This window comes from Ruditapes philippinarum, unplaced genomic scaffold, assembly GCF_026571515.1.
Source record: "Ruditapes philippinarum isolate M1 unplaced genomic scaffold, ASM2657151v2 ctg2412_1_1_1_1, whole genome shotgun sequence".
NCBI classification, from domain to species: domain Eukaryota; kingdom Metazoa; phylum Mollusca; class Bivalvia; order Venerida; family Veneridae; genus Ruditapes; species Ruditapes philippinarum.
The window spans coordinates 259,047-331,135 of NW_026854051.1; the positions used below are offsets into that span (position 1 = coordinate 259,047).

General features: G+C 29.9%; 1 protein-coding gene across 1 annotated transcript; it reads right to left on the reverse strand.

Moving 5' to 3' along the window:
- Positions 1–4,160: 4,160 nt before the first annotated feature.
- LOC132738817 (QRFP-like peptide receptor) lies at positions 4,161–14,565 on the reverse strand. The gene is made up of 6 exons (XM_060726420.1): positions 13,930–14,565; positions 8,514–8,635; positions 8,054–8,177; positions 7,446–7,648; positions 5,617–5,713; positions 4,161–4,870 (listed from the first exon to the last, which is right to left on the reverse strand). The coding sequence occupies exons 1-6, from the start codon at positions 14,224–14,226 to the stop codon at positions 4,430–4,432; spliced, it is 1,284 nt and encodes a 427-aa protein (XP_060582403.1). The 5' UTR covers positions 14,227–14,565; the 3' UTR covers positions 4,161–4,429.
- Positions 14,566–72,089: the final 57,524 nt, after the last annotated feature.

Genomic DNA, 72,089 nt, shown 5'->3' on the forward strand with positions numbered 1-72,089 from the left:
ACTAATTGATCTACCTTGTTTGTCATCAATAACATTATAACGTTGCACTATTATTTTCCTTTGAAATGATTATGTTTGCAACGATTTATAAGCAAATAGTATTTATTCATCAATTATTAAAATACTAGCGGATAATGTGTCAATTGTAGACCAGTCCACTTTCCTTAAACTGCTGTCTAATCAATATACTTTGAAGTAAAATATTTCGCGGCATCCAAAGATCTTCAGAAATGTAATTGGTCAATGACCTGGTTAGTCGTTTGAATGCCAGTGAATACCTTCATCTACTGATGAGTAGCTAAACTTTGCATTCATTCCTCCGGTTACCATGCATAATTACGCCACATACAAATTATTTGAAATAAGTTATTACTTACAATATGATATGGTTATTGAATAGCAAGGAAAATAGATACGCTTATGTAAAGCCCGTCTAAGTTTTCTGTTTCAAAATGTACAAAAACTAAGTATTAATTATAAGATACCGTACAAACACAAGTGGAATGTGTTTGTCGGAAATAATGTTTTAAAATATGAAATGTCAGTGAAACAAATTCTTCTTAAAACCTCAGTTGCTGTCTGCAACAGGTTTTATTCCCATATTATTGCGTTTGTCACGTAGCATGATAATGAGCAGCCATCGACCTCATCAATAAGAAGAAATTCTTATCCTAACTTCTTTATCTATGACATGTTAAAAATATTCCATCCTAAAAGCACCAAGTTGCCTCACTGCATAGGGATTTAAGATAAATGTGATTAATGAAGTCAGAATAAAAAACGGAAAGCTGGCAAATTCATATGTATATAATGTGATTATGTTTGTTTTATCATAAAGCATAGTATGGATTCTAGCTCGAAGTGAATCACAAATCTTATAGTAACATTGAGCCTTTTTTATGTAAATAAATCTGGAAAGAAGTGATCCCTTTATAAGCATGTAAACAGCATAATTACAGTTGCATACTCTGTTTGAGTCTGTATATGAAGGATAATGAAGAATCATCCCTCACGCCCCTAGCATCGGCTTGAGTGGTTTTTGATTCCCAACACTTAAAAGTGCTGTAAACCATTGCACGCATAGATACTATCTACAATACGCAAGGCATGACTTATGACGTTAACAACTAATGACTGATATACAGAATGATTTTGTGACCTCAACAAAGTATTTGTGTTCAAACAGACCATCAACACAATCATTTAAACACACATTGAACAAATTTAGTGATACTGACATTTCAAATTAAAATTATATTAAGTTTTTGATACTGGAAAATCACAAGGTTTTGTGTAAAGACAAAATGTATTTTGTAATTGTATCATAGTTTGGGGACCTTTCTGTTGAAAAAGTGTCAGAGTTAAATCGTATACATATACATGCACAGTGCGGTAACTGGAGTGCAGGTATCAGTTACCCGCACTCCAGATAATGCCAGTTGATTGGTTCATTTTTGCTGGGGTTTACATATTGTGACGGCAGAGAAAGGGAAAGGGGCAGAAATGTCATATTCAAATGCTCGTTCATTGGTTCATTTTTTTCTGGGGTTTCGTATTATGACAATAGGGAACGTGCTGTCATGTTTGACTATGATACAAAAGAGAAAGAACACCAAAAGCACTCGGTAATCTGATTTATACTCGGGGGCTACGCCCCCTCGTACAAATCAGATAACCTCGTGTTTCGGTGCTCTTTCTATTACATATTTATTAAATTTATAAGTTGTATTTTTTTTTTTTATCAATATTAAGCTTTTTGCACAAATGTGAAGATCGTTCAGCGGATCGTACATAATTGTTGTGTATACATCATGTTATGTGGTATTTTTAGTTTCTTCTATTTGGCCTTTTCAACTTGGTTGGTTCCTGTATACCTACTTGAATACTGTAAAATCACCCTCAGGATATGTTGCCTACTTGAATACTGTATAATCACCCTCAGGATATGTTGCCTACTTGAATACTGTATAAACACCCTCAGGATATGTTGCCTACTTGAATACTGTATAATCACCCTCAGGATATGTTGCCTACTTGAATACTGTATAATCACCCTCAGGATATGTTGCCTACTTAAATACTGTATAAACACCCTTAGGATATGTTGCCTGCTTTTTATATATGTCTTTTGACGTCTTGTCTGTGATATGCAGGCTTCATTACCTCCGATCTCGTTTAGGGCACACGCATTCATTTACTTGGGGAGCACACACACACACACACATACACACACACGCACGCACGCACGCACGCACGCACGCACGCACGCACGCGCACACACACACACACACACACACGTACACGCATGTTTATTATATCATTGTCTAATTCAAGCATTATCCAATTCTATTAAAAAATTCTTCCTTAGAATTATCTAATCGGATTGAGTGTAATACTTTTAAAAGCTAATTTCAGTTACTGAATTTGACAGACAATAAAATTAATATGTCAATCTTAAACCCGTTGGGAAATCAGATACTTTTATCAAATGTTAGCTATCACGTTACGTAATAAACTAGGAATTTTTTTTAATTAATGAAAATATTACCCAGAGTGGAGATAAGAAATAAGCGTCTCTTTTGAAAGTTATCTTGACACGTCTTATTTTTGCTGTAATTTGTCTGATACCAAAGCAACCAAATACATATAAGATACTTCTTCTATTGAACAAAAATAGAATGTGATAAAATAGAATGAATCTTTTAGAACATGGTAAAAAGTACATAAACTGTTTGATTTAAGAAATCATGAATTCAAGTCTGCTGTTTGTTCATCGGATTAAAGGGATATTTTGCTTCCCCCTAGCTATATGAAGTTCCCAGTGATCATGTATATTTATGTTCCTTGTGATCCCTAGATTACATTATTTTGAATTGTTGAATATTAAATACATCTTAAGCTGGTGATAGGATGTGCGAGCGATATTGTATCCTTCATTCCGTATCATCAATGGACACACAATCAAAATTATTCTGCAATTATCGTTTAATAGTATGTCCAATTGCTCTTGGTGCTTCTCCTCTTCTAATTATTATCAATATCAATAATTAAAATTAAAATTATGTAGTGACTTTTTTAACTAAAATGCTGCAACAGGCTTAGTAATTATTAATCAGGCAAATGACAGATTTTATGTACAACTGCTTGTTAAAAAGTGATTTTTTAAAACTGCAAATGATCGCACAATAGGCTTACTTAAAAGATTGAACTGCATGTATAATGTACGGATGTTTGGTTCAACAATGTGACTTTATAATCAACATGATATGACTTATTCTTTACTACCAAACACCAAAACTCACAAATATGAGAATAAAAACCAAAACAAAAAAGCACATAACGCTGCCCACCTACTACCACCCACACTAAAAATAGATTTATTAAAAAATGATAAAAATATTTAGTCAATCAACCAACGTGAAAGTATTTTATATTTTAGAATAAAATATTCTATATTTATTGAAATGAGGGGATGCTATGGTATCAAGTTCTATCCTTTTTAGAGAAAATAAAGAAATGTAATAAATATATATTTTTATTGAGCTATACAGTTCAGACAATAAACCATATAATTGCTCTATATTTAAATTCAAATTGAAAACTACGTATTAATTGAATTCATAACAAGAACAATTAATTCCTTTACACAATTTATTCCAAAGGGCGATATGATGAACAAATATACAAGGGGCAAACACCATGACAATGATCATTTAATCTTAATCCAATTAACAAACATTTTTTCACAAGTCTTAAATGCACAAGGTTATCTTCATATCTTTAACAATACACTTATTTAATTAAAAATTATCAAGTGATGACTTTTGCTTGAGTTCATGCTGCTGCAATGTGTTGGCAATGACAAATTAAACATGTCATTATTTTGTGCATTGTCGACTTACAATATTTTCTCGATTAATTGCCGAATCAGAAAAATACGTGAAACCGAAAATAACTTAAACAAGCAAGAGTGTTTTAATGAAGGTTTCAATTAATACTAAATACATTATTATAGTATTATTTATATAAACTACTTAAAATAGAGAAAAACAGAATACCTAGAGAAAGTCCAACACAACAAAATAGAAAATGTTGCAGGCTCGGTTTGATTGATCATGGATGGTACTGGAAAGTGCAAGTTACCGTCCACGCCCCCTAGCACCGGCTTAAGCAGAATTCAACATTTAACAAGAAAATGGTGAAATTTTGAATTCAGAAACATCTGCAGATGTGTTTAAAACTTTTTAACGTATATCGTTGAAGCTGAAACAGTTACGTTTTGCAATGTAACGTGATAAACAAAAATGATACAGTAATTTACTTATTGGTGCTGATTCTATATTAAGTGATTCTCTGACGGTTCATATAGTACGTATGTCCATTTAGTCTACAAAATATATACTTTAACGGGTATTTACAACGTGTATGCTCACATTCCTGTGCTTAAAACGTTTTCTGAGCATTCTTTGTTATCATCAATGTCTATAAAGTCCTCATCGATTGTTGATTGATTTGATAACATTCCCTTTTGTTCCTGAGTAGTCCACCGAGCGGGGTATGCATCTTCCGTCATGTAAGAAACCTCTGTCTGACTTTTAAACACCTGCCGTCGAATGTATTCCTTCCCACGTAGACAACCGCAAAGTGATTTTACAAAGGTCTGTCTGAAGTTCTTTGACATGAAACCATAAACAATAGGATTTACACAACTGTTAGCGTACGACATGATATGGAATGCTTCTCTCATATATTTCACTGATCCAATATGAAGTCCTGGAAGTATTTTGAAGGCAACCAGGAGGTTATTTACAGTAATAGGTGCCCAGCAGATGACAAATATGAGAATAATTGCGACCAGCATTTTAATCACCTGAAAAAATAAATGAGATGAATAATAACAAATGACAAATTACTCAATTAATAAAAAATAGTACAACGTTGCAACAAGTGTTTTTTTCCAACTTATTAGAAACAAAAATAGATTAGAACCACTTTATTAACCATTGACTATAACTAATTTCTATAGACTTAAGTATTGTTGAAATTTATTTTTTTTTCATCGATTTTACTTGAAAAGTAAGACCTGAGAAGTTTAAAGATGTAATTAATATTAAATATAACTTGATATGAATTAAATTGATATTTATGTCTCTTAAACGCCGCCTGCTTTATCTGTTATTTTAAGATGTAATACAACATTATATGACTTTTGTGTATGTAGAATATTAGAATGTTTAAAAATTTACTACGCTCAAATTTGATATTATAAATATTGGTAATTGCTACACAGTCTCTTTATAAATATAAAATTAACATGTTTTTTGATTTCTTACCATGTAGCTATGCTATGTTTGAAATTCTACATACTATAGGTGGTAACAATATGAATATATAGCGTAATTAAAAAAATGGCAGTTTTTTGTTTAATAATAGACCAACTTTACTTGATTTGTAAAAGGGGACGCAGCTTCCAAGACATTGTTTATTCATTATTCTATTTAAATTAGACATATTTGCTAAGAATTTCGTAGATTTCAATGAATTTCTTATATTTTTACGCAAGGATGAGCATCGTATATCTTTAAATTTAACAACTAGTAATTCCATGCCACGTACCTGTCTTTTAGTATTGTCATCATCAACAAACTTGACTTTCAATGCTGTCACTTGCTGACTTTTGGAATTGCTTATTTTTGATATACAGGACAGTCTTCTGAAATAGACAATTATAAGTTGCATTTATTGTAATATTGTAATGCGAATGTAGTGAGCGATTGCGCCAAATTAATTTTAAAGTTCATTAATGTTTTTTTATATATGCATGTTTTTGTACAAATAATTTCAGAATGTTCAAAAGTGAATTAAAGTTGATAACATTAATTAACAACTATATTACTAATTTGTTTCATGAGATTATCATCTTTTATTGTCACATTCATATTTAGGACATGGAGTTTTGCATTTTGAATTCTATTCTACTGAATATTTAAACTGCAATATGTACTTTAATGGATTTATACACATTTCTGTTGGGTATTAGGTAGCTTCAACATAAGAGATGTCATATGGCAATTTTCTAGCTTTACTGGTAAAGGGTGTCCTCATGTGCCCCTCCGTTAATGTATTATTACAGGCACAAATGAGCACTTGAGTACAACCACAAACGTTCCATAATGTACATAGAAAGCTTTCTTGCATGACATAAAAAAACAACACCAATTAACAACTACATTGTATATTACTAATTTGTTTCATGAGATTATCATTGGCGGGTGTCGACCGGCAAGTGCTTTAAAGTCAACGACCCTTATGTAAAAATATGAAATAAAATGTGTCAATATCACTTTTCGAAAAGACAAACTACGCTTTTATTGGTTTTATCACGCTCGTTGATTGCTTTGCGTGATCGCATTTTTTTTCTTTATTCAAGATTTAGTCAAGATTAACTATGCTAAGTATTTCGTTCCTGGTAAATTACTTATCACTTGCTTTAATACAGTAAAATGATATACGAAGCTTATGAATGAACCTTTTTGCACCGATGTTCAATTGCAAAATGAAATAGAAACATAGATTTTTACGTTAAGGTATATGCTATTTTATAAACTCTCTTTTTATGGCTCTTTCTGTCAACGATGAAATAGAAATTAAAATGACATTATGCCCATCAATGGGTAGATATAGAGTGCACTGGTGAAAGTAAATAAAAGTTAACATTTTCTCATTATTCCTTTCAATTTTATAATTTACTTCACATGAACGATAAATAACTCACTAGGCCTTGCGAAATGTGTGTAATTATCTGTCGGAATGTACCTGTAACTTTCATTTTATAAAAAAGAGTGGGACAGTCTTATTTATGTTTTACCCATAGGCAACAGTAGTAAAACTGAAAACTTTGTTTGACTTAGTCAGGTCTATTTATGAACGTAGGACAGAAGTAAGTTGCAAGCTAAAGATCGCGACCCAGTCAATCTTTTATCGTTGGTTGTTTATCAATGTAGAGTTTTCATAAAGCATCTGCCTCACTACAAATGTTTGCATACATAGAGTTTCCCTAAGCCTAACACGTTTGGTTTGGAACGTTTCCATTTAATTCAACTTTTATACATATTAATGAATGTATAATTATAAACATGTTTTTATAATGAGAAAATGCAAAAAACAAAACACAAATCTTAATAAGCATGTGAGAGCAATCCATATTCTGTTATATTTTATCATATTTTATAATAATGCATATAACGGCATATTGCATAACCTTGCTTTGAGATTAAAGGTGATATTAAAACATACAATGCAATTAAAGAAAAAAAAATCTTTTGGATAATTCAATTAATATTGAAAAGTTTACACTTACGCTGAATAATTTTATCTATCGCTTTTTTAAACTGTTATGACAATTTTGTAGGAATTTACATAAAGGTAATATGGGAAATACTTACGAGTCGTTCCTCATGATAGATCTGTGCTGTGACATAAACCACAATTCCTGACATATTCTGATGTATGCAAAACTCATTATTAGAACAGGGAATGCGAGAATAATACAAAACATGTATATTTCATATAAGATGCTGTAAGTCGGATTCTTCCATTCCTTTATACACCAAGTTGCCTTCCTGTATAGCCCAACAGTGATGTGTACCTGAAAATGATAATGTTGATGTGCTTGAATAAAGTTTTGCATGAATTTAATATCATGGTTTATTTTCTGTTTGTTTGGCTGTTTTGTATAGTAACTAACCAACATTGTAAAGGTCAAATAGTCTGTACTGGGACTTAAAGACATTTTATACCCCTCCGTGCATTATGTCAGACACGAGTGGTCGCCTGAGTAGAACCAATGACGTTTCGTAGCGCCGACGGCGTTCCGCTCGCTAACTTGGTTATTTTCACACTACTTATTATCAAAAGACAACCACGGACAAGTGATTCGGAGTCAATGACTCTAACCAAATGACTGCAGGCGTCCAATCTATATTGGTTCTTTGTGTATACAAACGAGATATTATGTATTACTTATTCTGAAAAGTCAAAGAAACTTCGTTACCCTTCCAATCAAGATTGGCAGAGCCAATATAAATGAAAGCACCCACAGAAAAATGCAAGCCCGCCGTGCTTTGCCAACCGTACACGAATATTTAGCCTTCATAGGGTGAACAATCGCATAATACCTAAAATAAAAAGACACAATTAATTAACACGTGTTAAGCAGATGACAAAAAGACAATATGACATTAATGGAATATCTTTGAATATTGAAAAATCCATTAAACTATTTTAATTACGTTTATAAGCGGGTCATTACACATGATTTTTAAGTTGAATTAAAGATAAGTAAATTGCATGCACGTTAACTTAATTCACGTTTACAATTTTATATACAATTAAATACAAAGGTCAGTATCATAGTAGATTTATAAATTATTTTTAACTTTTTTTACGTGTCTTTTTAAATTATAAAGTCATGAAAGGGAAAAATATCAACAATATCTATAAATAATTTGTACCTTTCTAAACTCATAAAAGTGAGGGTTGCCACGGAACAAATGGTAGATACATTCTGAACATAGTGCACCGTTTTACAGAGGAATTCTCCAAAGCGCCACACGTATGAGAAAAATGCAGCAAACTGCAAAACAAAACAAAACATAGTTGTATAGCAAAAACAGTATTGATTGGATATATAAATATAAAACATCTTATTATCAAATACTTAATAGTATATGAATATGTTTTGAATAAAAAAATATATATCAGGTTTGTCTTAAACATATCAAACATTAGAAAAACAATCACATTGCTTGTCTTTGTGTAACTTTCTTAGATGATAGTTGTACTTCCTGAAATGCTACATGAGCTGTCAGTTTCAATGAAATTTTGACTTTTAAGAAAATGTTATTTGTATGTGCAATTTGTCACTATTATCAAAATGTTTACTTTACATTAAGAAACACTTTAATCCTTTTGATTACAGATAACGTTTGGCCTTCATTTATATTATTGTTTTTCATCAGGTGCCTACAAGAGATTTCAAATGTACTTTAACAGCTCAAAGTTCAATGTACTGGCATGCGAGCAGTTCCCGTACAAAAATCATAGTTACTTAAACATTATTTTTTATTACGCTCACTCACCAAAATTTGACTGTTACACATCAATATTCAGCTCGTCACACAAATCATGGAAATTCCATCATGTTCTAAACATAGAACAACCCTTAGTTATGAGGCCTCATATGGGGTACCGAAATTATCCATTATTTTGTATGAAGAGAAGTAGTTCCCGTACATAAAATCTAACCCATTATAATTATACAATTTTATTATATCGGACCTATTTTTCATTTACAATTGTTGAACAGACCATTATCTAAGAGATAAATAGATGTAATTCAGGAAATAGAGCGTAGACTAAATGCGGGTATCAATTACCCGGTACCGTTACCCCAACGCATTTACATGCAATAGCATGCTTGTATGCATGATATTTTACGCATCAAAGCCATAAAATTATTATATATAGTAAAATTGGTCAACATTCTGATAATTAAACAAGTTTACATCACATTGCCTACTTAATTGTAAACAGATGGTACTGGTGGAAAACCCTTTAACAAGCCTCACGTGTAAGTATTTTTGCGCATGCGCGCAAAGACGGAATCCCCCAGAGAAAACAAGGTCACGTTTTGACGACGAATAGGTGAAAGTGATTTAAAATGAGAGTTTATATACGAACTGCCGAACTGACACTTAGATTTTGTCTCGTTTATGTATCTGCTTGATTTGAAATGAATTTTTGAAGAATGCAAGTAAAAATCAAGCGTTTAAATGAAAAATACGGGTACTGCTTCTGTACGGGAACTGCTCGCATGCCAGTATTCTTATTAGAATGTATAGCACGTATTTTTCTCAAACAAATCAGATGAGAATGAACAGAAATGCTCAATTGTGACCTTGTATGTAGACCTGTCAATTGATAGAATGACTTTGACAAGAACAAAACTCCTACAGTGGAAACAGGAATAAAAACAATGTCATACAACCAATTCAAAGAATAAAAAATGATGAATTACTTGTCAGTTTCTGATGATACGTCGTTAATAAAGTTATCTTTTTTCCAGGAACAATAATCAAGTCATGAAATATAAATTTCAAAGCAATTCACACAATCAGTTCACACAATTATTGACAGTTATTGGTCATTTTTGGTTTGTTTGTTGAGTTGTGTCAATGATAAACCAAAGTCAGACGATAGTATTTAATTTTTACTGGTAGAGAAAGACCATTTATTGCAAAATGTTGTCATAGGCCGGTTTTATTTAGATTTGATCTATTCAAATAAGCCTGCAATATTATTTATATGAAGTTTTTTGGTTATTCTAAACATAGGATAAAATCACCAATTTACTTATTAACAAACTGTTTTTCTACCATATTACTGAGGTATAAATTTTTAATCTACTCATTCCCTTTACACAACCTATGACCGGAAATGGGCTTAAGCAATTTTATGTTACGATTTGAACAAATACCATTCCGTTACAGTCTTTTTATTTATCATTTAGCGGCAGATTTTAAATTTAATGTTTGATATTCAAATATCAAATGTTTTATATTCAAATATCAAATATAAAAATTATACTTATGAATAGCGTCTTCTCTGTTGAAATAATTTTAATTTTAAAAGTATTTAGAAGAAGCAAATAAGTTAAATTTGTATTCCCGCCTTATATTATAAATTTTATGGTAAAAGTTCAACAGTATATTGTAGCGTTGGCAGTGCTTTAATATAAAACCCACACAATTAAGCAGTGTCAGTGAGACATACAATCATAGGCTTCAAGTGCAACCTTAGTCCAATCAATTAACGTCAAACTTTTCGATTCCATGGTCTTTCACATTATCATTAATCAGAACAGAAAATAACATATCTGGAATATAGTTTTGACTTGTACCAAGATACATTGTCAAACAAAAATATCAGATGTTTTTTTTAAAACAAATATAGTGGATGCATCATTAAAAAATATATTTATATTGCAATTAAGTAGTAATTTTAAATATTCATGTATAATTACTGATATGTTTCAAAAAAGTATTTCTAACCGTACATGTAAACTTTGTTATCAATTTAAACAATTCTTGGCGTAAAACAGTAACTAAATACCTTGTACTGAAATTATTTATTTACCTTTTAATTCGATACCAAACAACAAGACAAAAATGTAAGCTTGTTTAACTTCTATTTACATGGTCTTTACATAAAATTTTGTGAGCATCATTTTACTATAATTTACAATCAAGAAGATCAAAACGACCCTCTCTCTACATGGGGACATTTTCTATCTTATACAAACTTGTTTCGCCGCTTTTTTTCCCCATCGCCGCTGAGGGATCAAATCCAGCCAAATAAATTAGATTCGAAACGATATCTCCGTGGTTCTATTTAGTTGCTCTTTCGAGCCTGATATATTACAAAACGAGGCACCTCCACCAGTACAATAGGCAAGACGCCATATGACTTTTACAGAATGTCATGAACATGTTGTAACAAAACTACGACAAGAATGAAGTCATGTGAATGTTCACAATTCAAGTGTTACATCTTTGAACTAGCTTACTCTTGCAAGAATGTGTTAATTGTGCAATAATTCCTTCAAAGGAAAAGCGTGATTTACATAATTTCTATTTATCATTTTAAGAATTGACAATTATGATGTCAATTAAGTCTGATGAACGGCCTGATAATATTCTTATATTGTCAGAATAGGACAAATTTTATACTCCCAGACATTTAATTATAACAATTTCGTAGACAAATGCAATTTAAAACAAATGTGTTGAATATTAAGTATTCCTAAGAGCTTTAGCTTATAATTTCAGTTAAATACTTGCGTCTAGTATTGTATGAAATGTGAAGATGTACTCAATTAACTTAAAATATCATATTCAATAGATAAGGTAAGAAATGATTTAAATGGAACTTTGCCATGACTAGCCGTATGCCATATTTCATGAAGATAAAAAATGCGTAAATGATATTGACTAGATCAAAAAATTATCATGTAAATCATTCTTGTTTGACAGTAAAAGTGATATCTAAAACACATGTCAAAAGAACAGTGTTCGTTTAAATTTTTATTTTAAAATTAAGAAAGAAAAGTGAATATAATATTGACAAGATCAATATGTATGACGTTACTCATAAAATGACTCCACTGAGAGTTCTTAATTCTCGTTTAAACTCAAAATATGTGGTACCTGCATATTTTGTTTTACAATTAATACAATATGATGGGGAATGCTTTAGCAATGTATCAATGGTTTTGTGTGCAACTTAAGAAATATAATCGTATGCTGAGATATTAGCTCTAGAACCTTAAATAAATAAGAATTACGGTAATCTCGCAATTAATAAGAATCTTTAAATGTTATTCTACAGAGCGGTATTTACCTTAGACTGAACAAATGTAACATTAAACCCGTCTAGGCAAAAAATATATTTCAAGCATTAAGCAGACTGATATTATTTAATAATTTTATGTAATACTAGTTTAATTCTAGTCTGTTTTTAATGATTAACCTCTATGGAATATTTTTAATATATATATTGTATTATAAACATTTTTTACAATTCCTATACGAATGATAAACGTTAAATAATTTACAAATTGTTTAATGTTTCCTTTATCATACTAACAACTCAAAAGTTTTTATCTTTTCTTTCATTGAATATGTCTTGCTTCGGTATGATTTTAACTTGCGCTTGAATGCACCTTCATGGTATCAATGTTATTGAAGCTTGGCCTGAATTAATAAGAATATTTCAAAATCACATGCTTGATATGTCTCCTTTTTTCAAACATTCCCGTAATTATATAAAAATATATGCGAGAGCGGCATAATAAAATTAATTTTGATATTAAACTTATCTATTCCGTATCATTATAAATATATATGTATTTTAATAAATTTTGTTGACTATAATTTTACTTTACCTAACATTAATAATATATGTTTTAAATATTGTAATTTTATACATCACAATTTATAAAAATAAATATAACTTGTATTTATTACTTTGGAAAAAAAAATGATGAAAAAAGGAGAGAAGCCTAAAACATTGCTTTAATTCCATGATTTAAATGTTAAGAATATAAACCGGCATGTAAATGACGAAACTGATTTCAAAATACAAGTTTAATAATTTTCAAAACAGATACTTGACTGGCAAATCAATGCTGTGATATTTTGTAATATAACGTTACGTGTATAAAGACCCAAAGTCGCCGCAAATAATGTAAATATTGTTTTAGAGCTAAAAGATGATGCTTATGTCATAAAAAGTTTTAGTTACAAAATTCTCGTATATTTTGGTGCATGTTATTTGGTCTATATAAAATAATTGTTATTATTGTGAGATGTGCATGAGCATATACCAATAACATAACATATGAGGGCGGCCCATTGGGCCTATATGTCACCAGTTTAATCAAATTAAGTCATTTTTAACACAAATTAAAATATATACATAAGATAAATAAAAAGGATATGAACATTCTGCAGAGAATCGGTTAACTGAAAAAATGTATAAGCGGAACAAAATTTAGATATAATCCTTTGCCAATTTGTTATCTTATATAGCTATATATAAAATGTTTTCACTAAATAGCTAAAATAATACAAAACATTGTGAAATTTTCAAATTTATTAAAAGTTTTTTTATTTACAAACAGAGGATAATTTCGAAATTATGAAAAAAATATTCGATATGCAAATTTGGAAACGTGTTCCATTAAAAATAAAAACACATTAAATTTAATTTTAAAAAATCCCTGACAATTTTAACAGAAAAATATGAAGTTTTTATTATTGTCATAATAATAAATATTTTTATTATTGCTTTTACTAGATTTAAACTCACCTTGACCGGCACACATATTATAACAAGTAGAAGGTCTGCAGATGCCAAACTTAGGAGAAACGTGTTCGTTACAGTCAACATCTGCTGGTACCTTGTCACTGAAAATATCACTAATATATTTCCCAACATGCCGAGAACCAACGTTATTCCATATATTATTGATACGGGTATTAGTTCTTCTAAGGGTGGTTCACTGAGTGCATGATATTCATATTCGGTATGCGATGTGTTTGTATAATTCGAGGAATTACTTAAGACAAATTCAACTCCGACCGAAAAGTTATTCAGTACCTCCATTGTGTTTTGTTTCTGTTCCTCAAAGTTTAATACAAATTTATATCAGTACTACTGAAAATTCTTTCATTTAATAGATTTCAGTTTTAGTATTATAATAACGAAATATTTAAGCAAATACGATTTGAAATTGCTAGAATATTTATTCGAGTATTTCAAAATACGCGACAACGATATGAATAAAACACTTTATATTTTTACGCTGAACTTAGACCTATGTTTCCGTGGCCACGACAGAATTAACAGTACATAGCATTCCGATTCGTCGACGTTTTTAATACTCTCTAGTACACAGAACGATTGTTATTTAGTATGAACGCAACTGCGAAGCTTTATCAAAAAAACCTTTCCTTCCCACTGATGTTACTGGCACATTATAGGGTTCCATTTTAGTTACAATGACGTCTTACTCACAGAGATATTGGAAATGCAAAGCTCCGAATGTCTTGGCTAAATATGGACAATACAGTACTTCATATGATACTTTGAGTGGGTACAACATTAATCTTGTTTTAATATTAGAAACTTTACATGTTTTAAGTAATACAATTTTAATGATAAAACGATAGATTGATGAGACAAATTTTAAAATATTTTGCGTGGATAAAATATGTTTAATAAATTTTTGCAATATGTTCAACATTGTCACAATTTGTTTTATATAAATTGAAATATTTATTTCATGTTTAAAATAAATAAAGCACAATCAGTTATTTCTCCGTAAGTAGTATAAACCGTTTATATGCAATCAAAAAAAAGCTAATCAAATTTAAGGCAAATGTAACTTGGCAAAAGACTTTTTCTTTGTCATATTTTTCATTATATTTTTCATGCAACCGATTTTCCACGCTGTGACGGAAAACTATTATAAACCAATTTCCCCTTAAATCAACACATTATCAAAGTTAATAACAATAATACAGTTTGAATAAAAAATCGTAATCTAAATTTATTCAATGTTTTATCAAAACGCAATATGGGACAATTGACATTATTGGTATGACGTGTGAGCTAAATACACTTCAGTCTACACGAAGCTTTGCACGATATTTGCCCATGAAGGTTTGAATCGCTAATTAAATTGTTGAAATGTAAATAAAAATAATATTTATGCCTAAATTGAATCAATAACCTTGTAAGTTATAGCAAAATGACAAATTGATATAATTTTGTTTCATTTGGCTAATGACGTTATGTCCTTATCAGAATTATCTTTAATTTGTAGTTATTCTGAGCAAGATCATTGTAGTAGCATAGAGCGAGATTATTGTAGGTACTTCAAGCGAGATTGTTGTAGTTTTAGCGATAGTTTTGGAGTTAAACAGAGCAAGAATTTTGTAGTTACTTTAAGCGAGCATTTTGTAATTATTTTGAGATTATTGCAGTTTCCCTTAGCAATATTACAGTAGTTACCCTTAGCGAGGTTTTTGTAGTTACTTTTTTAATAAATAAATTAATTATTTATTAGATTGTCTTGTTTAATTTATAAAACAAAGAAAAAACATGTAATGATTATTATACGTTTATAACAGAGGGGATAAAACAACAGAAAGAAGTAGCGAATACGAAGGTATGAACCCTTGAATATTATCAGGATCTTTAATCGGCTACAAGTACCGACCGGAATATTAAGCTTGAAGGTAACTGTTTTCGGCGATAACGATACTGCCGAGTTTCGACTAAACAGTTACTCAAGAGCGACGACGGCGGGTGTTTGAATCTTGTTCTTAAATATTAAATATTAACATATTTAGGAAAGAAATTACGAAAACTAAAATTTTCATTTTTCCTATAGTAACGTATGAATCTACAATGTCATTCATAATGGAAAAATGACGTCTTCCCAAGTGCGCAATTCATTCATAAAAAGATGGCGAGAAAGTCGTCATTAAAAGCACGTGACCTGTCTTACAAGGGGGTTAATGTAGGTTTTTTCCTAGCACTTGTGTAAATAGTAGATACTCCTGTCTGATATGCAAGAAAAACAATTTTGCTTTAAAAAATAAGCATTTTTACGACATATCCATCAACAATGCTTTCATACACATCCCAATTAATTTCTGTGAAAACTGAAAATCGAATACAGTTTGCACCAAAAACAAAATGCTCAGAACAAGATAATTGCTGTATTTTTCCCGTATTTGTCAAAGTCAAGTAGAGGAAAAATTCCTATTATCACGACTGAATGATTTAATGAGGCCATCGCAATAGTTTAAGGGTTTTTCAATACACTTCCTTATTGCAATTTGGGTATTGTAATATATTCCGTTTTCAGATGAAAATTGCTCTTATTTCAACCTCAAAAGAATAAAAACGAGATCATAAAAACAACATCTAATAATCACCGGAAATTAACATGATACAAAAAATATATTTCTATTTGATATCAATGTGGCATTTGCTTTCATTTGTTTTCTCTCAAATAGATATTTATTTAATGTCATTTTCAAACATGAAAACACTAAAAAATAAATATTAAATTCGTTACATTGAGGAAATATTGAAGAGATTTACGTGTGTGCATTATTAGCATCGTAAACGTTGTTTAGTAATTTACAATTTTACCTAGCTGACGAATGTTGTTACATTGTTTTTAGGGGTAGGGATGCGTAGAACTACCGACGTTCCATAAAGTAGCTGGATAGCTTCCTCTCATGTCGGGATTCGAACCAACAGCGGTAAGGGGCAAGTGGTTTGAAGTCAACGACCTTTATCATTCGGGGGGATGTTAAAACAAGTTGCTTCATCGATGTACCATTGCAGACACAAATGACACATCTGTCAACTAATGTCATATAATGTTTCTAAAAGGCATAACAATATAAATTGTATCAACAAGGAATGATTCTTGTATATCAACATTCCTTGGAACAATGATATGCTGTTGTTGTTTTTTGTTGTTTTTTTTCTCTCTTTTCTTTCTTTTATTCTCTTCTTTTGTGAACGGTAAATTACCCTTTTGTTGAGGGGAGTGCGTATAATGTATCATTTTTGTTCTACATCAAATAAGCCCTACAATCCTGAGCAATCTTTGATTTTTAGTGGTCTTTAAATGCACGTCATAATGCCTCGGAATCTTCTTTTTAAATATTTCTTCTTTAAAAATAGCAGACATTGTTTTATAACATTTAAATAATGGTGTTAGAGCATGTTTTATCATTTTCACGAGAAGAAGGTAGCGATGCATGTGAAGTTATTTGTCATAAATTAAACAAATGTAAACAAAGTAGAATTTTGACTTACATACAAGATATACTTAATACCTAATTGTACTAATTGCCAAAACAGGCAACAGCAGCAATAGTTGATGATATATTTACTAGATGGGAGGGCATTGTGATGATTATCTACTGTTTATCAAGGACTGTAAACGTTTTACTAAACAATTTAGAAGCATATGTTAGTTATAACATACTTGCTACTTTGAACGCAAAATCTGATCCATCAGGGTCTTAAAAATTTGTGTATATCAATGACAGTGACAACATCATTATAACAAAAGATTTATTTATTTTATACTAGTCTTTAATCATATGGATAAAGTGTAATACTATGTATTTTCTTGTCAGGAATGAGAAGAGATATGTTCTTTTTGTCATAGCACATGAGATTCATTTAAAAATACTTTTGATCCTTGAAAACTGCTAATAAAACAAGGATGCGTTTAATGTCAAATATCAAAATCACTTCAGTTAGATATATTGGGAAAAGCAAACGTTTTAGAAAGGAGGAAGTACATAAAGATGCCCATTAAAAGATATTTATGTCTTAACCTCTAGGACAAAACGATTTACAGAATTAACCTGCAATTATTGTTTCATTCTTTTTACATTAATTTCATAAAATATTCAATGTTTTTTTTCTTAAACACATTTTTTTTCAGGAACAGTTGGATTTATGTGAGCCTGGTCGTTTTTAAATATAAAAGTTAAAAAATCCCCTTAAAGAAACTATTAAATACTTTAAATATTTGATAAAGAAAAAAACATTAATCTGTCTTTTTAGTCAAAGGCCATTTAGTATTTCGTTTATTATCATGAAACCAAAAAGGCTATGTTTTGTCACAAAATAAAGTCATTTACCTTAAAAGACAAATATTCTCGCAGCAGTATTTAAGTGAACATTCCTTTGAAGCAATGATCAATAGAAGTAACGACTGTGCTTATTATACAACCGCGAAACTATTAATATATTCAATTAAATACAATTTTCTTTTACAGTTCGTCAGTTTGACATTTAAGATTACTTTTAAATGTAGTAAACTAGCAGATAACTGTGAGCATTTAACGGAGAATACGTGCCATTTTATCTTTTTAGTAAGCGTACAAGTTTATTTCTCTCCAAAGATGTATTTAGTCTATGTCGTCTGTCACATATGATGAGAATTGTTACAGAGATAATGACTGTCATTAGGACAATTCTCATTTTTAAAATGAAATGATGGGTAATGAAGAATATACTGTCGTCGTTTTTCAGTTGTCAGGACATAATGCTATAATTCTGAAAAGAACATTTGTATAAATTTAAACCCGCATATATAAGGAAGAAAAAAGACTTAAATATTGTTTATGATGTAAAGGGACTTCAGTAAGGTTGTTTTGACATGGTGGAACTTGACATATGTTTTTTGAGATGTACGCATCATTTGATAAAGGTCTGAAAACGAAATCTTTAGTGAAGAGTTACGGAACGTTCGGCCTCTCTGTTTCTCTTTTGTGTTCTATAACAGGTATTTTAATACAATTTTAAATGCGTTTAAACGCCTTTTAGTTAAACAAGACCAAGAATCGTACCGACAAGAGACTCAGAACATTTGTTTACTCTCTATTTGTTGCATATCTTTCAGTCTAAAATGCACTAGAAAGAAATTCAAATTTTATGTTTTTAGACATTTGGATCTAAATGGAAATCTTTTTATGCTATAAAACATAGTGTTCCTGATGAAATAAAATAGCTTTAAATAAATGAATTTCTTGTTTTGCGTTTTGAATATTGTAATTTAGGACCTTTCAAAATTAAGGTTTGCATCATTAACAAAACAATAAAAAATATCAAAGCAGAGTTGTTTGTTAATTTTTCAATTTCATTTAGTTGAATAAATAATAAGTGTTTGGAAACACGAAACTCATTGATGGAATGTCGTGTCGTTGAATAGTTACTAAAAACGTTATGATTAAAGTTATTGATATTTCATAATTTTTTATATATATTGTTGTTAACATATTATGAATCTAATTTTGTTAACGTGAAAAATAACTTTACAAATTAAAGCCAGTTTTAGATCAGCCTAATGATAGCCTATCGTTAAACAAGGTTAAATGGTTACGAAATAAATCATTTTGATAGAAATTTAACAACTTCCGTGAATTTTAATATTTTATCAGTTTCCTGAAAGTCTATCTGCTCTCTACTGTGGTAAACGATTATGTAAGTTTTACTTTCCATTTTTTCCGAAAACAACAGTTTTTTCAAAAACCCTATGTATCGAATCTTTAAATTGTAAATTGTATTTTGGTGCATATGCTTTTATTCCACTTATTTTAAGTGCACTTCATTGAATAATGCATTTAAACTATTTTTCATACTAAAATATTTTCAAATAACTCATGGCCATGCATTGATTGTTTACGAATATTTCACATTTTTCATAAACACGTTATATTTCAATATAAAGTGAATTGCATTGAACTACATGTATTATGACAAAAAACCGTTTCATTTAATTACCATCTTCATTACAAACAGTTAAATAAGTAAAAGAACCTGATTTATTCTTTCGATTAAATTCGTAAAGTCATATTTTAGATCGTTCAAAGATTTAAAGGTATGCAGCTCTATTCATGTGTTTGCCAACGACCTATAGTTTTTGGCCGAATTCCACGCAAACTTGTGAATCATTAAATAATGCCAGAAAACAAATCTGACATTCCGTAAAATAAATTTATCATTTTATCCTTATTGAAACATGTTTCCAAAATAAGATATTTTCTAATGTGGGTTGGTGATAAATATCGTATAAATTGTTTTCTAAAGCGTTACAAGAAGAACATGTTTATCTTCATCTACAGTAATTGATATAAAACCTTATTGTGACAAAAAGGCCTGGTACAAGAACGCTGCATGGCAATTTACCATTTTGGGAATTTTCATAAAAAATTTTCATCCGTGCTGTGTAATGTAAAATCGTGACTTAAGACTTTCTGTAAGGAAATACCGCTAGAAATAACTAGAATTTTGCAGGATAAACACAAAAGCCATCATTGATAAACATTTGCAATATATTAAGTTATTACAGAACCAAAACAAAGTGTAAATCAAATAGATAGACAATATTGAAATTGTACGCATCTGATCTCTTATAAGTTTAAAGGACTCGTTATAATATTATTCCGTAACAGACCCCTAAAAGAGTAATAACAAAAATATACCTTTTTTGTTCCAAGTTTGCGGCGTTTGTTTACATTTTTTAGGATACCACGCAGTTTTGATTCCCAGTCCTGAGAAGTTTTCTCGATTTTGGCACAAATTTAACAACTTCCGTGAATTTTAATATTTTATCAGTTTCCTGAAAGTCTATCTGCTCTCTACTGTGGTTAACGATTATTTAAGTTTTACTTTTCATTTTTTCCGAAAACAACAATTTGTTAAAAAAAAAACCTATGTATCGAATCTTTAAATTGTAAATTGTATTTTGGTGCATATGCTTTTATTCCACTTATTTTAAGTGCACTTCATTGAATAATGCATTTAAACTATTTTTCATACTAAAATATTTTCAAATAACTCATGGCCATGCATTGATTGTTTACGAATATTTCACATCTTTCATAAACACGTTATATTTCAATATAAATTGAATTGCATTGAACTACATGTATTATGACAAAAAACCGTTTCATTTAATTACCATCTTCATTACAAACAGTTAAATAAGTAAAAGAACCTGATTCATTCTTTCGATTAAGTTCGTAAAGTCATATTTTAGATCGTTCAAAGATTTAAAGGTATGCAGCTCTATTCATGTGTTTGCCAACGACCTATAGTTTTGGCCGAATTCCACGCAAACTTGTGAATCATTAAATAATGCCAGAAAACAAAACTGACATTCCGTAAAATAAATTTATCATTTTATCCTTATTGAAACATGTTTCCAAAATAAGATATTTTCTAATGTGGGTTGGTGATAAATATCGTATAAATTGTTTTCTAAAGCGTTACAAGAAGAACATGTTTATCTTCATCTACAGTAATTGATATAAAACCTTATTGTGACAAAAAGGCCTGGTACAAGAACGCTGCATGGCAATTTATCATTTTGGGAATTTTCATAAAAATTTTTCATCCGTGCTGTGTAATGTAAAATCGTGACTTAAGACTTTCTGTAAGGAAATACCGCTAGAAATAACTAGAATTTTGCAGGATAAACACAAAAGCCATCATTGATAAACATTTGCAATATATTAAGTTATTACAGAACCAAAACAAAGTGTAAATCAAATAGATAGACAATATTGAAATTGTACGCATCTGATCTCTTATAAGTTTAAAGGACTCGTTATAATATTATTCCGTAACAGACCCCTAAAAGAGTAATAACAAAAATATACCTTTTTTGTTCCAAGTTTGCGGCGTTTGTTTACATTTTTTAGGATACCACGCAGTTTTGATTCCCAGTCCTGAGAAGTTTTCTCGATTTTGGCACAATCCCTTTTACTTCTGTTGGGCAAACATCGCTTTTATGGAAAATCACGAACACGAACAGTCATATCAAACTGAAATCCCAATGATATCCAACGAATACATAATTTTGCGAGTGTATTTCAAATGAGCACACTTTGTAATTGAAATGAGCACACTTTGTAATTGATATGTTAAGTTCTGGTTAAGTTTTAGAAGGGTTGAACGTTAAAGTTTGAATTAACAATTAACTAATGTCGAAGATGATAAGGGCGAAACAAACATAATTTGCTAAATTGTCGATCGGTTGTTTTTGGAACCTCTAACGACGCTGGTTTTCATATTGCTTTGACTTTTTGACTGATATGTGTTAATCTGTTATACTTTCTTTCTATCTAATGCTACTATACAATCACGTTATGCTCGTATAGAACCTGCAAATTCTTAACGCAAATTTAGAAAGATTAAATTAAAATTGATGCTAGATGAAAATAATTGAAAAGAAAATGTCAATTTGAATTAATGATCTTTAGTTCGCTTAGGTAAAATCGAATTTAAACAAATACTTTCTTTGAATCCACATTTTATTTACATTGAATATTCTTTTAATGAGCAATTGCCTGTTATCTTGCAATTCTTCTTGCATTTTAATAAGGAAAGTAAGGCAATAAAGTAAACACTTTGCTCAAGATAACTATTTTGAAATATAAATACACGAAGCTTTGTAATGAACATATCTTCAGAAAACATTTGCTTACAGTTTCATTACATTTCTTTTGCATATTTTTCCTACTGCTATAACATTTCTCTAGCAAAGCTGTTTTTTCTTTAATATTCCCTTTTCGTATCAGCTGGACTATATTATTGCTGACAAGTATTTTGCAATTTTTTTTGTTAGAATTTTAAAATCTTTCGATATGCAGATACTTCTTGTTCCTCTATTGTCCTTGAAAAATCATATCAGAAAGAGTTAAATAGAACAGAAATAAAAATCTGATAATTTTTCTTCTTTTTCTACCATGTAATACATTGGTGCGAATAAGGGAAATTAATTTTCTTTAATTTTAGCCTTATCAAATTTATCCAGAAATAATTTTTTAAGGGTTACGTATATTTCTCATTTTGAAATTAGCCCTTATTGCAAGTATCGTTTATTTCTATGATATTAATAACACCATATAGTTTTTAAAAAGAATCTTTGCAGTGGTTGTTAAAATGGCGTTTCCCAGGAACTAATAAAAACGTTAGCATTGATATTACCAAGTAATTAAATTTTCTTCTACAGAAAATTTCAGAAGTACTTTTCTCAAAAACTCATTAAAAGCCTCGTTTTTGCGATAATATCTCAATTTAAAGGCAACAATTGAGATTTAAGAAAATAATGTCGTGGGAAATTTGAGTACTTCTGTTTGCTTAATGCTTTTATACGTATAGTCAATACTGACAGAATATAAATGCATTTTTTTGTGTGGACGTTTTAGTGATAATAAAAACTTTACTTAATTAATTCTATCGTTAAAGAAATTGTCATATAAACTATGTCGGAATGATATGTTTAGTTTATATTTTGCATATTTTCTTACAATTTATGATACATGTGTGACAGAGACGGTTTTTATTATTATTATTTTCTTTTCTTAATTCGTGATTGTTTGATTGCTTTAACCCTAACCCTATTAACTGGTAAAATGCTGTAATAGAGACTACAAAATCAATGTAATTAAATGAATACAATTTATCACCTTACATTTAGATTTTAAAACAATAAAAGATAATAAGAGAAATTTAAAAGAAATAATTGTACAAGCTTGTTAAAAGGTAAGGCAAAATTTGTAAGATCTGTACAAAATAGATAAATTTGATCGCTTCGTAAACGCTAAGATGATTTCCTTTTGTTCTATATCTACACTTAATTGCTATTCAATAAATAAAAAATCTAAACTATCATATTCTATATGTTCATTTCATAGTATTATGATTGGCGGTTAAGATTAAACGATAACATTGTAATATATAGATTTGTAAATAAATACGTTTTAGAAAGCATATGCAATACTGTACCTACAGAAAAATAGGAATTTTCGATCCTTAAAGATCGTTCAGCACGACATTATTGTTGTGTAGTTTAGATGGTATTTTAAGTTTCTTGTTTTGGCCTTTTTCAACTTGGGTGGTTCCAGTATTCCTACTTGAATACTGTATAATCAACCTTAGGATATGTTTCCTGCTTTTTAAATTTGTTTTTTGACGTCTTGTACGTGATATGCAGGCTTCATAACCTCAGATCCCCTTTAAAATTCCATTTTATTTAGTTCCGCCCATTGTTTTCTCATTTAGGGCACACGCTTTCTTTTACTTTGGGACCATACGCCGCTTTTCATGGAATGACACTACTGTGTCACATTGAAGGTTCCATGATAATCGCCGTATGAACACATCTGCGGATGTTTCTAAATTCAAAATTTTGTGTTTAAGTGTTGAATTCTGCTTAAGCCGATGCTAGGGGGCGTGTATGGTCACTTGCACTTTCCAGTACCGTCCATGAACAGGTTCAATCCAACCGAGCCTGCAACATTTTACAATTTTGCCGTGTTGGGATTTCTTTAGGGATTCTGTTTTTGTCTATTTTATGAAATGTTTACATTATAACACAAAATACCTAAAATAAAATGGTTTTTAAATAACATTATCTTACACTTCATTTCTTAACAGAAATATTTGCAGAATTTGTTTTCTCAAAATATAAGTTGATATATTGTCAATATATTTAGTTACTTTAATAATTGCACTTTTTAAGTATATTTCATTATACTTTTAGATTTGTTTATATTTGGCCATTCATATTTATTGATGAAGAAAATCTTCTTGAATTAGAATAAGATGGATGTACTAATGACAAAATATTTTAATGATCTCATATTACATTTTACACATAATCTCATTGTGTCTAACTATTATGAGCTGAACATCTGAATCTTAAAAGCTATTTTCGATGTTTACATGTATCATAAGTAATGCTAGTATTATATGATTAAAGCAAACCAGTCATACCAATGGCATAGACTTCTCTATATCAAGTATCGAGTTTCTTGTTTAGCGGACAAATGTTCACAGTAAAACATCGCCGTTGAGTAAAATATTGTTGGCCGAACATTTTCCTCCGAACTTAATCGAGACAGCCTTTGTTGCCTATTGATTATTCAACATCTAATTTTTATCATTTTTAATCTCATGTTTTATAAATAATAAAACGGCATTATACTGTACGCGACACTTTAGAAAATAAAATGTTTGACTAGCTTAATGAAAGCAATCTATCGCCCTAGGAATAATCACTTAATCTTAATGACATAATAAATCACTTCGGACTTTATTGAAATTATACAACTTCCGTGTAAAAAATATTTTAGAACTTCCAGGAAACAATTCAGTTAAACGATATTGTATTGCTATTTTATCATTTTCAGTCCTTAACATGAAAGAACGAAGCATTTCAGTAATATACTTCAAATGCATGTAAATAGTATGTTGTAAGATAGGACCTACATATATAAACATTAACGCATATATACTCGACATTCACGAAATAACTGAAATGATATTATCATTCGGAATATAACTTACTAAAGCCTTTTAATACATTTATATATTAATAACAAATATTGACCTTAAATTGTTTGCTTTCTAACTTTAAATCGTCTATTGTTAGCTGTTATTCGCCAAGGCTCGATTCTTGGTCCTATTATCTTCCTCGTATTTATTAACGATATTGTTGATGTCTTATTGGGCAGATACATGACTTGATTCATTTTATCCTTAAAAATCTGAGTCTTTATTAGTCTCTATAAAGAGATATCCAAATCAACACCCAGAACTATAAATGAAACATCAGACTATTACTGAAGTTTCTGACCAAACAAATCTTGGAGTTTTTATATTTTATAACTGCACGTGCCACCCACATAAAATATAACAAATTAATTACAGAATAGGGTAAATATTATATAAAAATACTTAAATTCCAACTATGTAGAAAATCATTAGAGACAGTTTACACTTCTTTCATGCGTCCATTACTTGTATGTGCTGATGCCTCGGGGGAAATGCTCCAATTGTAAATAAGAAAAAACTAAACAAAATCCAAAACGAATATGTTCGCAGTTCTTCCGGATTAACAAGACTTGCTTCACTCGAAAATCTTTCAATCGGTGTCTCTCGAAGAATGACGACATATTCAAAGAATGATCTTACTTGTTACAATTCAAAACGGACTGCCTGCAGATTTTCTTTTCTCAATTCTTCCAACGGCAACTAAGGACACGTACAACCTTAGAAATATTGACAACATTCCTAAGAATATATGCCAAAACAACGATTTATTGTTACTGCAATGAGGGAATGGAATAATCTTCAAAACGATGTCCGCTACCTTCCAACTCGAACATCATTCAAACACAATTTTAAGAAAAACAAACGACACACGTCTAACTATTATTTTTCTTCTTTAATAAAACTTCAAGTTCTTCAAACAAGACTTCGAACAAAGAGTAGTTCCTTAAACTTCCATTTGTTTAAAAAAACAGCATCGTCTTTATGTCTTTGAAGCCAAAAAGAAAAAAAACTATCAGTTTTTCTTCGGGAGTACACAATTTGGCACAGCTCGACGAAAAGCTACTTTGCAAATTGAATAATGTTGACATTGATTTAAACTGTCTACTTTCAGGCAACCCAAACCTTTCTGACCAAACTAATACCATATTTTGTTTACACATACACTTACATCCTAGAGACAAAACGATTCATTTAAACCTCAACACATAACTTTCATATTTCTACATTTAATATTATAACCCGTTCTCCTTCTTCAATGCATTTTCATCTTGCTGTATTCTTTTCAAATAATATTCTATTGTGGATGTTTGTATAAATATGAATATTTATTCAAACAAATAATACATTCATTCTAAATGCATTAGATAGAACATATACTATTTTTCTTGAAGCATTTTAATACATATTTGGGGTTTCTTTCCTAATATAAATTCAAGTATGTTTGCTTTATATTTGTCTCAGATCATTCAATATGTTTTGATTTAAGCTCCTATTATATGTCAACTACTCACTAAGGACAAGAATTTCATAAGATACTTTGTCTTTCATTCGCATCTTGTTTTGTAAGAATGTTTTTTTAAAAAAAAACAACTGTGTATTTGGTAAATTGAAACATGAATATGTACATGTTTCAATTTACAAAACAGAATATGTAAAAATAATAGAATAAAATATTGCGAACATAGTTCGCATATCTAACTTGAAATTTATTAAAACTTAAAATACATGAATATAGGGATTAAATCCTCATTACCCTTACTGAAGTTTTATTTCGTAATCGGTGTATAATAATGAGCAATATTCAGGCATAATTTTTCGCAAAAATTTAAATCACCTTTAAACAGTGACAAAAATTTTATGTCTGAACAAATCAAAAAGTTTTATTTTCAGGGAAAAGTATCCGAAACTGAAAAAAACTAAATAAATATGCGAATAGTTTCCCGGGTTTTTTTTCTTTTTATTGGGTTTTCCGAGAGTGTCACAAAACCAGGTATTTCAGAATTTTAAAAAAATTTTTTGTTTTTATTCAATAAAATATTCAAAATGGTCTTTTAAAAAAATAAATTTTGATTAGATTTATATGGAACGGATGCATTATCATAAATTTGATGTTAATTGATGCATAAATATAAAAACAGTTGCCAAAGGTATAAACTTATTTTAGCATGCCATGCTAAAATAAAAATACTCTATCATATTGCAGCATATTTATTAAGAAACCTGCCTTTCTGAGTTTAAGTATTGAATCTATAAACCAATCCCACATAGACAGTTTTGTAGCTTTCAGCTATAAAATCACACAGAAGTAATGGAAATTGTCAATTATTTCTTGCGGTATACACTGAAGTATCACCTTTTTCTGTGAATATATATAAAATATATCAAACATGTACCTCAAAGCACTTTAACGGGGAAAAAGAAATAAAAGTAATAAGAATGAAATTTCAAGACCTAGTTCTGTTTACCTTTATATTGTAATTGGGTGTTGTATCATTTCTGTTTAATAATTAAAAATACCTTAGTACGTATTTTTGTTACTTTATTTTTCATTTTTTGTTTAAAATACATTTATAAGTTTTATATAATTATTTTTTAAAGAAAACATTCCTTTTTGGTACATATAGTAAAAATCTTAAAAAAAAATGCCCGGGAGACGTTTTATAGCTTTCAGCCATAAAATCACACAGGAGTAATGAAAATTGTGGTATGTTTTTTTCTGTTAATATGTATGTATAAATTATCTCATATAACAGACATGTTTCAAAAAATGTTTTTAACAGGCAAAAGTATGTCTTTCTGTTAACATTATATAAACCCGTAATATTGTCAGTAAGCTATAATTCGATTTGAATTCTAAACATTTACTTTCAGTTAAACTAAATAAAAAGTTGTAATATTTTGTCTTTCTGTGAAATTTCCTAAACTAATATAAGGACTGTTTATGTAGAAAAAGAACAATAAAAAACAAAGACAAATATAAATAGAAGGAAACAACTACAACAAGAAGAAGAAACACAAATATAAAATAAATACTTAATATCATTTTTACTACAGTTACAATACATTCGCCATCAGTTCTCAATAAAAACACCTTTCCTTAAAACGTAGATCTGTTTAGTTTGTATCATATGCCACAAATTATGTGAATATTACAGAAGAAATGACAATAATTCTCAGTTTTATAATAGATTAATGAATAAAAAGGTTCACACAACATACGTTATAAGTGTTGACAACACTCGAATTAAGGATAGATTATTGTTTTGACTAAACGCCGACATACATAATACTTTAATAAAAATATAGTTTAGGACTTAGGATTTAAATATTACGTTCTGTGTCATTTAAATTGATAAATAGCTTCATGATTTTATATTTTGAAAAAAGACATTCATGAATGAAATATTACATCTTTGGTCATTCATGAAAAGCACAATGATTGAACTTCATTATTTCATTTTTGATCAAATTTATAGTTTTAAATATTTTATTAATATATTACTGCTAACGCGACAGAAACTTTACAGAAGCCAATTGTTAATCATCCTTATAAATACATATAATTATCTTTTAAAAATGTTAATCCGATACGAAATAAACCATTTTAAATGAATATCCAACAACTTTCGTGAATGTCAATATTTTATTAGTTTCCTGAAAATTTGTAATTAAATTCAACTTTTGTTCTTAAAAATGAATGAGCAGAAAGTTAAGGCTATTTGCTTTCCGTTAGAAAATTAGTTGAGACTTTCCCTTTACTTGTCATTTTCATGTCGAAGGAAACAATTTATATAAAATCTTGCATATCTATTTCACGAAATCTTAAAATCGATAAAGCATACGTTTTGATAGGTCTTCGTGCAAATTGAATTATTCTTCATTAAATAGTGTACCATTCATATTCATATTCATACTTGTCATTTTTCAATTCAAAAAAGACCATGCTGATTTTATACTATATTTTATACTTTTAATAAACACGTTACGTCTCAATGGGATGGTGAATAACTTTAAACTAATATAAAACCGTGTTTCATTAAATGTTTATTTTTATAAGAAAAAAAATAAATAGAACAAAATTTACATTTTTATTCCATCTGTGAATTTGTATCACTACATTCGTATTTTAAAACGTGCAAAGATTTAACAAAGAGTTATGCAACTCTGTTCATGCGTTTCCACAGCCTATAGTATCAGGAAATACACTTGCAACCGAAATTCCATTGAAACTTGTAAATCATTTAACAATGACATAAAACTGTCATTTCATGAAATTAATTAGATTATTTAATCCTCATGTACTCATATTACCTAAATGAGATCTTTTCTGATGTGGGTTGGTGATATATTTCGTATAAATTGTTTTCTGAGGCGTCACAGAAGCATGTTCATCTATAGTAATTTATACAAAACTTTTATTTGACATTAATACTGATACAAGGCCGCTGCGTGACGGTTACGTATTTTAGGATTTCATGCAAAATTGTAACCTTTATATTTTCTGCCACTTCTAAATATTTAGTGTGTATAAACTTCTTATTTGTATCGCAAATGTTTACTGTCTTTTTGTGACGTTATAAAAGCAGATAGATAGCAATCTTTATTATATGCTGATTACAATATGCTTACACACACTAGTTACTAATTAAAACATTTTTTAAGAATATAATGCTAGAAATACATGATATTTTTTTTCTTTTAATTATGCAGTTGGAATGTTGTTCTTTACATTTTAAAAATGTTTTAATATAATGCTAGAAATACATGACGTTCGGACAATTTTACTAAAACAATGGTAGGACTTGTTCTTTTTTCTTCGTAGAATTAATTTTGTCCTGTATGTTCTTTTCTAGTAATTGTAAACATCTTGAATCGAATGGCAGTTCCATTTAATGTCTGATGTTTGTTAATAATTAACATACGGCGATATTTTGCTTATGAATTTCATCCACTACTTTATTAAATTTATATTTGAAAATATTCTACAATTCGTGTCTATGCTAAACTTAAAAATGGCTGTTGAATACACAGTTAACATGTTTTTTTCTACCTCAAATGTTCATTGTATTTAAGTCCCACAATTTGTTTTTCTCGTTTAATGCACACACATTTTTACTTTTGGACCATACGCCGCCACTTTTGATTGCAATTGCGCGAAAATGTCAAATTGAAAAAAAAATCATAGTGTTCATTTTCGCAATGTGATTTTAAACAAACGGAAAACATTCGCTATCTTTGAAAAGAATTATATTTAGCATTACAAACATTTACAATTTTGAAGTTTTGCAATGCAGATAGTTTCATGTCTCTTCATATGACTTGTAATATCAATCAAAGAAGAGTAGAAAAAAACAGACTGCAACACAATTCATAAAAATATCGACCTTATAAATTTAGAATATCAAACATATTGACACTAACGAATATTCACAATAATCCAGTTAGAAGGCATATTATGCCGAAGAAATACTTTACTTTTTATTTCTCAAAAACTGTTAATCTTGGTGTACTCTATGGTATCCAAAATCACTCATTTGGTAATAAATACAGTTATAATGAATTAGTATTTTGTATGGAAGTCAAAATATTTCTTTGTTTATATTTAACTATTTAATTTAATATGACAAATTAATTCATAATTAAGATAATTAAAATCATGTTTGTCCATTGCTAAAGGTGTAAAAAACAAATAATTGTTTTTTAGCCATTATGCGCCTTTTAGATTTGATATATTTAATTTAACACATAAAACAGCTAAAGCAATTTCTACTTTACCTATTTAGAAATATTGCTGGATCTTCGTCTTTTTTGTAGAAATATTATTGTGATACTTGCTTTATTTAAATAGAACATGATGTACATACAATTTTATTATCTACAACTTTGAAGTTAAACTAATCCTAAGAAAACGGAAATGCCGTACAGTACTGTTAATAATGTAAATGTCTATTTCCTATTGGTAAATAAGCGCTCATCTGTTACAGTATTAGACAGAAATGAAATGTGCACTATTAAATTCAAATATAAATCATGTAGGCGTTTTATGACAATTATGACTATAGGGAAGAAAAATATCTGATTATATTCCTATATACTTGTTTAACATATTTGATTGTATTATCGTCATTCATATAATGACTACGTTAAACATTTACAGATGCATATTTTTGTAATAACGAAATCTCATAGCACACATGTATTTTCATTAATAAACTCCTAACGGTATGATTATTATACTTTATTTTACAATTAACTTACTTTCAGTACAGTTAAGTAAATGTACTTAATAACACGGTGTCGTTTTAGAAAGAAGCGTTGCGTATTAAAAAGACTTAAGTCATCAGGTACTTATATCAAATTGGTAACTATGATATCTACAAATAATAAGATTTAGAGAAAATATTAGAAATACTTTGAACAAAACTAATTGAGGACATCGTTTGTGCGATGATAGCTTCATTTAAAGGCAACAGATAAGATGTAGGATTTCAATTTTGTGGGAAATTGGAGTACTTCTGTTTCTTTTGTGATATTATATGTATAGAAAATACTAAACAGACATATTGAATCAATTACTTGAAAATTGTGCAAACGGATATGAAACGTGTTATTATTTTGAAACTGGTCATACCAAATATGCTAAATAAGTATAAAAATGGTTTCTTGTATGCAGTATTATGTTTTGTCCTACGTAATTGAAATGATTATTTAATTTAACGATAATACAATCAAAAGAACAAAAGAAAAATAAATAAACAAATCAACAGAAATAATCATTTAAGTTTTTTTGTCAGGCGTTTGTACAATTTCAATAAACGATTAGGGAAAATACAATCAATGCAAAATAGATTAATTTGTTTTTGTCTTCAGCTAATATGTTTTCCTTTTGTTCAACTATACAACTATATATTTAATGACAAATATTCAATAAAAATAAGATTTTGTGAACTAATTGCCAACGTATTTGCATACGCATACTACATGTTCATTGCCAAATATTATGATTGGCCGTTTAGATTTTATTTGAACATTGTGTTGTTAACGAATACATAAATAATACGATGTACTGTTACTACACAAAAGAGTGATGATGGTTATGATATTTTACATAATGACAAGAAATATCAGAAAAAAATATACATCATGTACATTTCATTGTTATGTGTATGTTATTCTCAGACACCGGCGCTACTTTTTGGGTTTGTCGTGAAAAAACATGTTTTCCCCCAACATAATTTGAGAGACTTGCGTTATCAATGTTTCATTGTGTGTGTGTGTGGTTTTTTTTATTTCTTTTATAAATAATTAAGTGATATTATACCGTCACAGAGGCTGCGTGAAATTCAAAGTTTGACTAGCTTAATGAAAGCAATCTATCACCCTAAATCACTTCATATTTATTAATTTAATTACATGATAAATTTATTAAAACTAGATTGAAATTAAACAACATCCGGGAAATAAGGAATATTTCAGAACCATCAGGAAACATAAAGTCAAACGATATTTTCTTGTTATTTTATCATTTACAGGCCTTGGTGTGAATGAAGAAAACAGTATGCATATAAAAAGAATTTAATAATTGTTTTGTAAGATAGCGCAAACATGAACGCGTGTATAATCGATTTGAACATTCAATATTCTGAGCATTAAAATTAAAAAACTGTCATGATTTTTCAAATAAATCACATACTTTAATATGTATATATTTATAGTTTGCATTAAATGAGACTATATAAAATAAGATGTTGCTAAACGTTGAATGAGTAAAATATTAATTGTTCACGTGATATAATATTTCTAAACCGTTTTGTCAAAATTGATATTGATTCACGCCTTGACGATTCTAATATAAGTATTAAATCCTCATTGACATGACTGAAGTCTTATGTCTGTAATCAGTGTATAATAATGAGCAATATCTATGTGCATGAATTCCACGCAAACTTGTAAATCATCTAATTAACAGTGACAGAAAATGTTCATGTCTTAACGATAATCAAAATATTTCATCCTCAGGGAAACGTGTCTGCGAAACTGAAACAAAACTATATAGGATGCTAGAATAGTTTCGGTGATATATTTCCCTGTTAATTGGTTTCAAGAGGAGTGTCACAAAACCATGTCCGATTTTAGAACTGTAAGACATTTATTGTTTGACTTCAATAACTATACACAAATGCTGCTTAACATATTTAGAACAACATATTACATTCTTCACATTTTTATCAGTGATTGTATGTAAAAGCCTTAAAATAATGATGTATTCAGAATAAGTGGCGCTTTGTGGCGGCCGTAGACATGGTTCTTATGTCATTATCATCGTAATATTTATCGTTTCTTGACAAGGTTGATTTCAACATCTTCGGTTTGGGTAATCAAGGAACTGTGATATTTAATATAACTTAATATATATCTCATCCATAATATAATCCATAACTGTTTTTTAATTGAAAAACAGCTTAAAAGTCAGGTTATGATTAAATTTATATGGAAAGGATGCATTATCTAAATTTAATGTTAATTGATGCATAAATATCAAACCGTTGGCAAAGGTATAAACTAATTTTATCATGCCATGCTAAAATAAAAATACTCTTTGACTATTATATTGCAGCAAATTTATTAAGAAACCCGCCTTTCTGAGTATAAGTATTGAATCTATAAACCAATCCCACATCGACAGTTTTGTAGCTTTAAGCCATAAAAGCACACAGAAATAATGGAAATTGTCAATTATTTCTTTCGATATACACTGAAGTAGCACCTTTCTCTGTGAATATGTATAAAATAAATCAAACATGTACCACAAAGCACTTTAACGGGGAAAAATAAAAGTAATGAGAATGAAATTTTTAGATGTATACATTTAAACTAATATAAAATCCTGTTTCATTAAATGTTTATTTTTATAAGAAAAGAAATAAATATAACAAAATGTTCCTTTTCATTCCTTCTATTAAGTTTGTATCACTACAGTCATACTTTAAAACGTGCAAAGATTTAAAGTTATGCAACTCTGTTAATGTGTGTCCACGGCCTATAGTATCAGGAAATACACATGCAACCGAAATTCCATGGAAACTTGTAAATCATTTAACAATGACATAAAACTGTCTTATTATGAAATTAATTAGATTATTAAATCCTCATGGACACATATAACCTAAATGAGATCTTTTCTAATGTGGGTTGGTGATATATTTCGTATAAATTGTTTTCTGGGGCATCAGAGGAACATGTTCATCTATAGTAATTGATATAAAACTTTTATTTGACATTAATACTGATACAAAAACGCTGCGTGACGGTTAAGTATTTTAAGATATATCGTGACAATTTTCGTCCACGCATTTTCATGCGAAATTGTGACTTTTATATTTTCTGCCACTACTTAATATTTAGTGTGTATAAACATCTTATTTGTATCGCAAATGTTTTCTGTCTATCTGTGACGTGATAGCAATCTTTATTTATATGCTGATTACAATATGCTTACACACACTAGTTACTAATACATATTTTTAAGAATATAATGCTAGAAATACATGACATTTTTTTATTTTAATTATGCAGTTAGAATGTTGTTCTTTACATTTTAAAAATGTCGTAATTGACGTAACGTTTGGACAATTTTACCAAAACAATAGTAGGACTTGTTCTTTTTTCTTTGTATAATTAATTTTGTTCCGTATGTTCTTTTTTAGTAATTGTTAACATCTTGAATCGAATGGCAGTTCCAGTTAATGGCTGATGTCTGCTAATAATTAACATTAGACGATATTTTGCTTATTAATTTCATCAACTACTTTATTTAATTTATATTTGAAAATATTGTACAATTCGCGTCTATGGTAAACTTAAAAAAGCTGAAGGATACACAGTTAACAGGTTTATCTATCTCAAAACGTTCATTGTATTTTAGTCCTACCATTTGTTTTTCTCGTTTTAGGCACACCTATTTTTACTTCATGACCACTTTTATTGCAATAGCGGGAAAGTGTCAAATTAGAAATTTTCATAGTGTTTTTTAGCAAAATTTTATTTGGAACAAAGAATAGATAGATAGATAGATATTTATTCAGGTTAAAACGCATATACATGTATACATAATACAAACACTTAAGCATTTTATATAAAACTGATGACACAATTGTAATAAAATATTTCGGAAGTTTGTCAAACATAAATATCACAGACGGCTCATTAAATAATAAAATATTATAACTAAAAACAAAATCTAAAACTTTTTCTTTCCTATGACTAGATATCAATTTACTAGTTTAATAAAATGTGAGGACGTAAGTGGAAACATGTATAGAGTAGTGTGCAATAACCTCGGATTGCCCATGAAAGCCCGAAGGCTTATTTCCAATGGGGTTCTTGGATATATACTTACTATAATATTCAGTATAAAACACAAAAACATTGAAAAATACAAAACTTTGGAAACTGGAAGATGTCATTTACGTAAAATATCAAACTTTAGTATTTCCATTAACTTTGCTAAAAATGAGATCAATATCTAGTCATACTAGTGGATTTAATTATGATTTCCTAACCTAACTGTTCTAGTAAATGGGCCTTCACTGAGCTTTTGAAATCTCCTATCTTATTAATTTTTTGATGCATGTTGGCAAGGAATTTCAATCATTAATTGCTTTTTGAAAAAAAGTTACATTATCTTTCCCATAACTTCTTGGGACCCTAAAATTGTACTGATTCGACCGAGTTGAATAAGAATGAATGTCTCTAACAGGTATAAAATTTTCTATTATATATGAAGGGCACTGGTTATTAACAATTTTAAAAACATGATTAAGACGTAATTGCTTATTTCTGTTTCCTACATTTAGTAAAGACATATTAGCAAGAATAACATTATTGACACTATCTATAGGTCCCATACCGTGTATAAATCTAACAATTTTATTTTGACAAATTTGAAGCTTATTTTTAAAACACTTGTTCAGGCTCGGGTACCAAGAAGAACATGCATAATCAAGGTGACATTGTATTAGTGCTGAGCATAAATATTTTCTAGTCCTAAAATCTAAAACATTTGCTTGCCTATACAAAAACTTAAGACGTGAATTCACCTTTGTAAGAATACAATTAACAATAGAATTTATTTTTTTCTGAATAATATTCGCTTCCATTGAGAGAAATTATATTTGGCAAGACAATCATATGAATTTTTGTTAAGTTTTGAATTTTTGCAATGCAGATAGTTTTCTGTCTCTCTATATGACTTGCAATATCAATCAGAAAGAGTAGAAAAAAGACAGACTGCAAACGATTCGCAAAAATATCGGATATATAAGTTTACAATTTCAGAGATATTGACATGAATTAGTATTCTCAAGCACCCAGTTTAAAGTCACATTATGCCTCAGAAATACTCTTATTATCATTTTTCAAAAATATTAAATTTTGATGTACTTTTATAGTATTCAAATATTCATTTGGCAATAAATACACTTATAATGAATTATGTTGTATGAACCATTTTACTGCTTTTATGACAACTTATTTCATATTTATCGCTACTTATTTTCAGGTAATAAGTATCTTCTAAGAAGACTTCGCTAAAACCATCATTTAAACGTTATAAAATTCATGTTTGCACTTTCTAAAGAAGAAAAATATTATTTATTTCTGAGCCATAATATGCCTTAAGAATAACATGATATACATTTAATTTTTAATTATCTACAACTTTGAAGTTAACCCACTATAATAAGAAAACGGGAATGATGTACCGTACTGTTAATAATGTAAATATCTATTTCCTATCGGTAAATTAGCGCTTATCTTTTACAGTACAAGACGGAAATGAAACGTACAATAGTAAATTCATATCTAAACCCTGTAGGCTTTTTATTACAATTTTTATGACAATAGGGTAGAAATATATTTGAGTTTTGCCCTATATAATTGTTAAACATATCTGATAGTACTATCGTCATTAATACAAGGACTACATTTACAGATGCATATTTTTGAAATAACGAAATATTTTTGAAATAACGAAATCTCATAACACAAACAGATTTCAATTAATTAACTAACGGTATAATTATTATACTTCATTTTGCAATCAACTTACTTTCAGTACAGTTTATTAAATTTATTAAATAACACGTTGTCGTTTTTGAAAGAAGCGTTGCGTATTAAAAAAAACTTTTGTTGCCAAATACTTACCTATGATATCTACAAATAATTACATTTTCTCCTACAGAATATATTAGAAATGCTTTGAACAAAAAGTAATTGAGGTCATCGTTTGTGCGATGATAGCTTCATTTAAAGGCAACAGATAAGATTAAGGATTTCAATTTTGTGGGAAATTGGAGAACTTCTGTTTCCTTTGTGATATTATATGTATAGAAAATACTGAAAAGATATATTGAATCAATTACTTGAATATTTTGCCAACAGATATGAAACGTGTTAAAAATGGTCCAACAAATTATGCATAATAAATATAAAATGGTTTCATATAAGGTTTTAATATAGAATTATGTTTTGTTCTACGTAAATGAAATGATTCTTTAATTTAACGATAATACAATAAAAAAATAAACAAATAAAAAATGATAATTTACGTTTTCTTTCAGACCGCGATTGTACAATTTCAAGTAACAATTAAGGAAAATACAATCAATGCAAAAAAAGGTTAATTTGTAATCTCAGTGAATGCTAATAGTTATGTTTTCCTTTAGTTCTACAACTATATTTTGTATGACAAATGATCAATAAAAACAAGATTGTGTGAACGCATACTACATGTTCATTGACAAATGTTATGATTGGTCGTTTAGATTTTATTTGAAAATTGTGTATAAAATTGTTAATGAATACATAAACAATACTACAATACTATACTACACAAAAGAACGATGATGAGTATGACATTATTACATAATTACAAGTCATATCAGAAAAAAATATCATAGTTTAAATTAAGGTTATTTTTCACTTAATTTCTTAACATTCATCACATTTCATTGTTATGTGTATGCTATTCTCAGACACCGGCGCTCCTTTTTGTGTTTGCCGTAAAAGAGCATGTTTCCCTTAAATTAATTGAGTGAGTTGCGTTACCAATTTTTTTTTCATTTTTGATTTCTTTTATAAATAATTAAGTGGCATTAAACTGTCACAGATGCTGCGTAAATTGAAAGTTTCACTAGCTAAATGAAAGCAATCTATCACTCTAAATCACTATTTAATCATATTAATCATATTAATTATATGATAAGTTTATTAAAACTAGATTGAAATTAAACAACATCCGGGAAATAAGGAATTTAAAAACCTTCAAAAAACAAAATCAAACAAAATTTTTTTTGTTTTTTATCTTAAAGGGCCTTTTGATGTGAATAAAAAAAAACTTTAGTAAAAAACAATTTTCAACTTTTAAAAATTTTATGATAGCGCCCAAATAATATAAAATGAAGCGGTATTATCGATTTTGACATTAATATTCTAATTAAAATTTTAAAAAGAAATTTAAAAAATAAATTTAATATGTATATTTTATATTTGTTTTAAATAAATTTTATTAAAATAAATTTCTAAACGTTAATGATAAAAATTTTAAATTTGTTCACGTGTTTAAATATTAAAAAACCTTTTTGTAAAAAATTGATATTGATTCACGTTTTCGTTTAATTTAAAAGTTTTAAAATCCTAAATTGACATGTGATTTTTATGTCGTAGTCTTTTTAATAATAAAAGCAATTCTATGTGATGAATTCCACGCAAATTTAAAAAATCCCCCCAATTAACATGACAGAAATATTCATGTTTAACGATATCAAATATACACTTTCAAGGGAAGGTCTCAAAGACGAAACAAAAAAATAAAAAGTAAATATTTTTCGTGAAAAATTTTTCCCTGTAATTTTAAAGGAAGTTCAAAACCCATGTTTTTTTGAAAGGGAACAATTTTTTTGTTATTTAATAATTAAAAAAAAATGTTATTGATTTTTACGACAAATTCGTAGGGGGGAATCGATTTGCGACTTTTATTTTCGCTATTTTCGCGGTTTTTAATAATCTGCGAATTCGGAAGCCGCAATCTATTTTTCTATTTGTGTAACGTACCGGAAGTAACATTAGTAATTATGTTTGTTTGTCAACAAAATAGTGGAGTATTTACTTCAGTTCTCTTTTAAGATCTACTCTTAATTTGTTTTTCAGTAGAGATGTTGTTCATGTAAGGTAAAGTATCGAATACAATGACAAATTAAACATTAAACACGTTTAGGAATTTTACTATTTTATTTTACTCACAATCACACACAAACACATTTATTTTATCGACAAAAGAAAGCCAGATGTATTTTAATCCTATTTTATTAACAGCTACGACAAAACAAAAATTGGGATGTCATTTCAATTTTTTACAAAAGACAGTTTATGATTTTTGTTTCATCAGTCCACAAGCAAAGCTTTTAAATAGTAAATTAACATTGTGTCACTGCTAATTCGAAATTAACATGTGATTTTAGTTTTTAAAAAACTTTTTCAGATTTTTCTCAAAAAAATAAAAAAAAGAATTTTTTAAATCAGCTATAAAAAGAAAAATTTTTGATTTAATTTTGATTTTTAATTGAATTTGTCATAGCAAACATATTTGCCCAACTTTTAATTTAATAATGTGTTGTTATTTTTTTCAATGGAAATAAAATATTTACAAAAAAAACATTCTCCGTCTACTGCAAAAAAAAACCAATAACCCAAAACCCCACACCAAATTTGGGGATTTTTGGACATAATTTTAAAATAATTAGAAAAATGTGTTTTAAATTTAATATTGCAAAATGGGGACATTGGCAAAGGGAATTACCCTTGAATTATTGTGTCACTGTCATATCAATAAATGCGTCCATCGAAAAATTATTTTTTCTCAAACGAATTCCGCTTTTTTTAAATATAGGCTTACCCTTTTTTTTTATGTTCTAACTCGATTACATTTTCCCCCAAAAATTTTAAATCCATAACAGTTATGTTGTCTATCAAAAAGTAACATCGAGTCATTTTTGCATGACGTACCAAACCCGTTATTGAGAAAAATATGGAAAAAAACCTTTTTTTTGGGAAAAATTGTGACAAGGCTTTATTTCCCCTTGTAAAAGCATTATTTTTTTTGAACCGGATTCTTTGTTGATTGGAAAATTTATATTTTTGAAACCAGTGAAAAATAGTCGAAATTAAAATTTGACTTTTTTGTCAAGCTTGAAAAATGTAAAAATAGATTGTTTTTTTTTTTTTGCCACGAATTTAACCCAAAAAAAATTTTTTTTATTTTTATAATAAATTTCATTTGATTCTATTAACATAATCAGGATTGGTTTCAAATCTGTACGCAATTATATTTTTCTTGTCATAAAAAACGCATTTACAGTGAAACTGCCTCAAACAGGGGGAACAATGTTTGAAAAACTTTTTAGTTTAATTTTTTACTTTATTTATAATAACCAAATATAAAATTTTTTCATATTTTTTAAAAAACTTTAATCAAGTGACAAACAAAAGGGTTGGGGCCAAAAAGTTCTTCAACATTTCGTGGCCTTCCCTGAAAATAGTAAAACTGAAAATGGAAACATTTAGGGAAAACAGATGCAAAAACTGCTCTTTTTTAAAATGTGTTTGATGGATGATAATTTTTAAAAACAATCTTTTCAAGTTTAAACAAAATTCTATCATAACACCCAAAATAAAAAAAAATTTTTATAGGCAAAATCTATTTGGAACCCCGCCTTGATGCTTTTAAGAAATGAATCTATAAACAAATCAGGCATAGACAGTTCTGCAGCTTTCAGCCATAAAATCTCACAGAAGTAATAAAGATGATCTATCATCTGTTTCGATAAAGTCTGAAGTGGTATTATTCTGAGAATATTTATGAAATATACCACCTAAATTATATAGCAGATGTAAAATTTTAAAGGAAACAAGATGTAGTAAATGAAATTCTCAAGTTTTCGTTGCGCGGGTGGCTTTTGTAGTTTTATTTTGTTTTAATTTGGCATTTTTATTTTAAAAATTATGTGAAAAAAACATTTTTGCCTCCAGTGAAAAAAGGGGCTTACGTAGGGAAAATCAAATAAAATTTTATATTTGTCAAAACGGGTTTTTTTTAATTTTCCACAAAATAAATAAATTTTTTTTTAAATGAAAAAAAAGGAATTGTTTTTGATTTAAAAACCCCATTTTAAAACTCTTTAAGTGTTTTAGGGATTATTTTCACTTGTTGGGATTAATGTTATCATTAAAAAGATTAAGAAAAATTTTTTTTTTAGAGAGTAATTCAAATTTTAAATCATATAATTTATAGCTTTAATACCATTAAGAGTTGGGGAGTATAAGTTGAAAAATATTGAAAAAAAGAAGAATTGCACGGGTGATCGATCTTCAATTTGATGCTTCTAGTGGTTAAAAAAGAATCTTTCTGTATAATAACAATAACTAATCTGGCCTGTTCAAGCTGTTTTAATTTCAAGAGAAGGCTACTGTACCCGAGATTACACTTTAAGTTAAATTGCAAATGGTTTTGTTTATTCTTTTCTACATATTGTGCGAAAAGGTCTTTTATAATGGCAAAATATCCAGAATCGTTTTATATAAATCTTATAAAATCACCTAACGGGGATATTAAATATAGCATTAATGAAACGTTTTGTATGCATTTAGTGTAACATGGATGCCGGGTTATCAATCTCTCCTTGTGTTCAATTAAATTCAAAATAACAGGAATAAATTTCGGAACTGACATTTAAAATAACACTCCGAGGCTGTAGGCAGATGGTAAGCAATCAAATCTAGTGTTTTATAAGCATACCCCATACATTTGCAAGGATGCACAATGTATTTTACAGTTAGAAACCAATTCCCTTGGTGTATTTTATTGATTATTTTCTGCAAAATTCTTTAGATTCATAATATCATTTCCAAGATAAATTGCTTTTGTATCATTCAAATAGCGTGTGATTTATTTCATCCGTTTATTCATTTAAAACATATGCGCATTTATGGAAATAAGTTCTGAGCAAGGAGATCCTCCGAGGAGACCTTGCAGGTTGTTTCTTTACTGTGTATCAAAGATTTCTTGTGGGTGTAGTGGTTATGAATTTTTATTTACTTTGTTTTTTTACTTTTGGTGAAAATATATAGAATATTGATTTTGTGGTTCATATTACATTTACGTTTGTTTTTTTTACTAAACTCACATATCGATGTAATCTGAAAACAATATCATTTGTATATAAGTAAAGATAAACACAATAAGCGTGTCCCGTAATCATAAAAACATAGAATAGGAATCAAACGACTTATTTCTGGAAATTATGTAGTATAGTAAAACAATCTTTATTTTGTTATTGTCTTTTACTAGTCTTAGAATAAATGCCATTGCATCATGCAATGTATTACAAGGTTGTTACGAACAAGACACATAATCTTTTTCATGTATGAGACATTACAAAAGAATTCTAATAAAAAGAAGTTATATTTAGCACACAATTCAGTTCTTCTCTTTTCTAAAATGATGAATCAAACAAGATTATAATCTCCATGCATATTCTTTCACGCCCGAATGTGAAAATAACACACGCATTGTGCAAAAGTAGTACCAAATGTGTGCAAAGCTATGGCCGAAACGAGAAATACGGTAAGTAAACTTGCCAAACTTTTCTGATAGATAAGTAAGTAACAAAAAGCGCATAAAGCACCAATGGCATTAAGATCGGCATAATATGTATTACAAGTATATCAAGATCTTTTATTGCTATGACGACCTGACTACCGTTTTGAAGACGACTTTTATTTTTATATTTAATTAATAGCGCATTTAAAACTTTATTTTGATACTCGGTATACCATAGACATTTGCAAAGCTACAAGTGTCATAGGAAAAGCAAAAGCAGAAAAAATAATAGGTTTTCGGTACTTTTATCAGGAAACCAGCTTTCACAAAATCGGCGTCTAAGTCAGTTTGTACCTGCTCACTTCAGTGTAATAAGGGCAAATGTCTTTAAATTACTGAGTATCGATTGAATATCGAAACAATATAATATATACAAAAGTCGCTTCCAATACCCTTACCGGATCAATAGCTCTAGTTCATTTCTTTCAATTTGATTTTTAGAACATATATTTTTTCATCTTCTCACCGTGGTTCTCGATTCCATCATTTTACTGTACTTTTTTTCTTTTTTATTGCACAATTGATGCGTTATTTTCACATTTCTGCGTTACCTGATATACACTGCTATAATAAGTTTTATTTTCAAGTTTTTCTGACACGATTTGAACATTTTACCTATGCAAACTGCCCACGATTTATTGTTTGAAGCGCCTCAGTTTTTCAGATATAAAATTGACTATTTTCATAATCAAATTTATTACATCCGTCGCTGCAATTTTGTCTGTTATTTGCTTTTCAAACGATTTCTCAGTCTCAGTGTTCCGTTAATAATTTGCTAAAAAATAATGTTTCGCTCTTTGTTTCTTAAAAAAACTCGGTTTGATTGAGTTTGTTCATGGACGGCAGTTGCAATCGCAACAGAACGAATTTCTGTCCAACAAAAATATTGTTTTAAGATATAATTTCATACGTTGATTTTTTACAAAAGCAAATTGTAATATTTCTAACGTGAATTGAATATGCTGAATGTTTAGAATACGTTTACAAGACATTACAAATTTAACATTGTTAAGATATTTAATTTGAAACTATTTTTTAGATACCAACGTAAACATAAACCATAAAAAAATGCAATTTTAATGTCTCTTAATTTTAAAGTATGTCATTAGAATTCCAATAAGGAAATTACATACCGTAAAATTTATAATAAAAAGTAATTTAAGTAATAAAAGTAACAAATTTAAGTTTTAGATGTCAATTATTTCTTCTAAATAAGTGCCAGTTTCTAAATAACCTATTTAATTTTACAAAAGTACATTTTTAACTTTTAAATGAGCTTGAAATATTGCAATAAACCACACATCTTAACTTTCGATGCCACAGGCAACACACGTTATAAAGTTTTTTTTTAATTTCAAAGGAAGCCTTTGTAAACCGATAGTTTTATTATATTTTATGGGTAATGAAGCGATTTTAATTTCTTTGAACCAGATTTTATTAAATATTATTTGATTTCTTTCAAATAATCTCTTACAATTCTCCCACAAATTAGAAGATGAAAATACAATGAATAATCAATCCATGGACTGTTAAAAAATGGAGCATACATTTATCATTATGTATCGTTTTAGAAAGGAACACCGTGTATTAAAAACATTAATTGCATGACGTAAAATTTAATTATCTTATGAAATATACAAGCTTTGAATATACATTTCAACTGATATACCCTTTTCAAATTATTTTTGTTATTATTTTCAGAGCTTTTTATTTTTAATATTGTTTATTGACCAATATCTGACAGTTTTGTAATTGTTTACAATTGTAAGAAAAATCACATCTTAAATCTAACATACTACCTTTGCACTAAATGATTTTCAGTAAATCTAAAAGTTTTTATTAAGAGCAGAGGGAAATCGTGTTTGGCGGGGCGAAATTAAAAATATCATAATTTATCATGTTTTTCCCTATGTATTTTTTTAAGGTAGAATAGAAACAACTATTACGATTGTAACACGATAAGAAAGAAATTCATACCTGTAATATAGGGAAATGTTCTCGTGTGTTTGAGTCGTATATCACACATTAATGATAGAAATCAGGTTTGGCACGAAGACAACCAGAAAAAGTATCATCTTGAGGGAATGTAAGTGAAATACAACTTATCTCGATATATTATGGGGAAAAAATTATATAAAAACACAAGTTCAACATTCCCAAGTTGTCAAGGTTTTCACTTATTTTCTTAAGATCGAAATAAAAATGGAATGCATATGTGTCGTATGACGTCAGATTTGACGTGAATGAGCCAAATAGCGTCAGAAAAATTACTTTTACGCTCATTGTAGTTCAAGATTTTTTTTATCAAATTAAATTCTCTTTATATAAGCAGATAAGTATATTATATGTCAGAATGGAAATAAATATAATTTTTCATTGCGTTGTAGTATAATAATGCATAGTTTATTGTCGTTCAAATGCTTTCTAATTAATAAGTCGGTCCTATTGGCTTTCGTGATTATATTTTTATACATATGAACGCGAACCGTGCATTTAATACACAACGTCACAATCGAAACTGATATTTATTTCTTAGTATTTCATAACTCTGTTTTATGTGTTCTATTGACAATATCAATAATTGTAATATCTTAAAGATCCTGTATGTTGTGATCAAAGTGGTAAACCACACTAAGTGGAATTATATATATGTACATAATTATGCAAATAAAACAATTTTCAAACATCGAAGAATATAAAAATATGTACTGCAAATATTTGTGCATATTATATGTTATCATTAAAATATATGCATTCATTTTGTGATTGTAAAATTTGACTAAAACTTAAACTTGATGCCATCACTACTATTAAGTGTTGAGAATTGAGTACCGCTCTTGAATACCGCTCAAGCCGGTGCTAAGGGGCGTGAGGGATGCTGCACGTATTCAATATCCCTAATGTACAGACTCAATCAAATCGAGTTTGCAGTTCTCTTGTAATTTTGTTGTGATTAATGCTTCCGATCTCTGTGTTTCAAGATTTTTATAGGAAATAATTTTTTTATTACCTCCCTTTATTTACATGAAATGTTAAATTCGGTAATATCTTTTTAAATAATGCTTTTTAGAACCTACAATATTGATAAATCTTAATTTGAGCATCATATTTATGATTTAAAACGATAAAAAAATGTGTTTCAGGATCTTTAATTTTTGTACCTACTTAACTTTGTTTTATATTGGCATACAAGGGTTAAATTAATAGAAAAATGTAAAATATTCCATTCCAAGTTAAATCTCGAATTCCTTATCATTTATTTTCATCCGTAAAATAAATATAGAAAGAAGACCAATGAGATTAATATAGGTTCTAAAACCTTGTTGAAATCACCGAAGTCGAAGTAGTATTTCAGTTTATAATAATCATGCACATATTCCACGCAAACTTCTCACTTTCTCTAACAGTGACAGTAAATGTTCATGTCGTGAAGACAATAACAACATGCGTGCCCATTGGGAACATATCTCCGTAGTTAGTTATGCAAATGTTCTGGTGATATATTTCCCTATAATTTGTTTTAATTGGTATCTAAAGGAGTGTCACACTAAAGCATGATTATCTTCAATATTTATTATAGCAAAACATTGAAGATAAATATATTTAAAACAAAAATGAGCACTGTTTCAAATTATATCCATGGAACCTATTATAACATATATAACAAACTGTTTTATTTATGATTACTTAAAACAGCATTGAAAAGTTTTATGTGGCAGTAGAAAAAGAACATTCATATCAGTAATTTGGAACATGATTGGTACCAAACAAGTGATTTCAACATTTGCAAGAAAGAAAAAGACAAGTATTTACATTATAAGACATATATTTATTAGATGACAATCATATACTGTAAATATCTTATGAAAAATACACATTCTTGTAAAATCCTTTTTTTTTTCAAGTAATTTGTTATCAATTTCTTATTGAAATTGAGTACCGCTCAAGCAGGTGCTAGGGGCCTGAGGGATGTTGCATTTTTTCATTAACCCTCATGTTCAGACTCAATCAAGCTTTCATGTGATTTTGTTGTAATAAATGCTTCCGAGGGGGGATCACTATTTCTCCAGACTATTTTTCTTTAAAATAGTCTGTATATTGATTATATACTTATTGTACGAGTCTTGAATTAACTGTTTGTTCTGTTCTGTTCAGTGTTTCTATCATTTTTCGATAATCATTCGACTGTTTGGTCGAGAATATAAATCTAAAAATATAACTGCTTAAATTGTTACCACCTACTTTGATACAAAAGGTTATACAAAAGGAAATATATCTAAACCTTTTTATTTAGAGAAAGGTGCAATTATTTATAAACATTACGTTGATTTTAAAAACGGATATTTACGTGTTTATATAAATACAGTCCTGTATAAAATAACGAACCGCACAAACCGATTGTTTTAGTTTGTGAACGATTAGTCAACGTTTATGATTGATGACGTGATTGATATTGTATCATTCGCAATTATTCTTTTAATTAATCTCTTTTTCAGTGTAAAGATTGGTTGATAACAAGACAAGTGTCATATAGAATATAGTGCGTTTCTTTTACATACACAATGTTTTCTCCCACACAAACTTCTGCTCTATCTTTTTAGTATACATCTGAACTGGTTTGATCGCCATTATAATTATCCATTTCTGTTACTGTATTCAAACGGGCGGAATAATGCGGAAAGAAGTCTAGGAACTGACGTCATTTTTCTGCGTAAAACTAGACAAGAGGCGTTTAAACTTTAGAAAGACCATCAATTAGTTTGAACATTAACCTCTTTTATATCCGAGAATGTCAATGTCCTGAAACATTGCTAATACAACTTTTAAAGTAACCCAACTTACTTATGTTACACGATCCAGTAACAAAGGAAACTGTCTTTATCTGTTTTGATATATACTGAAAAAGTATTTAATAGTGTAGTAACAATTTATTATATATTTCCCTTTTATAACGTGTCTGCAAAAGTTAAATGAGGAATAGTTGTTTTCTTTACTATTGCTATTGTAAGTTGAAGTGCGTGTAATTTTTCATGCTCTGGGGCAAGTGAATATTATTTATATTATTTCATTAATTTATACATTTTTGGTTTGAAAATGTTTTTCAAAGACTTCAAGATATAACAGTGAAATTAACTGTTAATCAAATCCTGTGATAGAAAAGGATAAACTGTTCGTTCAAATATCAATTTCTCAGCATTTTACGGCGGTACACAATTAAGTCATAGTTTAAATGCCCATCGATACACACGCAGTAATCTTGTTGTTGTTTTTTAATCAACGCACTGGAATTGCTATCTTGAGGTATTTTATGTCTTTATTTGTCAATTTAAATGAAACTACTAAAATGCCTGAAACGATTGTTGAGCTTTCTCTTAAACTAAACAAAACACTTTATAATGCAATGCAAGAGAAGAACTTAAATAAGTTAATTTTATAGATAGAATGTAAATGGATTTTATAATTTAAATGTTTAATTTCTGCAGAATACAACTTATCTGATGCAATAAACTACGGATACTATACAGAAAATAAAATGAAAATGCAAATGAAAGAGATGAAGAAAAAACACTTCGTGAAAAAGGGCTTTAATCAATCCAAACAACAATATTTGAAATAGTCTGAGTGTTACCAGTGTGTAATGTGCTCAATTTAACTCAAAATATTCCACAAAGCAGGAAGTAAACGATTAATTTTAATATGTTACCCGCATAAAAGTTATGTTTATCTCTTTTCGCCATGGGACAATACTCCCTTAATTTCATTTTTAAACAGTTTGAGTCAGATATTCCATATTTAATTAAACATGTTCAGAGCTTTTTTTGTAAACGTTTGAGCGAAACTTCAAGTGCGAAGAATTTTCTTAATTGAATACCTCGAATTACCCATTTTCTAAAAGAATTTCCTTTAACATGTCTCTGCAAGATGCAATTAATTTGGAAATTTCGCACACGTTTGACACACGTTGTTACACACGAGCTTTTATATATAAATAGGCATGGCAGATTATTGGAGCTTTGTTTTATGTTTTGTTTTAAAGAGTAAAATGTTGAACACGTTCAATAAATAAACATTATAATTATGCAAAATAGATTTCTATCAGTCGAAACCCTCACATATATTTATCAAATATACAACAAGCATTCTAAATAAAACATGTTATTTTTTGACAGTAAGGAACCAGCCAAAACGATCTCTGATAAACTGTTAGAATTAATGTGTTGCTCGAGATGTACATTTTAGTTTACTGCTGAAAGGATGTTATTACTTCTGCTATGTCACAATTATGTTTGTCTCTTTCATTGAGATTAAACTTACCACTAGAGTAATAATTCGTGTCTTGAAACATCGTACATTGTCTATAATTGTACTGTTGCTGTATAAAGATGCAAATAATATATTTTTGCACTTCAGTCAGTTGGAACAAAATGAAGTCAAATATCAGAACGAGTATCAAGAAAATACTTTTAAAATATTGCGATTTATAGAGGGCTTTTATGAAGCATAACCACTACTTTGTTTAAATATATGAACATATGAAATATCTGCTGCAGTCAAGTTTTTATATTAGTAACAATTCTTGCTTTGTATATAATTTTGGCCTCTACTTTGATAATATTCTTTTCGGTGATTTTTATGTATTAAGTCATTTAAACTCAATTTGCTAATGATGGGCATTGTTTTAAATCAGAATCATGATATACGTGGACAACGCTATTGTCAGAAATAAAATGAATGTTTATGTGAATGCCCTATATATTTAAACCTGTTTTAACTTCTCAGGATATTTTGACAAAATAAAGATGCCAAAGCTTTCGCATAATTGAACCTGCCCTTATAATTCGGTCCAATGTTGAAGCTTTATAAATGTTGATAAATGAAATGCGGCGTATTACTAACTACTGTTCACATTTATGAGGATTACCGGTACTTTATTTCAGTGTTGTGATATTTTGCTGATCTTCGGGATCATTGATTCGTTAAAGAATGTTGAAGGAGGTGTGGGTAGGGGCGGAAGGAAAGTTGCACCTTGTGAACAAACTTTATCAAATTGAGTTTGCAATTGTCATGTAATTTTTCTGTTTTCATTGCTTTTCCAAAGTTTTATGTAACATGATATTGGACTATTATACAGGTAGCATACGTTAATTTCATATTGGTTCATTTGTTTTGTGATGCATATTGCATAATCTGGATTGAACTATTTTATGGTAAACAATTCTTCTTTACTTGTTATTTGTTTACTCTAGTTCATATTAAGACTGATATTATGTTGTAAAACTTTCGGTATTTGATTTATGTAATATACTTTCCAAAGTTGCTGATGGAAGGTACATTTAAGACTGCACTATTAAGCACGTTAAATAATCGTGCTTTTAATTTAAGATACAGTCTATTCTAGGTTCTATTGACCTATTAGTTTGTTGACTGGATGCAAGCACTTTCCTTTTTACTCTCATCAATATCAGGGTTATGGCGATAAATCTATGTTGATGTAAGCTGTAATTACAACTTAAAGCAAAAACACATATATCTTTTAAAAGTCTCAGTTCGTTTAAATTACATTATATTATAAATTACATTATATACTCTGATAGTATAGTTTATATATTGTTTTGTATTTTAACTTTTCAATTTCTTCTAATACGATGGCTTAATACATTTAATTGTGTCAGACGTTTTCTATCCTAAAAGAATTTGGACAGACTTTCCACCATTATGTGTCATTATATGTCATTTTAGAAAAGTGTTCGTTCGATTTATTCCAAACTATTTTCAAAAACGTAACTTTCTTCTTTTCCGGGACACAAACATCTCGTAAATTGGCATGTAGCGCTTGATTTTATGGTATTTGGAGCGAAGTTTTAAAGAAAACTGCACGTAAGCAGAAAACATTCCCTCTCTTAATGTTCATAATAAATATTTAAACTATTTGCTAAAATTGATTTATCTTATTTGATTCTTGAATTATTTTTATTGCTTTAAAATCCATAGTCCATAAGCACTAAACTTACTAATTTAGTATATTTGATAGTAAATGTGGGCATTGCAAGGTCTATTAATGTCAAAAAGTATTACATGTAATTAAAATATAGGCTACATCGAAATGGGTATGGAAAGAGTATTGTGGATGCCTAGATGCAAAATGTTTATTTTATGATATACCATTTATCTATGTAAGACAATATTTACACGTATGTAGAACCACCGTTTTTGAAATACTGTGAAAGAAAAATGAAAAATAAATTATTGTTAACATTGTTATTTCAGGTTATAATGTACTACAACTACAAAGATGATTTTGAAATGTTTTATTACTGAATTGAAAGGAAACGAATGAATGTGAGTACATAGAACGAGAACAATAAATAACCAAATTAAAGAAAATGACTTTTAATGGTGATGAGAGTGTGAAAATAACAAACAACATCAAAAACAAGTAAACAAATTAAATATATACAACAAACCTTAAACATTATCAATCTGAAAAAGATGTTATCTTACTTAATTTAAATTGTCATAAATGTTGACTTTTTTTGAATACAGTAAACCATTTTGCTTATTTAAACATGTTCTAAAAGTATTTTAATCGATTGTTTCTGAAGTAATTCAGGATTCTTCTGTAGTTAAGTCATTTCGTATTCTTATTTTATTTTATTATTATTATTTTTTTTACTTTTTATGAAGCACTATTTTCTTGAGTTCTTGTAAGAACTTGCCTCGTTCATTTATGCTTTCAGAATCCAGAATTTAGTCTTAAGTATTATGTAACCTTGGAATATAGTGTAGATCCACTGAACAATAAATTAGGAATGTTACTTTTATGTCAAACGTTGTATATACAATGTATGTACCGTAATTATATATAACGAGACGCAGACTTTTTTCCTTATAGACTATTGCGATAATTTGGTATAACACAAAGTGCCTGCCTTGACTTAGTATGATCACAAGAGAGAATGGTAGGTGCAAGATTATCTATTCACTGTAGCATTCAATTTGGTAACGCGAAACTATAAAAATTAATTTCGAAAAATTATGAAATTATGCGAACAAAGTTTTAATGTGACTATTTTAAAACGGCAGTGGTGAATGCAAGCTATCGAACAGTTTCAGTAAGGACCAGAAGTAACAATGATTTATGAAAACAAAAGCTGCCAGAAGTCACAATTAGAACAAACCGGAGGGGTAATTTACAGTTAAATACACAATAACTAACCGACCGAACAAACAATTAAAAGTGATAGAAATATCACAAAAGAACGTGCCGTGCTAAACGATAAATCATTATCAGTCACGACGAACTCATCGTGGTGTACAAAATGACTATATCAGTTATTGTAATGTGCTACACGAGGTTAGCTCTTTATGAATGCTTGCTTTTAACCCATTTCACCTAATTCAGTTCAGTTCTCATCTGAGATTCATTATTGTATCGTTAATTTTAATCAAACGCGCAATGTTTACTTCCTGATTAGGACAACAGTAATTAAAACATGAATTATAAATGTAGCGAGTTTTCTTCGATATTTTTTTTTTCGGTTTTGAAAAACGCCCTGTTTGCAAGGGGAAACATCGTTTTATTAAAGAATCTTGTTCTTTTGTACTTTTAAGCAGTGTGCAATTTATTGCAGCCTTAATAATAAGACGTTAGAGAAACAATTCATATAGGAATTACCATTCATAGATCCTCCAATCCCATTATGTTCCTACAAAATTGGAGAAAGATCCATTTAAAGGCATTTTATATAAGACATGCACAAAGTAGCTTTTATATGCCAGGATATATCACACGCCATTTTTGTGCAGTCACTAAGATATTGATTAAATTTGTTTTGGATAAATTCTATTTGGTATCAAATTTTAGTTAAAATGTTACGTACGTGCACGTATATAAAGTGCTTTATTATCAATATGTGTTTAATTAATCTGTCTGTTTCCCCTGCAAATTTGAAATTAAATACCCATTTACGTTTTGTTTTGAATTAGAGAATTATGGTTGACACTCTGTCGTCTTAAGAATAATGGATAATTTAATATATTAAAGTTGCAACTGCTAAATTGCACATTTTCAATTCAATTTTAACAAAAACGCAAACAGCCATTTGAGAAATGTAATTTTTTTATAAAAAAAATCATCTGAAATTCAATCTAAACCGTATAAAGAAAATGAAGCGTGGAATGGAAATATGGAAAGGATAGATAGTGATAAACAGAAAACACATAATTATAAGGAAATTTTCTTGTCATCCATCATAAATTTGATTTCTGAGACCAAATGGGCATTTAAAAGGATACTCAGGCAAATCGATGACAAAAATATCACTATGATCTTATGTACTCATAATTTACTCACGCTAAAATGATATTTTTAAAGTCCTAGCATAAATTTCTTCTGTACAAATTCTATATATTTTAGGTTTTAGCGTAAAAATAACTACATATGTTGGACGCAATTTAGACGCCGACAGAATCAACGAGTAGTTTTAAAATAAGTCATGTGACTTTAGCAAACTCTCGAAGTTACAATCAGAGAAAGTGTGGATTTTGCATGATTGAAACAAGTCTAAGTCATTCATTTGACATGTTCTTTAACGTTCTCAGAGTTCACTTTAACATTTTTTTGGAAATCTAATCTGACCCACGTGGGTCAAGTAAGGACACCACCATTTTATTCCTTATAAAGAGAAATGTTTTGTTCACGTGACTGCCTAGTGTGTTCATTTTCAGACATTAACAGAATAATGAATACAAAATTCAAAACAAAGAAATGAAAATTTTGCTTGTGTCTACCTTTAAAAAGAAACAAAAAGATATTTAAAAAAAGTTTTAATTTAAAAATAATAATGAAGCATAAGTGCTGGAGCTTACGATGTTTATGAAACAATGTTATATAGCACTAAGCAGTTGCATTTACACAATTCTTATTAAGCAAAATGTTTCAAAACGTTATATAGTCGCTGGGTGTAATCTTTTCTTGGTGCAAAGCAATACAGAATTATAATAATTATGTCGTCATTTCGTATTCCCTTTCATTAGTGTTTTGACTTTTTTTAAATAAATAATTAAATTAAGTAGATTCATTATATTTTATAGAAACAGCAACGACAACAACAACAATAATAATTATAATAATATTTATAATAATTATATATCAAAAACAACAAATAACCCCCCTCCCCCTAAAAAAAGTTTCATGAAGGAGTTCATAACACATTAAGGTAGCAAAAAGTTCCAGAAAGAGTCTAAAATTTTTACTTATTTAAAAAAAAATACTTTCAAAATGAATTTTTAAAAGGCAACATTTAAACAGAAGATGTATAGTATATCAAATATTAAATGTCCTTTTGTTTATAAGAAAACACAATATTTCAAAATAAAGATTATTTCGTCTTACTTGTGTCCTGTTGGTATCGTGATATTTAAGACATCAAAAACTGAACCATAACTACGAATAAATACATGTATGTTTGTCGTTCACAACAAGACAATGTTTGAAGATATAAACATGCCTTCAAAGTTTACATAATACTCATAAGTCATTTTTGATTTGCACAATAATATTAATTCCTAAGTACAAAAAAGTAATTGTAAATGTAAAATAATGAAATAGTGTTAACCTTATGATTATGACGCGTTTGTATTGCAGACGTAATTTAATATAATACATTGGAAATGTTTAATATAAATATAGTTGTACATGTATTTATTACATAGCTAAAGCTCTTCGGACTATTTCATAACTGTATTAATAGTACGTAATTACGTTTTATGCGTCCATATATCTTCTTCTTTACTTACATTGCTTTGTGCGGACGTTTTGACTTTGGTCTTAGAGCATAAGCTTTATAAAACAATATGGTAAGAAGTCAAATTTTCAACACATTTATCATGTGCCAATGTGAATGCATTCGTCAAGGTAATTTTGAACATTTATGACAAGAAAATTCAGTAGCTATAATTGCGTTTTGCCATGTAATCACAGAAAAAAAAGAAATATGTCACCAGTGACAAATATTACATAAAAAGTAAAATGATATATTTTCATGACCCACATCTTTCGTCTCCACTTATAAGCACATTAATAGGGGATCATTCAGTTGCCATTGTTTTAATAAGCGTTTAGCTTCCAACTCAATCGAACTAATAAAAATAAATTTGTATAAACTAACAATCCGAAATCAATTGACAGTCTATTTGTATGCATGCTTAGACCGAAAGTCCTGAAATCATTAAAATACAGAAACCGTAAAATTCATTAGGATTAGTATTCACTGAAGCAATATGTTTGACATTAATAAGCAGTTATCTCCGTGGCCTAGTTGTTTAGGTCCTCCACTTTAAGTCACTGCGCTCACAGCTTTGGGGTTGAATTACATCGGGAATCTTGGCATGTTTTCAAGCTACATGTAGCTTATAGAAGATTGAGGCTATACATTCTTAAAAAATATCTTTTAGTAGAATTATACGTTTATATTCATTCGTTTTTTGTTCATTTTTTTTCAGGCAGGCTGTTTCATTTTGTGTGTGTGTGTTCATTGTATACCTTAAATTGTTCCTGTTTTAATGTTTTGCTACTAAAGGAATTGAAATGTACTTGAAAATTTATATTAAGTAAGAACAATATAGACTTTATTCGATTCACATGGTTGGTGTGGATTCGTGACGTATTTTTAAGATTATCTGCCTTTACTTGATAAAAAAATTACTTTTGAATTTAAGTTAAAATTGAAGCTATTCAAATGTGAAAATTTCGTTACGTATGGCACTCTTAGAAACACGTCAATACTAGTTGGAGAGTTAACTCCGACACTAAATCACATCATCTTTGCAATATCTTCACTATCTTCCTGTATATTTAAATATTGAACCACAAACACTAAACAAAGTTCAGTTAAAAGAATTTACATTACACCATAAAATTTACGTATCAAAATGGAAACGTGTACTTCTTTAAGGTCCTGAATGAGGTAAACAAAACAGAATTTTTGCCTCTCAACAGTAGATAAAGTTTACACTTACATTTCTAAGTTGTCAATGACTGGAAAATCTGCATCAATAATTTGTCTTTACATCTTAGAAGTTTTATCTATTTTTGTGTTGATATTTAAACAGTTTTTCAAAAATCTTTCCCATGCTAGTGGCCTGTGGGTTATACAATTCTTACAATTCTTACAATTCTTGTTTGGGGTCCCCCTGGGCTCCTTGCCATTGGTTCTTGTTGCTGGGTCATGTGGGGGTTGCGTTCATTGAACGCCGCCTTTCCTTGTTGATCTTGTTTATCATATTTTTTACTACTCTATTGTAATTTAATAAGAAAGAAAGTTTTGAAGCAGTTTAAAAGTTAAGATTATTTGAAAAAAAAAACATTTGAAATGTTACCAATTTACTAAAATAACATCACATTCTGTCCTGCTCCTATACTTCTTGGTGACCATGTGCTTGTTTGTTGAAAAGAAAAACACAGTAATAACAATTATATTTTTTAAGTGTTGGGGTTATCTATTTATCGGAGTTATCTCCCCGACCAGTATGTATGAATTGTTGTGTATTTGTGTACATTGTATAGTCCATTTAAATAAGACAAACCAACAACAACAAGGACACTTTTTATTATGTTATGTTACATGGAGAATACAACATACGTACCAGACTAGTAAGAGATTTAGTCCTCTTTCTTGTGTTATGCTAGGTATGATGCCTTTCATTTCATGTTACATTGCTTTTATTGTTTTATCATGTACTGGATATGTTTTACAATGTTATTAAATAGTACTGAAATAAATCTATATGACTACATTATATGGCGATAGTTTTCAATAGTTGCAAGTAAAATAGACAACGGAACCGAAAGAATTATAAAAGATGTGATGTTACTTAATAATTTATCGGCAATAGATGTATGCAGGAAGCTTACATTCTCAGTTTTGTTACCAGATTTACCGCTTGAAAGTTTGAAGTGTTTGCGTTCATCGAACGCCACCTTTCCTTGTTGATCTTGTTTATCATATTTCGTGTATATTGCATGATCTTGATTGAACGATCTGCAATGGAAATATATATTTTTCTTGCTGAAAAAGAGGCGTCAAATTATACGTCTGCATTTATAATCTTTTAATATAAGATATTTTTTGGAAATTTCCCTTGTGCACGATTAATCTTTACGAAATGAGATTTACAGTCATCATTTGAAAACTTTCGAATCAGAGTGCATACAAAAGAGGCAGAACATTGACTTCATTTTCCAGTACGAACGTTATAATTTTACGATAACAATTTTGATATATTTAATTTAGTTTGAAAAAGATCTGGAAATTCGGAAAAGTTAACCTTATTGTATTTATGTTTGTAACTTTAAAACAGGGTCAATTAGAACTGTATTACTCGTAATGCAGCATTACTATATAACGATGTTGAGAACGACCCCATGTATGTGGCATTGACAGTAGCGGTTCAGTTCGGATCAATATCGAGACCAAACCATATCATGTTCGCCAGTTTGTCAAAACGAATGTGTCACATTGAAGGTTCCATGATAACCGCCGTACACATCTGCGTATATTTCCAAAATGCAAAATTTCACCCATTACCACAATTAAATTTTGAATTCTGCCTAAGCTGATGCTAGGGGGTATAAGCGATAACTTGTACCTTCCATTTCCGTCCATAAACAGCCTCAATCAAACCGAGCCTGCAACATTTACAATTTTTGTTCGTTTTGTGAGTTCTTAAGGGATTCTTTATTTTTCTCTATTTAACTAGAATAACAATAAAATCAGCAAATATGGTGATCCTGTACGTAAAATATGTCTTTCAATTTGTCTTAGTTTCAGTTCAGGTTTAATAGCACATTAAAGACTACAATGTTTTATATAGGCTACATTTTAATGTTTAAGAGACTCCACTGAGATTTTTGACATGTAGGGATTGGAAATAGTTTTACCGAGATTTGTGTACTATTTGATGTAGGTCTAATCCATTAACTTGTGTGTAAATAATTAGATCATTCCACCTCATTGACCTCAATGGATCTTCATTAAGTTTACACTTTAAACACAGTCTATTGACCTCTTGTTTTGTTGACTGGATAAAAGCCGTTTGCTCAAGATATCAGTTTATGGCGATAAATCCACGTTGATGTAAGCTGTAATTACTTCTTTAAAAAGTCTCACAAATCACACATATACACTCCAAGAGACAGGAGAATATACGCTTAGGTTATTACTCTTTTTCTGTTGTTTATGCATTCACTTATCTTTTTGCTAAAATACAAAGACAGGCTATATTTAATTCTATCAGACTGTATCTAGCTTTGACGGATGTTAACCGTTTTCCCACAATTAAATGCCATTTGAGTAAAGTGTTCGCCTTATATATTTCAAATTAAAAAAAAACAACACCAAAAACGCTAAAGAACTTCTTCGTTTTCTTTGAATCAGTCATCTCGAAAACATTATTGGTCCCCTATCGGTTTTACCGGAGGGGACGTTAGGTTTTCAATTGGCGGAGATTCATTTTATTTACACTGTCTCGTTTATAGGAACATGGTTGGGCTAAGAGTGAGGTTGATGCACCATTAACCGGTTTAAACTCCCGAGAAGTACTTGTGCTGCTGATCGTTCCAAGGCGGCGCCCCTCTTTGTTCCTCAGATGTATGTCTATGTTGTTTCATACATACTGTTTTGGTGACACGTTTGCTTGTGCCCCTTGTTGTTTTCTCGTCTACAGTAAGTATCTCCTCCTTTGCCTCTAGTCTTATTTTTTTAATTTGCCAACCACTCGCCACCTTCCCCGGGTCTCCTGTCCCCTTCCACTGTGCTCTTTGACTTGTGGGCCTTTTATTCAACCATTTATTTGTTTTCTTTGAATTCCTTATCAGTTACTAATTATTTACCCTTTTTACTATCATTTATTTGTTTTCTTTGAATTCCTTATCAGTTACAAATTATTTATCATTTTTGTGATTAGCCTGTCCTGTTTTTGTTTGGGGTCCGCCTGGGCTTCTTGTCACTGGTTCTTGTTGTGGGTCGTGTGGGATTGCGTTCATTGAACGCCGTCATTCCTTGTTGATCTTGTTTGTTATATTTTACCCTCTCAACGGGCACATATCCAATGGTCTTAAAGCTTCAATCGTAGTTTAAAAAAGAAGAAGAACCCATAAAACAACTCGTTTATGTCGTGATTTTACTGCTTTATGTGGAAAGATGCCACATAAAGATCAAAGAAAAAGCACATAAACCCCAAATGTTGACACGATCGTCCGTCCACAAAACTGGATCCCGTAATAACGCAAAAAGTACTGAACATATTTTTATGAAACTTGATATCTGTATAGATGGCTGTCTGGTGTTTATGCACGTTTTCTTTTATTCATGTTGAATACAAATAAACTGAAAATAAGGCAAATTCAACACATAAACTGGATGTTTGAATACACTACTTCACTTTGGGTTTTTTAAAACACTACAATATAGATGAGTCTCATTGTTCTTTATTGGAAACAAGAACATTTTCCTTCAAATCAATGACCTAATATCAACATTTAACATTTGATCTCGAAGGATATAAGTTATGATTGCAATGAAGAAAATAAAATAAGCCGTTAAAAGGACATTAATCATTTTCCGATCCAAGTAATGTTAGATGATAAATTATTTAGATGCCTAGACAATATTCTCTTTCCACATAAGTGCTCCATATTTGTTTCTAAACTTATTCAACATTCTTTAATCCTTTAGTCTTTTTATTGTCACTACCTTCCTCAAACTAAGACATTTCTCAATCTAAGATTTCTTAAAATCCACCGAGATTCTTTCACACCTGATAAAAATCTCACATTTACTTTCACTTAATCTGCTTCCAAATTTGAGATTTTCTCATTGCGCATTGACGGTATGTCTAAAATACGCAATTGAGATGTTTTGAAGAATAAATAATTGCAATTTTGATATCGTGAAGGACTATATGCTTGCGAAATGGACATTTTATAATGGGCCGAATTTATATGTTTATGTTTATTCAAACAAGAAATGTATGCAGGTGAATTAAATACATTACATACTATTCAATATGTAAAGTAGCGAAATTATTGTTTGATCATTTCGAGACGAAATAACCAAATGTAATTTCACATAAGGCATTTCACATAAGGCAAACTATTTTTGAATGTGGATGAAAACAATATTTCAAGAATGAATGTACTCCCTACGAATACATGAGTAATTTCTTACGCCGGGATGAACAAATATTTTATGCGCACATTAGTTTACAAAATGAAATAAATTTCACACTATTATGTTTTACTTTTACACCATGAATATCATGACCTGATTTGATAATGTCATAAGGCAAAACGCATAGAATTTCACTCGACAGTCAGGAAAAAAAACTAAAATAACAAGAAAAAAGATCAACAAGACAAAGGCAACGTTCACAGGACGCCGCCCCCCGACACACCCAAGTAGGGCACCCAGTAGGCACCAAGCAAAAACCTGGAGTGGACACAAGGGCGAAATGAATGGGACATGTAGTGTGAAATAATATAAACAAAAACGGGCCCATAAGGGAAATAAAAGGATAAGGGCTGTAAGAGTGAAAAGACGACTAAGACGACTAAAAAACAGAGAAGTACTAGGTTTGGCAGGATCAAATAAGTTCAGTAAATTGTACACATATAAAAAAATTTTTGTTTCTGACGTTCACGTTGTGGAAAATGAAATGAATATATGTCTTGATTTTTCATGTAAAACAAAGATAAAATCTCTATTTCAGAAAAAGAATATTTTAACTGCATTTATTAAGGAAATCATAAAAAATATGATTTTCTGAAGAATTATATGGTGGCGAAATGGTCATCTATATGCAAAGGGCGCAACAGTGCTTATTTCAAGACGGGAACACACACGTCAAATAATGTAATACAATAAAGTGCATTATCCTCTGAAAATTGGCATTTCGGTTACTGACAAATAATCTGAGATAGCCAAACTCTTGTCTTAATATCGGTATATCTGAGAAAAAAATCTTAAAAGCGGAAATGTTAAGTTAATCCCAAAATGAGAAAAAAAAGTTTCTGTTTCTGAGGTGAGAACAAATTATTATCTGGGTTGAGAGTTTGACTATGAGAACGTTTGCAAAAGACGGGCCACCTTACTGCTTTGTTCCCAGTGAAAGAATATGTTTGCCCTAAATACAAAAGCAAACGTCGCATCACACAAGACAGAAGTTTAGAGGAGTCAGAGGTTATAAAGAGTTTGGAAAAAACAAAGCATATCTGTGTATCACAGACAGCTGAAAAGCGCAAGCAACGTGTGTATAAAACAATTTTACGAACCAACCAATGAAATAATTGGAAGTAAACTGTCGTGCTGGACGATAAACCATGATCAGTTACCATAGAAACTCGAGCTCATAAACATAACATTTGTGATAGTTACTGTAATGTACCACGTGATATGCACTTTCTACAAATGCTTTAAACACTTATCGTCTCATTAACTTGAATCACATCTTGGAGATTCATAATTGTATCGTTAATTTTAAACAGTTAGTAACTCGTGTAGCTGATGGCAATAAAATATTGCTTAAAATTAATGTGTGCTCTATCTTTCTTCCAATCCTAAAATCTTATTTCATTTTCGTAATACGGCCACACTGTCTTATTCAGTTGCAATTAGCCTTTGCTTTGCAATCAAAATAGTAGAGAAACAAATTTGAAATAAGTTAAATCTTATTGTATTTTTTCCGCAAAACCTTACAAACTGGATTTTATATGCCAGAAAATATCGCATATCAATATTTTTTAATTGGATTTCTTTTAGATAAATTCCTCTTTAGTATTAAATGTTATTACGTATATATTACATTCCTTAATTTATCAAGATTTGTTTCTGCCTTCACTGTAAATTCAAAATCTTATACCCATTTACGTTTTGATCTGAATTAAAAAAGGTCTTGAAAGTTTAAAGCAATGGATATTATTTTAAATATTATTTTTTTTAAACTAGATATCTAACAAATCATGCTTTTTTTAAAGAAGTCATTTGTAAACAGGCATATCAAAATAGGATACGAAGAAGGTAGGCATAACATCATGTATAATACATTCAATTTATAAAAGAATACTAATCTTTCTATCATTTTGCTGATATGGACATATATATTTTAAATGTATACATTATGTGACTTTTTACCTTTAATGTCGAACTCTCTGTCTAAGTGTTCTTGAATGTATGATGGTGACAGACTCAACTGATAAACTCCCAGTGTCAGCTCACTCAGTTGTTCACTGTTTAAAACTGGGAAATATATGTCTTCCTCATCGACATTTTTCCACAGTCTGTCTGTTTTCTATCTAAACCAGCCTTCTCTACTTTTTTTTCTGAAGCTCGTTTTCCCTTTCTAACAATCTTACCATTTTTGCTGCCATAGCAACATCACTCTCTGACTGGTCAGTGCTACTGAGTGGGGGAAGTATTTGTTCGAGATGAAACAAACAAAGCGTACAAAGTCGCCAATGAATGGTATTTGGCTATTTGGCATAACATTGTCTAAGTACTTGAAACGCTTGATCCGCGCATTTGCTGATTCAACAACCCACCTTATCTGAAAATAGACAAAAAATGAAAAGGTCATATACCTTAATAAATTAAAATCAGATTATTTTATACTTTGCATTTTAACAGGAAGCAGCCATTGTAATATAGCCTTAGGGGTCCTAATATAGATTTGGGATCCTCCTGGGCTCCTTGCCACTGACTTTTGTTACTGGGTCGGGTGGGGGCTGTGTTCATTAAACGCCGCCTTTCCTTGGTGATCTTGTTTATCATATTTTAGTATTTATAAAATAATTCACTGTTTAATTAATTCACTGTTAATATACAATAGCAGTTATTTTATGACTATTTTATGTAAAGAAACGGATCACACTTTAATACTAGTCAGTGTAATTTCATGATTAAATGACATTATTCAAACTCACATTTCATTTTCATCCCTGTGTAAAAAATTATTGTCAAATGAAGGCCATCCTGAAAATAAAGGTTTTTACAACCCTCTACTGGTTACAGAAAACTGAGTTACCTCTGTTTAACGACAACTCGTCTTAAAAGCCATGTCCCTCTCTTGATAATCTTTGTTCACATGTTTGACTGTATACATGTATATTTCTAAATATATCACATATTTCAGGATATTTATATAATAGTTTGTACATAATTGACTTGTATTCAAAAGTATTTCATAGTCGATAACTTTGTTGCATATTGCATTTTAAGTTTACTTAGTCATACATTTTATATAATTAAAAAGAAAGACAACAAAGATTTAAATATAAGTGCATGTATTTAATTATAATATGAACTTGAAACATGACAAAGATTTATGTATGTTATTTGACAATATACATGCAGGCTGGACTGGGTGGTAATAAATGTCAGAAATATTTATAATGTACATGAAAATATATACGTGTTTCATAACATTTTATGCTAATAGCTGTCACTTTAAATAGTGGTCTCAACGCCCAGTCTAGGGGGGTCGAATTTGGTTTTTGTCCAGAGAAGATATACACTTATGTTTTTAGTAATAAAATGTGAAACATCTGTGCGTTCTCTTTCCGTAATACGACAACGGTTGATTTGGTGCCTAAGACAAGCGATGTCGAAGCGATTTTGGACAGCGGGGCACAACGAAGTACCTGAAACAGAAAATTAAAGGTGAGTGATCGTTTATATACCTGTAATTTGCTAATTTTGAAGATGTCAGATCAAGAAATAGTTACAATTTTTGAAAATTTATCGGAAAATTGGAAAATATTTCAACTGTCACAACGTGATAATTTTGAATCAGCTAAGGGACCACATAAGTTTTGTCGTCCATGGGGCAATTCGACAGTGTAACCGACAATGCTGAAGAAGATATTCTAGCATTATAGTAAACCCGGTGCTAGGGGGCGTGGACGGTAACTTGCATTTTCCCCAGTCCGTCCAGAACAGGTCAATAAAACGACCTGAAAATTTTTTTCAATTTTGCCGTGGGTCTTTCTTTGGGTTTCTTATTATCTATTTAATTTTTTTTCGATGAAGATCGAGGGTTCTGGCAGCATAGACGAGAGGGGGGCCTAAGTTTCTCCATTGTACTAGGTTGGGGTCCTGATGTATACAGAGAGAGGTCGCATTGAGTCCCACTTTTCAAAGTCACGTCCAGTTGGCCCGTGTACCATTAGCTGCCCCATGCTTTTTCATTGTACGGTCAAAAAACAGTTGTCGCCATTTTCGAACTATGCCGGCCAAAACGGGATAATACCACGAAAGATACATGAGGAAAAGCTTTAATCGAGTTAGAAGTGGATGGTGTTGATGCAAAGGAGGCGTTGTTACCGCCAGAAGAAGCATTAGATCTGCGGATAGTTGTACAGAAGGAAGAGCCAAGCAGTGAGGTAAACCAGGAGGAAGTAGGGAAGGAAGATGAGGTCGGGGACACTGGAAAGTCAGTTGATTGAGTTTGGACCAGGAAAAGACATAAATTTATATTTTAAAACGAACTCGGTATTTGACGAACAAATCCGAGAAACAAATAATGATGCCGTGTGGTGCAATCAGGTTAATATCATATTCCAAAGAAAAAACAATTCAAGGCAATGAACAGTGCTTTTGAATTTCAATTGACGGTAACAGGAAATGACACGATCAAATTTCGTCTATACTTTCAATAATGAACTGTCAAAATTGGTGGGCCTCCGTGGCCGAGTGGTGAAGGTCGTTAACTTCAAATCACTTGCCCTTTACCGCTGTGGGTTCGAATCCCGACAGGGACTTTGAATTCTTTCATGTGAGGAAGCTATCCAGCTAGCTGACGGAACGTCGGTGGTTCTACTCAGGTGCCCGTTCGTGCCTGAAATAATGCACGGAAGGGCACCTGAGGTCTTCCTCCACCAGTGAAGCTGGAACGTTGCAATATGACACATACTGTGTCGATGTGACGTAACCACCCCCCCCCCCCCCCAAAAAAAAAAAAAAAAAAACAAAAAAACAACAAAAACAAAAAAACAAAATTAGTAACTTGATACAAAAATCAGCAATACTGTTGGGATATATGTAAGGAAGTTCACGTCAAAAGTAATGCTTAAGTTCTATCATGGGAAAATGAAACGTTTTTAGACTTAGAACTGGGTAAGTATATCTTATTTCTAACACGTCCTTCTTTTACAGTTACGGATGTTTAAGCTGAATTTTACATATAGTCATCTCTAGCATCTTTGAACGTAAACAATCTTTACTAATGACTACATTTTGTCATTAAGTTGTTCAAACAATAAAATCATATATGATTATGATATATTGAACATTATAAAGTCCCAGTTCTTTATTGTTCATTATTTACCTCTTCGTTGTCTCAGAATGTATTTGAAGACATGTGTCTCAGAAAGGTTACATGTTTATCTAATGAATCATTTAGTGTCATTTTTGATATATCTCATTATTTTTATTTTAAAAATGTATCAGATATACGTATATCAATCATTTCTATTATAAAATGTAGCATACGAAATGAGTTCAAAAGACAACACATTAATAAGTTTTAATGTTGTGATTGTTTTTTGTTTTGTTTTTGCAGAGAAGCACAATTTAGGTCATATGGCGCGAAACAGGACGGATTAATTTGGCTAACCTCGTTTCTAACAAACTTAAAGCAATACCAGGTTTCAAAACAACCTCACTTGCTGAAGCTATGAGATATATAGATATATTGATTCCAGTTATTTGAACTCATTAAGTCGCCTCTTACGATCATGCAGGGATAAACGGTGGCTGCAATTCAGATGCATAAACCCTAAAAAAGAACCCCTCGGCCACAAGGGGATGGCACAGTTATTAATCAGTCTTTTAATTTCAGTTTGATAATACAAAAGAAAACATTCCCATAGTTGACTTTACCGCATGCAAACATTCATGGCCTTCATGATACACAAATCATTTTGTTTGTACGATTGATTTAATTAAATGATTTTGTATATGCAATTCAAAACAATTTTGAGGTGAACAGATAGAAAAGAAGTATCGCCATGTTAGAGAAACGGCTGACTACTGATGATCATAATAGACAAATAAATAATAAATACTAAATAATTTCTATATAATGACAGTGGTTTGTGATATGATTTGCTGTACATAACTGGCGGTCTGCAATTATCGTGATTGTCAAATCAATGAAAGCATGATTTACAAGATTCATATAATAACAAACTTGTCAGATTCGAAACCAGTTCCTTTTATTGTTGTTAAATACTTTCTACGGTAAAGTTGCAAACAATAAAATTTATTTCGATATCAAAATCGTTAATGTTATACTTTGCTCGTCGTTTAGCAAAGTATTGTTTGCAAAAATGTTTTGAAATCTAGGGAATTCTTACTGCTTATGTCTGGTTTGGATATGGGGGAATGGACAAAATAGGTTAATGAAGCTGCAATTTTTATTGCTAATCAAGTTATTTATGTCCAATCTTAAGTAAATTGCCAGTTTTTTTAATGACACTATGTATTCATATAGTGTATACTACTACCTATAATGTTTGTGTTAACAATGTTACATATCGTCACTGCGTTTACTCAAAAGATATTTATTTTACATTAATTTTAAAAAGAAACTGTATGACAATTGGTAGCACTATTTTCAAATATCAAATTCGAGCATAATGCATTTTTAATGTAGTCGTTAATGTACTGGAAGCTTTTCCATCGATTCGTGAAATCCGATTCACCCTGTGGCATCATCAAAATATAGGTGTTCACGCCACTAAATGTCAGCATGGTAATTTTCAATCCGATCTGATCAATATATGTTTCAAAGTCGTTTTGGGCGTTCTAAACATTTCTTTTTTTACCTATTCTGATTTGTGTCAGAGAACCAAAATATTGATGAAACGTTAGTATGGTACTTATGATGACGAGATGATATGTTGGATAGTCCCCTGATGTTTTAGTCAAATTTGATCTTTATTGTTAAGCTCACTTGTCACAAAGTGACATCACCTTTATTTATAACGACGCACAGATATATTGAAAAGAAAATAAGGGGAAGTCATTGAAATAAGTTTTTTTGAAGAAGACAATCTGAAACCATTTTATTTCAAAACAACCAACATATAGTCATTTAATAACAGTAACTGTTAATTACATGTTTTATATATAAAATGTTCGACCAGTTAGTAAGGTAAGTTAGTAAGTTAATTAGTAAGTAAGTACTCTTCTTTTCATCGAGCGGGGCGAGTGGTTAAGGTCGTTGACTTCAAACTACTTGCCCCTAACCGCTGTGGGTTCATATCACGCAGTGGACTTTAGATTCTTTCATGTCAGGAAGCCTGAAATTATGCTCGAAAGGGCACTTTAGGTCTTCCTCCACCAGTTCAGCTGGAAAGTCGCCTTATGAGCTATACTGGGTTTGTGCGACGTAAATCCCAACCAACAAAACAAACAAACAACCATACGCATCGGTGTTATGTTCCACTACCATTCAATTGAAGAATTTGTATTCAATAAGCGTAGTTAGTAAGATATGTAGCTGATAATTATGTGTACAACTAGTTAGATGTTCAATATAGTCAATACAGCGGGATACTTCGAAATGTTGGCATTTGGAAAGACCTTACGATAACCACTTATCGTTACCTTAGTGAAGTAACGGGCTAAGTCCTTCTAAATTAATGAGGAGCTAACTAGTTATTGCGCAAAGGTGACAATATATCAGGTGCAATGTCCTTGTCTAAAGGATTTTGCTTTATCTAGTATTAGAACAATTGATAATTTATTCCGTTTCACACACTCAGATTATTAATTATCTGATACGTAAGTGACTTATTCAAATATAGTTTGACTAAATGTAATAATCGAGATATTATCACTTTCAATTGAACAACGATCTGAGGATCGCTGTTTCCACGGGTTCAAACCCCGACGGGGTCAAGCCGTTGTTTCCATGGCAAGAAACTTTTAACTATTGAGTTTCAGGAACGGATTAATCTCATAAAGTGAATGTATATTTGCCATAACATCTTCCCTATGTCTTTTACTGCAATGTTACTGAAAAATTAAAGAGTACAAACACACAATAAAGTAAGGCCAACATTTCCCTTGGACAATTGATGTTTTTCGAAAGTTGAGAAATGTGGGGTTTCGTTATGATCTTTCATTATACCGTAGATTTGAAGACCTGTTGAGCTATTTTAGAAGTTGTCAACATAAAAATTTGCTTGTACAACCGGATAAGCTTGGAAAAACCCAAAATATTCCTAAATCTTAAGTAAGTTCGTGATATCTACTAGGTTTCTTTCCGATATCTTGATTATTGACAGTGATATCTATGGTGGCTGATTTATTCCATTTCGTGTTTTCGAAAACACGAAACATTTTAGGCGAAATAACGAAACATTCTAGGCGAAATAACGAAACTTTAACGCGCGAAGGGACGAACATTTCGTTGTTTAAGTTTTCGTGTCGGCGGGGCGAAATGTTTCGGTATAAGAAATATAAAGTGTTCATTCTTTTTTTTTTCATAATATGTTAATTATACATGTATATGTATACCAAACTGAATACAATTTGTAATGCACAACCATGTATAATTGTGTGAATAAAATATTGTTTAAACTTACGATGACCCTGCATCAAATTTCATCACCATGCATCAATATATTTAGATTTTGTTCTAATATTCATTGCACAAGTAAAATTGTAAGAGCATCGAAACACGACTATATATGATTTGTACCAAGGACGTAGGCCCCCGAGTATTAATCATATTGCCGAGTGTTTTGATGTTCTTTCTCTTTTGTATCATTGTCAAACATAAAACTGTTGTCACAATAAGAAACCCAAGAAAAAAGAAACCAATGAAAAAGCATCTGAATATGATATTTCTATCACTTTACCTTTCTTTGCCGTCACAATAAGTAAACCCCAGCAAAAATGAGCCAATCAATGGACATGCCCTTGAGTGCGGGTAACTAATACCTGCACTTCAGTTAACGCACTGTGCATGTTTGTGTATACAGTTTAACTCTGACAGAAAGGTCACCAAACTAGAATACAATTACATTTATTCTTGTATTTGTAAACAGTATCATTTTCTCATGCTGCGCGTAAGAAATAATATAAACATGATTGTTACGTAAGTTGTAGACGAATAAACATCAGCGATGCCAGCAATCAAACTTAAGAACAAAGAAGTGTATAAAAGAGAGTTAACTGATTTGGATATATCAGAAGTATATGAGTTATTTTACACGGCAATACAGCGGATAGAAAACAAAAGTCATTGCAATAGTATTGCTATGCATCCTGCTTAATCGAATTTGCAAATTTGTCTTCTATATTTTCTTTAAACTTTCTTTAAACTATTTAATTGATCGTTCCATAAAATCTAAATCGGCCTCAAGAATTGATAATAATTATTAAACTAATTGAATCCGATGTCAAAGATGAACAATATTTAAAATACGGTAGACATTTCCTTCTAGCATTTGTCTTGTCAAATATATTTCATGCTGCTTTTTAAAATAGTTTTACTGTACAGTAATACTTTCCCAAATAAAAATCTTACATATGTCATCGTAGCAAATCGGTTGTTTCGGAAAGTTATTTTTTCAAAATATTGGACATTAAATTATTTACAATCCTTTCTTACTATGTACTAAATTCCAATTAAAAACGGGTAAAATTATTGAATACAGAAGATTGTGAAAAATAACGTTCCGGAAATAACCGATTATTACGATATTGTTTACGAGAAATTTTTTGTCGGTCAAGCACTACAGTAAGACCACCTTAAGCTAAACCTCTTGGTATCAACAAGGAAGATGAGGAGATGGGCGGTGAAGAAGATATTTGTGATAAACTGATAATGATGAATAATTGAATATGAGGGTAATAATTTCTATATAATTACTTAAGGATATAATGTTTGACAAATCTTGCACTCAAACTGCATACGCATGTATTTGTTAATGAAGAAAACATAAGGTCATGTGCTGCGGACCCGGGCTTAAAAAACGGTCCTTGTCCATTTGCAGATGTGAATTAAGGTGCAATAACCCCTGAATGACATGAAGTCATTAAGTAAATCCTCCAAAAGCAAGTTCCTAGTTATGATACCTGGCTTTCAATATCGTTTGCATAACACATTTTTAGTTCAGTGTTTTTTTGTCTGCGTCATGCTAAGCACGTTAAGTTTTTCAGCTAATAGATGGTGACTGATCAAATGAATCAAGAAATAGGGTTGATTATGTAATTGTCGAATGTAATGACGCATGACTTTGACACTGTTATAGGTCTTTCATTTAGGATGGCTTTATGAGGACAAGACCTGTCCTATGTGTGTAAACGTAAATGCTGCTAAAACTGGCGGTTTTTGAATTTTGTAGCCAAAATATCTATTTCATTGATATGCAGCTGTGAACGTAAGTCGAAAGTGCTGATTTATTTTTAAAGCCAAAAACTGCTACTTGTGTTTGCTTCGGTTCATTTAAGCTAAAACTGATGTTTTGGTAAATTTTGTGTAATGACATTTAAGTAAAGTGTCAAAAGATACCAATGGACTTTAGTTTTAAGTATAAGATGTTTATTACGTTTACAAAGATTACATTATTTAACCATCGCTTTTAAATATCCATAATGTGTGAAGTTTTAAAGTGGAAAATGCGTTAATGCAGAATATAAAGGGATTAAACGATGGGAATTCTGTTGACAACTTTTCTATCCTCTATATAGTTCTGGATATCATGAACAAAAAACTAAATATTATAACAATTATTTGATTTGTAGAAGAGGTTAAGTAGAAACACTTAGATGATCATATATTTTATATGACTGACTCACTGTGGAATTTCGACAAGGCGTATCATGAATATATTTTTTTGGGATAAAAACATACAAAAATAATAACAAGCAAGTTATGCTCTCGTTATGTAAATGCCATTTAGCGAAACTGAATTATTTATCGAGATAGTCAATGTGATATTAGGATATTCGATGTTTTTATTGTGATAAAAAAACAATAATGAATATCAAAATATTGGCGCTATTTTATCTGGTATATTATTACATCACATTTTACACAAATGTCGTCATAAAATTATGATGTTTCAAAACGCGCTAAAAAAACAAAATTACTTGCATGCCTATTGGTAGGGTGACAATTACGAAAAACTAGCCTATTTATAGGGGCTACCCGGACCCATTTTTTAACAAGACATGTCATATACCATAATGTTTCAAAATGTTTGTAGTTTCCAAATCTGTCGGCATAAATTGACATAAATGGTGGCGAACAGAGTAATCCAAGATGGCGTCCAAGATGGCCGCCAAAATTATGAAAAGTACCACTTAGTCGTTATTGCTTAATTTCAAGCACTTAAAACAGATGCTTTTTTTTTCTTTTATTGCATTCTTGTATCAAATTGATGTCAGGAATGAAGTTGTATTACTTACTTTTAATGCAAAAGTGTTGTTTATGGTAAAAAGCAGATAAAATGTGTCAAAAAGGTACAAAAAATGATAATATTTAAAGATCTCCTGTTCATTTTCCCATGTTTTTCGTGCAGTTCACATATACAAAATGTAAATTGTTTTATTATGTCTTATATAACAGAAAACAATCTTCTTATATAAGAAAAGTGCCCTTGAGTGTGTTCAATACATGATAATTTTTTAGAACAATGTGTATTTCTGAGCGGTCGGGGTAAAATATCAAATAATGTCTTTATCACAAATCAATTATAAATAACTTTATATTAAACAAGTTTATGAAACAGCTTTATTAGCTCTATAATTTTTAACAAATGAAGTTATTGTAGAATAGAATAGGCAAG

Bases quoted from the DNA above. Each gene is read 5' to 3' on its own strand.
- LOC132738817 (XM_060726420.1), bottom strand. From the start codon at position 14,226: ATGGAGGTACTGAATAACTTTTCGGTCGGAGTTGAATTTGTCTTAAGT. The intron at 8,178-8,513 runs GTACAAATTATT...TTTTTATTTTAG, and splicing joins ACTTTTATGAGTTTAGAAAG to GTATTATGCGATTGTTCACC. The intron at 7,649-8,053 runs GTAACGAAGTTT...TATCATTTTCAG, and splicing joins TGCCAATCTTGATTGGAAGG to GTACACATCACTGTTGGGCT.